Raw genomic sequence first — 72,089 nt, forward strand, 5'->3', positions numbered from 1 at the left:
GTTTTTCATACAATTTTTAGCCTACAATAAAAAATTACTTATTTCCTAAATATCATCTTAATTTTAAATCATCAAATTACAGTACTTTCTCAATCATCAATCAATCAATATAATCACTTTATTTAGATCGTATATAAGTACTTATATCATTAGTCTGCTTATATCGCAAGTTCACAAGGAATTTAAAAGCAAAGCATATTGTACGGCCTTCCTAAGATTCATAAGCCTGATTTCGCTGCGAAATTTCAATTTAGACCAATTTTTGCTGCGTATAATACCCCGAGCTTTAGCATAGCTAAGTTTTTGGTTCCCGTTTTGAATTGTCTAACTACTAACCAGTTTACTGTTGATAATACGTACTCCATGATGATGGAGCTGGACTCCGAAACGTTTTCAATATCGATATGGTGAATTTTCTTGGCGTTTTCTTTGCTTTTAAATTCCTTATAATCACTTTTATCCAGATCAGGAGAATTGGAAGCATATTGTCGTCCTCTCAGTTCTCAACATTACTAAGCAGCTGATGTCGAACTTAATTAGATTTCTGGTTCTGTACTCGGACTTTCCTTTGTTGGGTCACCACGTGCGATGGATCTGGAATCTGGAAGCATGTCGAGTCTAACCCTCGTCATCAGTTAATATAATTTTATAGAGCAATCAAAATGTCCAGTCCAGGGGCATTATTATCGAAACTCTTCCAGGTACACGAAGCGATCAAGCATACGTAGCGGCCTAGGTACACTATAGGCAGCCTAGGTACACCTAACGATCTAAGTACAGGTAGCGGCCTAAGTATACGGGGCGGCCTGAGACATGTAGCGGCAAAAGTATACGTAGCGGCCTAAGAAAACGTAACGCTCTAAGTATGCGTAGTGGCCTAAGTATACGTATAAGCGGCCTCAGTGCACTAGGCAGCTTAGGTACACCTTACGACCTAATAACACGTAACAGCCTAAGCATATCGAATATCGCAATATTCGAATGGTGTTGTATATAGGGATAAAATAAATTACCACATTATCAAATAATCCTAAGGAACAATATCCATGAAATATTAGATCTGACCCAACACCTTTTTGACTTTTGAATTTTTCGCCCCCAATTGTCCGTGATACTAATAAAATTCAGAGCAAAGAAAAGCCAGGGTGCGACAGCTACAACAGCGCTGTGGCTCCAGTGGAAGGCAGAATTTTTTGGATGTAAGGACGGATCTGGATCCTACTGTTGCTACGGAGAACTTGAGCCTGTGTTCGTGTTGAGCTCGTGATGTTCACGTTGGATACCTCCTCCAAGTGATGTTCCCTGGCCCGTGGACCGACGTCTAATTACTCCATAATCTATACCTGCACCAGCCGCCCCGGGATGATGGACCTCTCTTCGAGCACTCAGCTGGACCTAACTTACCATGGAGGCCAAGTCTTTATTCAATACACTGTAAGTGCGGCAATGACAGAGCGTGATTCATTGTCAAGGATGGTGTTGGGTTAAAGATCTAGTAGCCGCTTCACGGCCTGATTTATAATAAAGATGTAGGGCCAACTGATCTAATCTTATGTTGTCAATAGAGCAAATGATATGAAATGATTTTTATAAATTGATCTAAATGATGTATAATTGAATAAGTGATCGATAACTAATCCCAAATTGATTAAATGATTGTTAAACTCGCTAATTGATCTCAGAGAAACCAATAACAAATTCCAAGTACAACGATTGAGAAATTAATCTCTCCTCGGTATATTAATGTCTTCCTCACTATCTACTTAATAGATGCCGCATGATGACGTACGCATGACGTCATCCGCCTCAAGTTTTCTGCTGGCTCTTCATTGAACGAAACAGTGGCGGAATTCACGCAATCTTTATTACTTCCTGCACACGGTTGATCGAATAAATTATTTCGTATATACAGTTTTTGTCTTTCCTCCATAAAGTTTTCGTTAAAGCACACGTAACGGCCTAAGTACATGCAGCGGCAGAACTATACGTAGGGTCTAAGCCGACGACACGCTCTAAGTAAACGTAGCGTCCTAAGTAAACTTGACGACCAAAACATACTCAAAGAAAAGATAGTCCGGCCCCACATCAAGATTTTTTCGCCATTATCTATTTAAAAAAAAATCCAACCCCCATATTTTTGGCGTGAGTTGCTCATTTTTCAATTAAATTTTTGGAAGAAAATCGACTCATTTTTGCGCTTAGAATAATTCTTATTGATATCATTCCGCTCAATTTTATTTATTCAATATTCTCAATATGTTGATATATTTAGAGGTTTTTTACACTTTTGCAATATATTCAGGAAAGTGACAGATGTCAAGCTGCCTTCAGGCTCGTTCTTTAGTGAGTGGCCTTATAGTGCCAGCTGGGCATATATACATGTCGCCTTTCATATAACGTTTTTTTGTTACATATAAATAAATATATAGTATATAGCTGCGTAAACCTAACAGGTGCATTTATGCCGCCTGTTAATTTTCTTTTATTAAATATATTTCAACAATGTGGTATTTTACATTGTCAAAGAGGGTGGCCGCCAACGGTTTAAAACAGGTTTGCAGTTTTTGAATGGGAATTGCAGATAAAAAATCAGGCCATAGCATGCCAATATTATCATTACATGATAGCATATAACTGTAGTAATGCAGTTCCTGAAGTTCGAGTTATTGATTATTATTGACTATTATTATTAATTGTTATTATTAACTCATTGATTATTATTTCTCGAATTAATTTGTATTCGTTGGGTGAGTAATGTTTAGAAGGAATGAATGACTTCATCCGCAAAAAATACTCTAAGAAAATAAATTTTATATCTTAAGTTTGACATTAACAGGATTAAAATTTATCGTAATGATGAAATTAATCTCTTTGCTCATTATGATATTTCTTTCAGATGGTATTTCAGACTAAAACATCTCATTATGATATTTCTTATATGATCTCTGATGTAACAGTAATACAGATGAGCGACTAAATAATTAAAAGTTAACATGTATGCTATCAAAGGCAAAATTCATTTTGGCCGACATGCGTGATGGAGTACACTCATGAATTTATTGAAATTCAATGAATTTATACAGGGAGTCACTTGTGTACTGTAACATCGTACGTGTAGCCTTCAGCAAACTAAAAGATAAACTTTATTACAAATTCAATATCATTCACTTTTTACTTTAAATTCTGTACTTAATTAAAGGTATTTAATACGACATTTTATTAGTATATATTTTATTCGTATATTGTTATCAGCGTTGAAGAATAGTTGTAGAATAGAAATAGTATTAATATGTTGAATTAATATGTATTAATTCAACCATGAATAGACCAAGCCTCGCCGATCGCCAAATTTTTTGAACGTATTATTTGAATTTGCTGGGTGAACTTGGGTTTTTGCTATTCCAAAATTTATGCATTATTTCTGTCATATTGATTTTGCTATTTTAAATATGATTTTTTGCTAAATGATATAGATAAGATAATTTTTGCTATATTTCATAAAATTCATTAGAATACTTATCAATTGATAATGAAATAATTGTAAATCTAGTGTTACATGTTAAGAGAATGGACGTAAAATTCCACACAACTAAAATTGAAAGAAACAACTGAGATGAATTTCGATAATTTTATTCTGATTTATTTCAACGTGTTTTGATATTGTACGGTGCCTTCAAAGTTATTTAGTTAAAAATTCATAAGAATAGAAAGAAGGCAAATGTGATTTTGAAATTGTAGCCCACAAAAATATTTTTTAAATGCATGATTTAAAAAGCATATTTGATGGTAAACTATGCTATTCTGTCCAGGTCAAATGATTAACTCTGACTAACATAAATGGCTTCATGTTAAATTTCACCATGGACAATATTTTTTATTGAATATGTTAAATAAAAGCTAATGTTTTTTATTATATAATTAATTCGCTCACTCGTTCCAGAAAAAGTTTCGATTTATTCAGTTTTAGTAGCAAAACGTGTTTTCGACCATTTATGGAATCATTGCTTAAGTCGTGCCTGTCGTGGTAATAGTTATTGACAAAATACAATTATATACTCTGAACTCAAAGGATTTATGACAGGAAGAAATTAGTTCAGACGCTTCGTATTGAATCTTTACCAGCTCAAATAATAAAGGAGTGGTCTCAAAATAATTATTGTTAACGACTTTAGCATCATGTGCATGTGAGCAAAAAATTTGGAATTTTATTGCTTTCAAAGCAATATCACTGCTCATATATGTCGAGCAGATATTGGACAATTTATTAATTACTATAATGTAATATTAATTAATTTTAATTAATTCAATAATTAATTTTAATAATATTTTTCACAATTGATCACTGAATAATGATTGTCTTGTATACAGACAAACATTTTTTTATTCATTTTGAGTATTTGGAGGGAAACTTGATGTTTGCAAGAACGAGCGAAATTAAAATCTAGAATTATGTTGATACTAAATATAAAAAATATAACTCAGTACTCACTGCAGTGATTGACAGAAAGCGCATTTTCTCGTCGACGAAAACTTGAGATCACGGACGGACGGACAGACAGACGGAAAAGGCGAGCAAAATATTGCAGTTTTTTCATAAATGAGAAAATGCGCTAAAAAACGAAAATACAAAAGCTGAAAATACGAGTACAACTTTTGTGTAGCGAGGTGCAGCATTGGAGGAGAGCGAGTGTGTGAGTACGTAATGGTCCAAACTGTTCGAGAATATTGAGCCCAAATAACCAACAGAATACAATATTTCCAAAGCGAGATAAACTGAATATCTTACAGAATGAGCCAATGAGATGTTACCAAAGATTATTTACGGTTGGTTCCTCTCTGGGAGATTTGATAGATTTACGAAATTTTTTCATTACCGATATGCTTTCTTCGTCACCTAGCTAGTTATGTTACAAAGATTCATGCTCACATTATTCTTAGTCAATAATATTTATCTAAGATTTTTCTACTTGAACATAAATTGAACTATATTCGTCACAAACGGGAGGATAGTGTCCCATTTTAATGTCATCATTAACTCTGCAGCGGTAGGGGTATTGGAAAGTAAGTGTATTCTTTCAATAAAATAATTGCTAAGCGCTTGAAACTTACATTATAATTATGTCCAAATCCACATCCGGCTTAAATCACTACCAGATTAATGCTTTTGTTTGGAATAATCATAGTGATGAAGGTAATGGTGAGCAAACAGTACCGATTGAAGAACATTTATTAATAATAACATTGATAATAATTTAATTCGACGGCAGAATTTCCTAGTTCGTACAAATTCGATTAATAACCAGAGGCGGCAATTGCATTCCATTCAAAAAAGTTTAATCAAACACATCTTGTGTCCATTAATAAAACTTGTTAAATATTCATAGGCTCACAATATGATTCGGAAATTTAGGTACATGAAAATTCGCTTAAGTTGTGCTACGAACGTGTTAAGTAACCTCACCAGGAAACACGTGTAGGCGAAAGACTGATAATTTCAAGATTATTATGCCTTAAACGATTGTTAATCATGAAGCTTTAGCAGCTGAATTTCTTAGAAAACTTTTACAATCCGGAAAGCGGAACTAAACAGCAACAAACGAGGCTTATAACCTGTAAATTGTCAACATCGTCTCATCCTAAAAAGAAACAGGGCTTTTCCAGACGAATACCATATGTCACCAGCACTCGTTTCCTGCTTCGTCTATGCGACGCAAGCGATACAAAAGATAAATTATCACAGCCATTCGAGGACAAGAACATTGTGCATATGAGGTCTTCAATAATACTTTCACTGTTGTTGATGTTTTTGTGTGATATCCGCGGCGACGGAACGCGTCTGTTCCCCGCAGTCTGCCAGTTCCGCAGCTCCGACTTTTTGTGTCACCCCATTTCGTGCGCAAGCCGTGATTTCTTGCTCGGCTTCCAAGCGATATCGAGGCTCGTTTATTGAGGGGAAAATTATAATTATTAATGCCTGTGGATAGTTTAGTATTACGACAGCCCTATTTTATTTAGACAATATTTCACTAACCTAGTGATGTCAATGAAAATTATTAATCTACAAGTCTTGTTGGTTATTAGAGCTATACTGTGTGCATGTATTTAAGGAACATGTTTCAATAGCGGTTTCAGCGTTTATTAGGCCGTAGGCCTGTCGCCGATTCTTAACATCGCAGAATATTCACAGCTTATGCGGTCTCGAACTCGCAACGCACTGCTACAATTCTGTTGTGCTTAACCGCCCGGCCTCCTCGCCGATTCTGACCAGAAACTGGCGCACAGAGCTGGGATCGAACCCGCGCCTCTCTGCGCCAATCTTGGTACTCTGAACTTTAACCACTGGGCCACCCTGCCCATAACCAATAATCGTTATTAATAGATAAAATGAATTTAGGTTTGAGACAGCCTTATGGTCAGTATTTATTAAACAACCGATAAAAGTTTTGGTATAAATTACTCAAGATCAGGTATAAATTGAAGATTAGAAAGAATTAAAGAATTAAATTAAATATAAAAGATCAGGTATAAATTACTACTATTAATTATTAAAGAGATTCTTGAGATTATTTTAGGCTGTATGTTAATGAGCTGCACTGACTCGCAATGAAAATATTTTAGTTGCCTCACATTTTTAGTGGAATCTCCACAATCGTTATTGTGCAGTCTAGTGCGAATATTGTTTGCATGAGTGTGTCATCAACGGGGCCCTACTGTTCACTCGCGTCTGTGCGGTCAAACAATTAATAAGAATTTAAGATCGTTTGCGGTCAAACATCAGATACTTCGTGGTCACTAATATCGGATATTTCTTGGTCATCGGTAGCCATTTACCGCAAATTCCACCGTTGTGATACATGACCCCAAAAAATTAATTGTTCAAATTGTTCTATAGCAAGTGAGAACAATGAAAATGATTACTATAGTTTTCAAAGTAATTTAAAAAGTTTCACTCCTTAGTTCATTTTTATTTAATATAACACCGTCACTCCAATTTTCGTCTAATAAAAATTTTGAGCACAAGGCATTCCCAGAAATTTTCAATTTTCCAATGTAAATATAAATAAGACAGTAAACTGGTGCTATGGGGGCAACAACATATATAGACTCATGGTCGCTACAACTATCCGTGGGGCAACGGCTCGAACTGCAGGTTAATTTTCAAGGATTCACACTTGATTTAGACACAATAAATGGACTGCTTTCATTAATTCTTAATTAAAGCTGTCGAAAATTCTGTATGAAAACCTGAAATTGTCTTGATGCGAATTTTTATGGGAAGCTTTCGGCGTCGATGATGGCGTTCCGCTTGATCGTGCAGTTTATGACGATCGCTACCTTCGGTCCCTAGCGATCGTTTTGTCGTGGATCGTTTGCTCGTCAGATGAAGCGGAGCCTCCAGGCTTCAGAAGCTTCTGATGATTACAGACTTTTGAACCTTCAGCTGCCGCGCTTCAATGATCGCTTTAGGACACGCACGCAGTCGTGAAAGTGTAACTTGGATCTTCTTAGGTAATCCGCTTCTAACTTCCGGAAGTCGGTCAAGGCCGACCTATAATTACCAGCGAAAACGTTAGTCACGTCAGAGATATTAGCCTGTCACTCTTATACGCTGTCACTGCATATATTATATTAATATATAATACTTGTAAGATTAAAAGTTCGCTGGTTAGGCGCTGCTAACGAGTAAGGTTTCGTGATAAACTTGACTTGCACTCTACTTGCACATGACAAACTTGGGAATAATTGCTGGCAGTGTCTACAGTCTCGTGTGTGGCGACATTGTGTGGGGCAGTTCACTGCTTTTGCTTGCGCTGCATAGCAAAGCTGGTGAACGGGACAGCTTGCGGCTTTGTAGTTGGTCTCTTCTTGTTAAAAATTGCAAATGGTATGCATGCAAATTGTATGCATTCATAAGAGATAGTGATTGAAAACAAATATTCGTGAGTATATTCTAGAATATCGTAATATAGTGTACCGAAAACTAAATTCTATAATGATCTCGCAATTGTTATTGTCGTTAACGAAAAATTTTACCCGAAGCAGTTCGCCATGCTAGTAAAATTGCTCCCTTCGTAAATGCATGAGTTTTCAATGAATGAAATTTAATGCAAGTGTTCTCGGTCAAATAAATTCGTGCTTTATCTTAATGTTTCGAAACAATTTGAAGCTCAGATATGATTTATAAAATTCAAGAGACGTCTCTGAGGTAGATTTCCAGTAAACTTCCTATTATTAGGAGGCGAAAAATGTGGAGGTGGAAATTAATTAGTGGCAAGCACATTGTTGTGAAAATAGTTAATTAGCTCTAATTAGGTATTGCTGAGCTGGGCGTCGGCTTCAGGGAAAATGTGTGGAAATTAAGTTTAAATATAAAGATGAGTTCATATTATTAGTATATGAAGCGAGGTGTTTTTTACGTTCTCAGTTTAAATAACAATTATTGTACGTAAGTCTCTTGTGTCAGGTATGCAATTCAAGTTTTCAAATTAACAATTATTCCAGCGAGTGAAAAGGCTTTCTTTAATTAATGTGAAATTGATGATCAGTACTGTATCCATTTTTGTTCAACAAAATGAACATTTTCGCATTTTTTGTACCCTTTAATGCGTTGTCGGTACATATGTGCACTAATTTTTCGATCTGTGTAAAATTTGGGTGGAAATAACATGCATTTGAGAGCGGTGAGAGAATGTGAATGAATTTAAAACTTGGGTGTGCTGTCGAAATTTCGATTAATTTTCCGGTAATTTGTGTTAATTCGACTTGATAATTATGTGTTTATGACTAACTGCACGAGCAGAGCGTCTACATTAATCATTCCATAAACTTGTTATTTAAGCCAAAATGATGGATATTAATCATCGAAATTCTCGCGGGTTTTCCAGCCGCGTATTCTACACGGTAATTAAAACAGTGAGAGTTGGGCTTTTTCTGTCAATTTTTCCAGCCGTCCAGTGGAACGTTGCTTGAGACCCAAACAATAATTATCAATATTTCAGTTAGAGAAAATCCTATATCGTAATAAATGTCTGTTAATATTTTTTGTGTTGAATAGGGAAAGGCCATTCGCGATATTTTTCTATGTATCGTTGGTTCCAGGGACGGTAAACTTTTTACGTTGTTACAGTGAACGTCGCATTGCCGGAATAAAAAGTACGTAGGAATTCATGTTCTTGCTTGAATTCGGAAGCGTTGCTTGCCTATGTTTATATCAATGAATTTCATCAAGTATTTTATTTCACGGTACGTGACGAAGAGCAATAACTTACTGAGCCGCTGGAGAAACGCTTCTTCTAAAATCAATCTCTAAGACCGGGTCAATAGTGGCGGCCAGTGCAACTTTCAGACTGCGATTAATTCTTATGTAAATAGTGTGAAGAGTTACTTGATCCTTCCGTGGACAGTGGTGCTTATACACGAGGCAAGAAGCAGTGTAAATCGCTGCAGTTAATGTTTAAAAGTAGCACTGGCAAATAAAAATGTTTCAAATTTAATTATTTAAGACTTAATTTTATTCATAATGAATTTTTCCTTTTCGTGTTCCAGAGGTAAGATTTGCTGGTCAAGTAGCGTGGGCGACGTAAGCATAAGAACGGAACGTGTCGTGACAAGATAAAAGTTACGCATCAGCCATCTTTATTCGTCATCCTTACGCACAGTCGGAAGCTCTGGACTTCATGTGACATGGGAAGGATCAAACTATGGAGAGAAGGGACCGAGCAACGTACATGGTCCTTTACCGAGGCTCATCTTTACTGACCGATTCCTACAATGACGAAGCATACGAGAGAATGGAGTGGTGTTCGATCGCGACTCAGTCTATCACACTCTCGCTTTCATGTCTTCCCGGAGGAGGTAACGTCGGATTCATTGAAAAGCTTTAGGTAATTCTAGTCGTCGTCGATCGAGGAAAGTTCCCATGATTCACGAGTTTTCATCTGGCGTCACGGATGCTAAACGTCTAATGATGGCCGGAATGCAGACTAAAATATGGGCTTACGAACTGCAGCGAACGTCAAAACAGTGCGAAGACTTCCCGTTTCTGCAGATGATGGGTTGCTTTCGGGGGAAAAATATGCGTGGACAAAAAGGATTTTTGCGCGATTAAAGATTTATATATTTAGAACTTCGGCCTTCATATATAAGATGAAAGTTTTTTATTAGAGGTCAAAACAGTATAGAGTTCGATTTTTAAATCAGCATTGATTTGAATTTCCAAGGATATATGGCATGTTTTAAGTGCGGTACTTAATTAGTCAGAGGTTTATATTCAATTGGAATGAAATGCTGAGTTTAAGACTATCTCGGTTTGAAATCATGACCTTATCATAAAATAATATAGTAAAATAAGTGAGGCTGAAAATACTGAAAATTATTAAAAAATGCGCACAAATTTTCAAATTTCAGAATTATAATTAATCTGAATGATGGTGATCAAACATTACGATTTCAGAAATCATTCTTTCAGGAAACATTAACTTTTCGAAAAATAGTGTTTGAGTGAACATTTGAACCTTTGCTAATGTGTACTCGAATTAATGTCTAATCGAATCTAATTATGTCTAATTCGAATTCTCCAAGAAATTCGGTCATAAAATATTAAGTCACGTGATCAATTCCAATAGTTTTTCATACATAAAACTTGTATAATTCCCTTAATTAAGCTTGAGCAAGAAGAGCTTAATTAAATTTGTCCGATGAATTCAATATATGCAAAAAAGCGAGACCACAATTTTTAATTCTGCCTTCTCTCCAAAGTCTTCGTTTCGTCGCATTTTTTCACGAGCGTTGAATGTGTTACTTAAAATAAAATTCAATGCTAAATTTAATCGTATATCAAATCTTATAGTTATGCTGATAATAAGGAGAGTATAATTAATTATCTGTCGTTAGTAACCTACAGCTGTAATCATTTCCAGTATTAGGCTCAAACATATGAGCCATCACTGATTCATGAGCCAGCTACAATAGCCTGCAACATATTGGTCGTATTGCAACATCAACCTGATCGCTTGTATTAATCTGATTCGATTTCACGTATTCCAGTAATTGTTCTAATACTTACGCGATACACTCTCGTACTAACTAAGGTAAAGCATGCTACCTTTCACATAAGCTTTAGCTGTCTAATGTCCAAAATGCCTTAACATTGGCAATATCTAAAGTACCTTAACATTGGCTAATGCCTAAACTGCCTTAACATTGGTTAAAGTCTGAACTGCCTTATCATTGGCTTATGTCTAAACTGCCTCAATATTGGCTAATGTCTAAACTGCCTTAACATTGGTTAATGTCTAAACTGCCTCAATATTGGCTAATGTCTAAACTGCCTTAACATTGGCTAATGTCTAAACTACCTTAACATTGGCTAATGCCTAAACTGCCTTAACATTGGCTAATGTCTAATCTGCCTCAACATTGGCTAATGTCTAAACTACCTTAACATTGGCTAATGTCTAATCTGCCTCAACATTGGCTAATGTCTAAACTACCTTAACATTGGCTAATGCCTAAACTGCCTTAACATTGGTAATGTTTAAACTGCCTCAATATTGGCTACGACGTATAGTTCAGTAAAATATTTACCGATATACCGATAGACCAGCAGTCAAATGGTACCTCAGTAGAGGGTGGCTGCAAACACGATTATTTAGATAAGTCATACCTGCAATAGCAACACTGAAATAAGTTAAATTCTTGCCACACACATATTATTAAATTATTTGAAATTTTCGTGTTAAGATTCAATCATGTACGAGAAATCCGTGGTATTTCTCCGGCGGAGGTTTATTCATGAAAACTAATGGGCCAGATGCATGATTGATTTCAACATGAATATCAAGGGAAATAATTATAATAAATAATTACAATGGGAGCTATAAATTTCTACATGAAATTTGCTCATTTCAGCTTTTCATTTGAGTTGTCGACAAATATTTTTTAATTTAAATTTAAAGCATGTCGAATTTTTTACTGGGAAAATATATAAAATATTATTGTGCATCAAAATTTACAGATATAAATTGAAGTAGTGCCGTTACTGACATTTTACAATGTGTTATTTTCATTCTTGATGTAATGCATCCCTTCCCTAATTATATTAATTATATACTTTTTTTCTTGCATTCTTTTAGCTCACAAAATTAAAAACAGTCTAAATTTCTTTTTCGTCTTCTGACCAACACCTGTTTGTTATGAATACTTCTTTGCAAATTGCTGGATTATTTGTTAATTAACATTGATATAATTTACTGAAATTTTTCGATTCCGTCATCTATGTTTAATTTTACAAGTTTCTAAAAAAAATATATATATATAATAATTCTTTTTAAATAGTTAAACACTAAACAACACTAAATAATAAACACGAAACACTAAATACTAAACACTTAACACTAAACAACACTACTAATTACTAAACACTAAACAACACTAATCACTATGATGCGCAAACTAGTTCATATTTTGCGAAAATTTTCCAACACTTTTCCACAAGAGGAGTAAATATTATTAAAAATCTATTGAAACGATTGAAAATTTTAATAGATTTGTAAATTTTCTTTCAGTAAAAAGCTCTAAACGATATTACGTGATAATTCCTTATCTTGGAACCTGAGGCATTGAAACACGCGCATCTAATGTGGTCATTACACAATCAATTTTTTACGTTCCACGATGATTTTGGTCTAACCCAGTGGTCATCATTGGCCTAATATCCTACTCAAGGGTCGAATATATTCCAATATTCCTGTCAATTCCGGCGTTCCCGTTGGACCCAATTACCCCTATAGTTGCAGTTGACGATGCGGTTGTCTGCTTTCAACAGCGCGTTTAGTGACGCAGCCAACGTGTAACTGCAGGAGCAGCTGCAGCTACCGTGGGCCATACATCAGCAGGTCTATATAAGCCGAGGCTCCTAACCACCTCATCACAACTCAGTTGACCACCACTCGAGACTCATCATCCGACAGCATGAAGCTCGTGGTGAGTTACACAGCTGTGTGCACTCACGTGTCTTAAATTCGCATAATTTTGTTAACATTGTACTTGTCATGGATTGATTTCATTCCTGCATATTTCATCGCAATTATTCATTTGTCAAGTAACCATGCCCACTTATGTACAATGATTTAAGTATCCTTCAGAGAGGTCATTATGCTTTCAGTCTAACTTATTTCGGATTCAAATTATTCAAAAAATGTTGTTCAAAATAAAATATACGAATTGCAATATGATTTATATACAGTTTTTTACTAATGATTATAATTATTTATCAATATTGAATGGAATTACAACTGTGATAGTCAAGATTACACTTCGCATGGCCATTGTTAAATTTTTGGCACATAGGTTATTCCTCGGCTGGAAGAGACCTAGAGACAAAAGTTTGAACTTTTATACATTAATGAATTGATTTGATATTCATTGACTCTGTAATCGGCTTTTGAACTATGCACTTGTTTAGTCTATTTAACTTCAGGTAACTTACTTCTCATTTACAAATCTGCTAATTTTACTCGAGACGTTGGCAATTTACTCATTTCTGATGGAAGGAATATCTGCTGATAATTTCACGTATATTTTACCAATCTATTTTTACTTAACTTTTATCTATATTCTCCGGTTATTGGCATACATTAATTATTTTGAAGTAAAATCTACAATAATTTAATTGTTTAGAGATCTGCATACATCTGTAGCGAATTAAAGGCCTTCCCGTTATTCGCAGTACTTTCGGGCAAATTTTAGTATTCCATAACTGCAGATCTAAAGTCACTCCTTAGAACTTACCAAAATATTTAACTCATTTTTTAGAAATTTCTTCCAGAATTTTCATTGACCCAAATCACTACTAACAAATCCTTAACACTCAATATTATTTATACTCATATGTACTCATATTCATAGCTCCTATTAAGTTAACTGTAATAATCAAAATGCTTTCAATTCCATAATTAGATCCTTGTTCTGTTCGCATGCAATGCTACTGTATGTTGATCAATCCCGCTTTTTAAAAGTCGGTCAATCATAAATTAGGCAGTTTCCGCTCATACGTCATTATTTTAGGAAATTGCTCCTGTGACGATATGAAAATTATCCAACTATTCATTCTAATCGTCTTCTGAACTTTATTTTAAGATTTCCCTCGCACGACGCATTAATTTTCCATTTGATTCTGTACGACAATTTTCTTTTGTTTTCTAAGGGAATTCTGCCTGGAACGTATTTATAAACAAATGAATTCATGTGCTTTATTCATTTTTTTCCTACATGGTCAGCGTTGAATGAATCAAACTCAATAAACAATTCAGTCCTGAAGTAAAAAATACGTTAATAACGAAAATTCAATCCTAAGATTGCGTTTCCCATTCCCCCGTTTTTGTCGCGGATACTAAATGTTCGTTCCCGCGCTGAACGACAGCGGGTCTGAAATCACTTACCTGATTGCTTTTACATTGAATTTGAATCTTTACAGCTATTAGATCTCAAATCAAGTGTTTTCCTTGCCATACTCTACTTTATTTTCTTGTCTTGCTATGTTGCTTGGACATTTGTCCTGCGTTGTTGCTGATTACCTGGAACCGTGTTTCTTCCGAGCATATCTTCCTGCATTGACTAACCGACACGCAAGACTACCGTGCACAGTCTTCAGTGTTCGTAACATGCAAAACATTCATCATGTCGTGCAGTGACAATGTTTAGAGTGAGGCAATGCCATGCAATGCTAGGACAAGACACGCATGCAATGCTTGCGCGTCCGTCTAGACTCAGGAAGAATATTTTCTATCTTTGAGATACGAAAATGTTTTGGTATTTATTTATTATGCATAGTAATAAAGTTTTAATTAGTCTGAGATTAATGAATTCTAGCAAGTCTAGCGACACACGAAATTTAAGTTGAAAGAAACGGTGTATGAATTTTCAAAACTGTATTATGCGGAAATTAATATGAATAGCCACGCTTAAATGCGTCTTATTCGTAACTACTTAGTTGACTTCCCTCACATGAATCCGGTTCGTAATTAGGATTGTCGTTAGCAGGCTTTGATTAAAAATTATTAATGCATATGCATGCGATAATCATTCGCTGATTAACTATCGTCATCTGATAGTTTACAACGCCAGTAACTCAAAATGAAATAACTATTTCAACAATTGATTTCCAATTGATTTATCTTTTATTATTTATTTACTTTAAAACAAATTGTCACCTTCTAACACGCGTAATTATTGTACATGTGTCTAAAACTTGAGTTTTAAGATTCTCTCAAAATAATTTTAGCTTCATATTGAATTATTTTTAGTTCATTATTTTTTTGATTGCTGTGCATTGCCAAATTTTTCATTGCCATAAAAATACGCCCAGTAATTATATGATATTAAGGTGCCAGGTTGTCGTACCAGGCGATCGCTTACTCGTAATGACATACGATGACTGAGGTTCAGGACGTACGATGAGTCGGGTTCATGACGCATGAAATTCACCGCTTCTAGAAAAATTGGGATTGCGAAGTGTGTCGGTTGCTTGTGCACTGCAAAAACAATAATTATATTTATTCAACAGAGCAAGTCAAATGAACTAAAATGGTGAAGAGAATTTCAGATTTCAGGTCTCGCGTCATCTTAAGATGATACTAAACATAGAAGTTTCATTACTATAAAATTTGAAGTTATGGGGTACTAGAAATACAACTTCCGTGAAACTAATTAACTATACCTTTCACTCGTGAATGAGATCAACCCTACATTAAAGGCTTATTCTAGGTTCAAATTTTGTGAATAATACAATGTATCTCCTCTTCTTAATTCAGATGAGATGTAAAATACCCTGGCTGTCACTTGCGAATCTATCTGACACACTTCATGCCGCCTTAGTCTGTCGAACTTTATTAAAGACTTAGAATTTTTCTGAATTTAGTGATGGAACTGACGATAAATTGAAACCAATAAGGCTTGAAGTTTCATGAGACGCTTTCATTTTTTACAGTTGTTGTGCGCTTTGGCCATTGGCGTGTCGTCAGCTCCTGATGGCGGTTTCCGTGGCGGTGGAGGAGGTGGAGGTGAAGTGTGGTCGAGGAGAGGTCCAGAAAGCTGACGGTACCTGCGGTCGTCCTATCGTGACACGGAACCTCTTCCTGTACAACGCACCCAAGCACGAGCAGACGTACGCCCCTCCCCCACACATCCCGGACCCGAAGGTGCACTACAATTTCGTGTTCGTTCGAACCCCTGAGCAGGATGGGGGCATCGACCCCATCGTTGTGCCGCCCCCTCAGCAGAAAACGCTCGTCTATGTCCTTAGTGAAAGACCTGACCAGCAGCAGCAGGAGGTGATCGAAGTGCCCTCAACGCCCACCAAACCTGAGGTCTTCTACGTCGCCTACGGACCTGGCGAGAACCCACAGCTGCCTGGAGGCGTGGACCTCCAGACCGCCCTCAGCCAGTCCGCGTCTCAGGGACAAGTTATTGGTGGAGGTGGTGGAGGTGGTGGTGGATATGGCGGTGGTGCTATTGGTGGAGGTGGCGGTGGAGGCGGTGGTGGATATGGCGGTGGAGCTATTGGCGGCGGTGGTGGTGGAGGACTTGGAGGTGGTTACAGTCCTCCAGAACCCAGTGGTGGATACAGCAGCCCTCCAGTCCCCAGTTCAGGCTACGCATAGACCCACAGGCACCTGATAAATCAACCTGTTATAAATGCTTGAAATTGTCCTCAGTGACCCAGGAAAAGTCATTATTCAATTGTTAAGATGATGTTTCTTCTATCGATCTAATGTAACTTGTTCATATAATATACTGAAAACCATACTATCTTTTTCAATTATTTCCAAATTTCCAACTGAAGGCAGGGAGTGTGTGGGAATTGTGTGAGCATTTAATAACATTCGATAGTTATTTTCAAAAATATGTATATTTTTTAAATCCTCCAGAGATAAATGAATTTTAAAAAATAAAATTAAACCGATGCGTTTTCCTTTGAGCTTCAGGAATTAGAATCTAAAAGATAAAGATTACAGAAGACTATGTCCAGAATTTTATCATAGATTGATTGCTTGTCGTCGATGAATAAGTACTAGAATTGCCTTCCCGACGGTCATTTCTGAAAGTTGTTACTCCACATCATAATTAGATCAGTTGCCCAGGTAATTAAGAAAATGCACCACATGATTAGATTAGTTGCCTATGTAATTTAGAAAGTGCACCACATAATTAGATTAGTTGCCTAAGTAATTTATAAAGTGCACCACATGATTAGATCAGTTGCCCAGGTAATTAAAAAAATGCACCACATGATTAGATCAGTTGCCCAGGTAATCTAAAAAATGCACCACATGATTAGATCAGTTGCCCAATGCTTAGCTCTTGAGGCTAAATTTCCATTTTGAGGCTTTCCTATAAAAGAACCAAATAAAAATAGATAAATAACTGACAGTAAACAAACATTAAAACGCATATAAACTCTAAATATTCACAAATCTATTCCGCACCAAATCTATAAACATATATATTTACATATTTACAATCTAACACAGCACATACCTCCGCTCCGGCTTTCCACGACAGAATAATCTAATCACCTCCTCCTTCCGCACTTAGCCTCCCGTAAACTCTAAACTAAAATGACAATTTAAAATTCCGGACTATAAACAAATTATACAATCAATACTCCGATATATAAATATCAATCATTTCTATCCCTTACAACCCATTATGGCGGCTGTCGTAAAAAAAATTCCTGGGATTTAAAATCAGCGTTGGTGCCAAAAATCAATTCTTTAAGGCCTAAAAATGTCTTTGGGGCCGGAAGTGAGAATTCATCCTCATCGTCATCCTCATGCGTCAGTATTCCTTTGCCTCACTATCATTCTTGAGCAAAAAAAATCGCATAATGAGGCGTCTGCGCTCAATATAATAAATCATTTTATTGTTGTTTATCTTTCCTATAAATAACATCGTTGTTGTCCATTCCTTTTATATCAGCAATTTCGACCAGCTCACTTGATTTATATTAGAAGATAATTACAATAGAAACAGCAAAAAACTAACTACCCAAATAATTCGCAATGCTTATCCCATATATATTCATTTGCTTACATTTATCCCTTAAATGGCAGTCGAATTGCGTAGTTTTTATCGAGGTAAAAAAAAAGTCGTAATCGATTTGTCGTAATTGATTTGTAAAAGTCGTAATCGATTTCCTTTTTAGCGCATTTTCTCATTTATGGAAAAAATGCACTATTGTGCTCACCATGTCCGTCCGTCCGTATGTCTGTCAGTCTGTCCGTGACTTCAAGTTTTCGTCGACGAGAAAATGCGCTCTCTGTCACTCACTGCAGTGAGTACTGAGTTATATTTTACGACGTTTTTTTAGCTCGCTTTCGTGTCCGTCTGTGATGATCAAATCTTGCAATCGATATTTCACCAACTTTCCCGCTAGCTAGCGCTCTGAATCTTTTTGGGGAAGCTCAGCTCCCGATGACAATACAATAATCAATAATATGTTGCACGTTTCCAGGCGTATTTATTCAATGAAATGCGTGAAATTTATTCAATTGGTGCGTGATATGAAATGAAATTACATGCACCAATGTATCCCCTCGAATACAATTTTCTACAGAACTTCGAAAAGAATTTTCTTTCGTGCATTTGCGTGGCCAACTGAAATAAACTGAATATTATGTAGGACTAAAAAGGAGAAAATAAAATACTTAAAAAAAAACTTTTTTAAAAACCACGTTTTTCTTTTGGACTAAAAAGTAGAGAATAAATTATGGCTCGCCCCAAAAAAACGTGGGTCGGGCAGATTTATGATTAAAGCGAAAAGCACACAACACGCGAATTTCGGAAATTTGATGGTGAACGTAACTCGATCGACAATTCTACGGACTCGCCAACGGACTCGCCAGCGGACTCGCGCAACTGGGCCACTCATAATTCCTTAAATACTTAACGGATCTGTATGAATTATGGAATATGAGTATTAATTATCGATACGCTGCCGCAGGAATTATTTCAGATTTTTACACGAATTATTTTTTAATTAAAACCATTAAATGTATTTTTTAAGCAACTGGGCCACTCGTAATTCCTTCAATACTTAACGGATCTGTGTGAATTTTGGAATGTGAGTATTAATTATCGATACGCTGCCGCAGGAATTATTACAGATTTTTACATGAATTATTTTTTAATTAAATCCAATAAACATATTTTAAGCAACTGGGCCACTCATAATTCCTTCAACATTTGAGGGATCTGCATGAATTTTGAAATGTGAGTATTAATTATCGATACGCTGCCGCAGGAATTATTACGGATTTTTGCATTAATTATTTCCTAACCTAACCTAACTTAACCTAACCTAACCTAACCTAACCTAACCTAACCTAATAATAAGTCATCTACCGGAGCCGCGATACCGGAGTCATCTACCGGAGCCTAACCTAATAATAACCGGATGATCTAAAACAGCGGATAATTATCAAATAATTTACACGGTAAAGTAATAATAGAAAATAAACGATTATTGGATCCGCATATAGGATGATGGATTATTTTTGGAGCATTTAAGACATTTTTTGTGTAAGAAATGTATCCCAGATCCCGCATATTTTGTTTGTCATGTATATTGTATATTTTATGAGTCACTAATGTGTATCAGGAAATACCGTGTCGCCATGTGTACTCCTTAAGAATCTGTGAAGAGCGAGACACGCTGTGCAGAGTGAGACACGCTGTGCAGAGCAAGACACGCTGTGCAGAGCGAGACACGCTGTGCAGAGCAGAGACACGCTGTACAGAGTGAGACACGCTGTGCAGAGTGAGACACGCTGTGCAGAGCGAGACACGCTGTGCAGAGCGAGACACGCTGTGCAGAGCGAGACACTCTGCACAGAGTGAGACACGCTGTGCAGAGGAGAATATGAACAGTTCCTAAAGTTTGCGCATCGCGCTTGCGTACAGGCGTGACTAGGCGCAAGTTACGCGCTGCTGTTGATCAACAAATTAAATGTTAGCGTTCAAAGATGAAGCTGTTTTCACTGTTGACTTCTTTAACCGGATCGGATTTCTCTAATCAAGACATACTTTTTGAATTGAGTAAAGCTTGTGTAGAAATTTTTTTAGAATAATTTGTAGATTTTATTTTATTTCACGTTTGTTTGAGGATATACATAGGTTTTAAAGTCTGAAAACCTAACGATCGAAGTGTATTGATATTGCAGAAGTGTACTATTTTTCCGATGTTTATGTATTCAAATCATGATCCAAAAGTTATGCAACGTTGACATAATATCGGATATTAGTAGAAAAGATGAGTGAGAGCCTTAAATGTATTTTAATATGTCCAACGCAGGCTGTTAATAGATAATATAATGCTTAAATTTCGATGACGTTTAACTTATTGAATTTTTAGTTCGGGGTTGGTAGTTCTCATTTTACAAGAATTTTCCTAATAAAATCACATTATTAGGAGGTAATAACATTAATACTAACTTCAATAACGTTCTCTTCCCTCCTCCAGGTTTTACCCAGCAGTCAATATCAGATTGAATCAACATTGAAACAAAAATACGACTTCGAAATAACGTTGAATATTAGTCCAGAATGAATATTGAAGCAACATCCTTTTATCGACATCGTACATTTAGACGTTGTTTCAACGTTGAAATTCATTCGCGTGAATGCTACAATCATGATAGAACACATTAATCTGATAAAACTTATTATGAATGCGCTTTTAACGTCGGAATTCAACGCGATTTCAAGGTCGAAACAACGTCAAAATGTACAACGTTGAAAAAAGTGACGTTGATTCACTTTTAATTTTGGACTACTATTCAACCTTATTTCAACGTCGCGAAGTACGCTGTTTCAACGCTTATTCAACCTGACATTGCCTGTTGGGTAATTTCGAATCATATTATAAAGTTTATTCCATCCCCTTGCCTGTGATGTTTACATGGATGTCAAGCTGAAGGCCATTGAGATTCAGGTATGCAATCGACATGCCAATAATCCCGCTTATGCTTGCCACTTTCCATGCCATGATTCCCTTTCTATTTAAAGTTCAACATAAATTATGGTCGTAGCGCAAGCCTAATTTGTTGGTATGCCTGCTGATGTTTTTGCAATAGTACAACGGCCTTTACATTATTTGCTGGTGATGGATAAGAAACCTCTGCGTTTGTTGGCTGGGGACTTACTTCTAAGTGAACCAAGAAAGGATTTGCTGCAACTTGAATAGACTTTTTAATCAGCGAACTTTTCAGGACCGTGCAGAATATATAGTATATTAATTAGTGTCCATTTTTCGTTCATTCACGCCAGTTCAGCGATCGGTTATTCGTGTCCATTCAATGCTCATTCGTGTCTATTCCTCTTACATTCGCTTCAATTCTGCGATCGTTCAATGTTGACAAGGAGATTAATGTTTATTTATCGTGAACTTGAAACATTCAGCTGATGAATCATGAGTAAATTGCCAGAAGATCACCCTGGAGCGTCTGAACTTGAATCGTTCAGTTTAAATTAAATTGCTGCCGAGAGATTTCGTAAAACACTAATCAGAGTATTCAAGTTATTCATTTGATTACTTAAATTTTCAATCATTTTAATTTTAATAATAATAAATGATCACATTAAACAGTGACTTATTGTTATTCAGACCGAAATATATCAATTATTATTCGTTGAACTGATAGTAAGTATGTGGATGTTATAAATGAACGTTTGTTCAGAACTATCCCAATCACCGAATTAGCTACAGGCAAATCTCACTCAAACTCACTTGAAATTTAGCAAAATTTCCATACTGTTCATTAAAAAATGTGTGTGAATTAAATACGGGTCTTTAAAATTACAATTTTGCATATTTTTATTATGGTAGTTTAATTCATTAGAAACTTGTTTGTTGCTAATATTCGTTCAAGTTAGATTCTTAAATTCATTTGCTTCTCCCGACCAAACTCATCAGAATCACATAAACATGATAAACAATTATCTATCAGATACAAATTATATTAGGAAATTCATCTAACCCCGCAAATTTCAATCCATATTCCATTTGAGACCGAGATAAATAATAAAAAACAATATAGTTTGCCACGAGATAAGTACAGCTGGGGAAAAAATTAACCTCATGATTGCCAATAGGTTTTTTGTTTCTGCATGTCTGTCTTGAACACAAAACTGCACTCTCTCTCTCTGCCGAATGCAGATAACATTTTGCTCTATATGATAGAGATAATATTATAGCTAAAAATATTGAAGATAATCTTATATCTCCATCCCATAGACAAAATATTGTAACTATAAATATTGAAGTCAATCTTATATTTCCATATGATAGACAAAATATTGTAACTATAAATATTTAAAATAATCTTATATCTCTATATGATAGACAAAATATTGTAACTATAAATATTGACGATAATCTTTTATCTCTATATGATAGAGAAAATCGCATCTCACATGCACGGTGCATTTAAACTCAATAAATTAATGCTGCAGGACATTCCAATAACAAATATTTGAAAATAATAGCTTATATTTAATATGCATGGGTGGGCCTTACCTGGCCATTGCTGTTGTCGTATTGTTTTTTCGCAAAAAGTTCAACATTCATCGTCTACTGCTAATTTAAATATGCGAAAATATTCGTTCAAATTATGCTTTAATATAATAGTTTTCCGTCATAGAAGCTTGGATTGAATTTACATACATATGCTGCTGGATCGGTGCTTATTCTGGAAATCATCGTAGATTTGTTGCGATGGAGACATAAATTTCCCTTGCGTAGCTTACGCTCGTTTTTAGGAGCCCGTAGGTCTGCTTGCGGTGCACTTGTCGCGAGCTGGCGTAGATTGGTGAGCGAAGTGGTTGACTTTGCTGATTTCTCCAAACAAAAACTTAAGATCCTCCTTACGTCGCCCCACAGATTATGCCATTTTCTTGCCTCTCTTTCTTTAGTAAGTTTCTTTTCTTAGGTTAAGTTCCTCAGGGACGCGGATTGTTGAGGTTAGTTCTCCAAAACTTTTTTCAACGTTATTTCAGTAGTAATATTGAATTTTTTCATTGAAGCTCGAAACATTATTTGTACAGAGAGAAGCTTCCTACAAAAATAACGAAAATTTTGAAGAATTTTTGTTTGTATATAAAAAGAAATAAATGAATCAATTTTAGTGTTTTAGGCTGTTTATGTACTAATGGAAAATATTTTTTTTTTTTGTTCTGTTTGTAATTTTTAAATCTTGATCAGCTCATATTTAAGTAAAAACTTTCCTTACTTCAAATCCCCCTCAACAAAATGCTAACATCAAATTAGGCTCCCATGTCTGCAGATATATCAAACAAATTATATTCATTGCTGAACAAAGTGAGATTAGCAGAATGGTTGTTGCCACATTATTGTGATATTGTGGTACAGGAATATTGTCTCTTTAGTGCCGAGCTATTCTGCGTACGGAGAAAGATTTAATGCAAATTTTGAGCGTAACACACCAGTTGCACTCTAACATCCGAAGAGTGCGATACATGCAGTTCTTCCATGCTATTATCCTACATCCTACTCGCCTATCCTGCAGTCTACTCGCCTATCCTACAGGCTACTCGCCTATCCTGCAGTCTACTCGCCTATCCTGCAGTCTACTCGCCTTTTCTCTCTCGTATTCGTAATTTAATTTCCTTGTCCATGGCATATGTTGGAGTTGTTTCACAGTCGCGACTAGCGAATTTGTGCGTAGGTGAAGATTTCATTTTTTCTGGATTTCAATGAGAAATTTTAAAGTTGAAAATTTAATCAATATATTCAGTATTTGATATGATACAATATGCATTGATGAGAGGAATGATATCGCTGACTAAATAGGATAGATAATTAGTTTAATGAATGAAGGCCAGAATATAGTATTAAATAATATTATATTAATTATTATAATAGCGAGCGAGGTAAGGGTGGATGATGCAATCCGAGGCGAATCAATTAAACAATATTTATTGACTTATTTTCTAAAATAAATGAATTGCTCAATTCCCAATTTAACTAATTAGCATACGATTATTTTATTGCTACCTGAATTTTCTAATTGTAAATTAGTTTACTATAATCTATATACATTTATATTCTTTTAGTAATTAGAATTTTCCATGAAAAATTTCATTGAATAATTTTAGTATCAATGGAATGTCAAATTATTTTACTATCAATATTGATCAAATTTGTATCTATTTATTTTTGTAAGCTCCGTGAAGCCTAAAATTAAAAAAATCTGAGATTCCAGCGCCTTTCATCACATGCAGAACATGAATATAATGAAAAGTTCCATCGTAAAACTATATAAATGCCAAGTTAGAAACTGGGCTAGATACGAGCTAGTGCCGATTCTAGAGATCAAAAAATTTCCACAACTAGCTGGGCCTCGAACCCACAACTCACTGCTACAGTTGTGCAGTATTCTCAACCTCGTGGCCACATCACCAGGTTGTCACAAGCACCACTTAAAAATAAAAAAATTATTACGCTCTGCCAGTCAACATCAAGTTTTCTTGGGGAAATACGAGCGATTAAAAATGATAGAGGAAAGTCCAATTCATGTCAAGGTGATGGTGAGAAAGGAGCGGCATTTTACAGAGCGACTGTACACGGTCTTCGGTCAGGCGCATTGTGGCCTCTCAGTTCATGATCTGCCACTGGTTGGTTCGTCTGGCATTAGGTGTTGAGGGCGCTAGGCTCCTCCCGTAAGTAATAACACAAAAACTTGCGTCTCTAGTGTTGTTTAGTACTATTTTGAGGTACATTCCAGCATTGGTAGCTACTTCAATCTACTTCTCAATCAGTGAGACTTGGTTCCAGAGACAGCGGGACCGTAAACTATAAATAGAAGGGAGCGGCTGAACTTTCTTTCACTCGGTTTCAAGACGCTGCGTGATGAAGATCTTGGTGAGTACGTAACAGGTTTTGATTGTCAACGATCAGTGAATGAATAGACGTTAGATCTTGAGGTCTTGATTGAACAGCTCTCTGCAATTAATTGTTTCAAATACTCGTGTCTAATTTACGACAAATTATTTTCGAAATTTTTGTATGCAAGACATCATGATGGCATTCACTTATGTCGGCTAATGGCTCCGTTAAAATGATAGTAGCTAAAAAATTATATTAGATAAAAAATGCAGCAGATTAAACGGTTTCGAAAACGATTGTGAAGAAGAGCAGCGTAGTTCCATTTAATTGAAACCAATGACGTTCATCAAGCGTTATTACAACTTTAGTGAAGGTGATATCATCGAGCTCTAAACCATTTCCAGCATCACTTTGTTGCAAAATCGCTTGCATAAGCTTTAATAGCAAAGCTCTGCCTATACTAGCGTGTGCTTGCAGCTTCAGGCCAGGATTGCTAGATGGGCTTCTTTCCGGACTAATTCCGCGATTTAATTTTTTTCAATTACGTTATCCGACTAAAATTTATGATAGCGGTACTCCCTCATTAAATTTTAATAAGTGCAAAAAAGTAAAAACGGGAATTTTTACACCAGAACCTACAAATATACTTTCATATATTGAGTTATAGGTCATTTTTACGCGCGGATTTGGCCGCTTTTTAGACCATCTGGCAATTCTGCTTCAAGCTTCCGTCGCACTCCATAACATGGGAACAGTGATGTCTGGTGAACGGAGTCTGACCTTTCACGTGCAGCGTCTAGGAATTTTGTCGCGAGGTTGCAGGCTATAGACTTACCAACATATTTCCCTCAATAGCGCGTTATTTCGAAGCTAGCAATAACGCTCTTGGTTTCAACCGATGATCTTGCTTAGTTTTCGGCTAATGAAAATATAATATAGGATAAATTTTGTATTTATTTCTCTAACCGGTGTTAATAGTCCTGTAGTTAGCGAAATGACACAATTATAATGTCTCTTTTCAAGATGCTGTGTTTTTTAAAGATTTTTCACTCTTGATTATGCCAGTACGTGTTTTAAGTTACGAAGAGAACTGTTAAAATATACCTACATGCAAAAAATAAGCGTAAATTTAATATATGATGAAATTACACATTTGCAAGTCTTTTATATTCGTTAAGATGTTGCTATTATATAAATTTTAGGTATACATTTGATATGAATATTATTATTCCAGCTTGTTATATATATGAGTTCATAATGAGCATTTTAAAATGCAACTCACGACATCGATATGACGAAGGTGTCCGTTAGAGAAAAGTATCAGATCAAATAATGTGCCTTTGATTGATATTTTTTACCATATCTGAATGTTGTTTATTCACCCAGATGGTAGCAGCGGTGGTGGCTGTGGCGTCCGCAGCTCCACAATTCAGTGGCGCACACAACAATGTCGGATTTGGCAGCGAGGCTACGTTAGCCCTCCAGGAATTCGGAGGAGGGCGGAATTCCTTTGGAGGATACCGAGCTCCTGCCAGGGAGTGTGGAGACGGTGAAGTCCTGAACACCGACGGCACCTGTGGGATCCCTGAAGTCAAAAGGAAAATCTACGTTTTTGCAGCTAGACCAACGCTTCACAAGCCAATTACACCTAAGGTTCCAGAACCTGAAGTGAACATCGACGTGATCCTCGTGAAGGCCCCTGTGGGAACCCCTGGCGGTAAACCAATCGTGGTTCCTCCTCCTGAGCAGAAGACGGTCGTGTACGTGTTGAGCAAACGACCGAAGGTTGGCCAAGAAATCATCGAAGTTCCTTCAGTTCCTGAAGAACCGGAAGTTTATTTCGTCAATTACGATGACGGCGACAACCCAATCCTGCCAGGAGGAATAGACCTGCAGACAGCGTTGTCACAAGCGGCCCATGCGCAAGGCAACCTGGTTGAAGGTGGAGGTAGCGCAGGAGGCGGACAATATCAAGCGCCTAAACAGCAGCAAGGATTTGCATACAATCGCTTTTAGTAGATGACATGAATTCATTGCCTCTAGTCATTGTATTATATACCATACCTCATCTTTGTTACATTTGTAGTATTATGTTTTTTTTAATTATGAAGTAAATTGTCAAAATGTCTGTGAGTGATTTTTGATGTACCAGTTGAATGAAAGGTAAATTTTGATAGGATTCGAGATTGACATAATTACAATAAAAATTTTTATTTCATGAAAAATTATTTAGTTAACATTTGATAATCCTATTAACATACGTCATGTCAAATAGATGCCCTCGATTTTACATTTCAAACAATTTTGTCTACATTTGGCTACGAAGTTCGATATTTAGTGTTCTATTTTAGAGCATCTTAGCTCAGAATAATAAATTAAAGCAGTATTTTGTACCACTAATTTTGAAAATGAAAACCAATTGACGAGTAAATGGTTCTTACCAATAGTACTGCACACCTTTAATAAATACACCGTATATAAATGGAACGTTATTAGCGTGTTCGTCGTCAGTCTCACTCCGCTGCACCCATGGAAACATGGTGAGTACGCGCGAGAGTTCCTTACACAACACCAGAAAATGAAAGTGTTCCTCCCAACCGCGGCTGAGAGGAAGAACCGAGCGAGGTCCTTGATTTACTATACCACTTTCTTTGTCGGATCGAGTGCCAACGACGTTTAAGGTATACTCTACTGCAGCAAAAACTCGGGCCTTAGGAGGCACTGCACTAAATTTTACCTTCAGCCCAAACCGGTCCTGAGTCGGATCTGCAGCTACGAAAGTTAACGGACTTCGCTCCACAGAAACTTATCGAAGAGAAAGTGAAAGCTCCAGGCGTCCAGTTTTGTGCAGCTTTCTTTGCTATGCATTATTTACTCATCGGTCGTTGAAAGTATTTATCACCTGCTTTCAATATTTGGTATAGCTCAAACAATGTGAACTCAGACCATATTTTGCTCTGTGTTTAATTCATATTGTAGTGACGCAACACGATGTAGATCACACCACACAATTTCCTATGCTTCGCAACTCTCTATTTAACTCTACAGTCTCAGCGTCATTTACGTCTCCGACGATGAGTTTGCAACATTCCAGTCCTGTATAGTGCAAATACGTTATTCATTTCACGTGTAGTGGCCCGCATGTTATTCTCAAACCTGGTCAAGCGTTGAAATATTTCTCCACTGAATACTCATCAGATACGGTAAAGACTAAGTTACAGCACCAAGTATGAAGCAGGCATAACGTAGGTTTAAAGAAAATACCAACGCAGGTATATAATAAGCACGATTCAAGACTATAAGTTATCGATATATCCTAGGATATATATATCCTAGATTTTCGGACTATTTATCTATAACTTTCGTTCTTTTATGTACTTAAACTCTAATACTCGACCATGGACGAACCTGTCACCGCCATCATAGTTACGTCCACTCACCGTCCACAGCTTTTTTCTTCACTCCCAACATTATTATGTAATATGAAATTTGAAAGGAATATCTTACATGTTACAGGCGCCTGCTTCTCATACTGCTTGTCTGTACTGAATATGGACTGCTCAAAATTGCAAGCATGTAAATTGTAACCAAACAATGTTAATATTTTATGGTACGATATTCATCAAATGTTGTGTAAAATGTAAATTCTTCGTTTCTGAAATTTTTAATGTTAAAAATTAAATCTCACGTTTCCTGCTGGTAACGAAACATTTTTTCGTAGTAAACTGGCGCAAGAATTTTGATTTTTTTTACCCAAACATAACACTGTAACGTGCGCATTCCTTTCAATAATTTTTTGGAAACAGAAAAATTCTATATGCATTAATTGTACTTAACGCATTGCATATGAATCTGCCATCAATATTTATATAATCGCAACAAACAAAAAAATTATAATCACAAAAACAAAAACAAAGGCACGCATAATTATTTATAATTGTTTTTCTGTTCAAACACGTTTTATTTCTTATATTCAGACAAAATTACCCGTTTCATTCATCAGAGCCTATTTACGAAGTGCAAATTTTCCGCGCAGCAATATTTTTTGAAGCAGGTAAAAAATTACTATGTGAATCAAGGAATTACACATCATGGTTTAACTATTATCATGGACGGCAACAAAACATCGTAATTTTAAGAATTAAATGCGTGCAAGACTTAACACTCTAATTGAAGTTTGCCAAATTTAGCCAAGAAACTTCATTGTCTATTTTATAAGCGTCATTGAAATTTTTTACGTAAAATAAATTATACTATTAATGGGTATCGTTATATTTATTTTCAAATATAGTTTTCGGAAATTATTTTGTCCATAAAGCTTTATATTTTTCCAGAACGGAAAAGTATTTAGTTATTTCTACAGGTAACTCGTCAATTATGCTGGGATTTTCAATTTAACTCCGAGTTGCAGAAATTTAACGTTGCATGTAGTAATATGTAAGCGAAATTCAGGTAAGGAGTACTAGCGAACTCACAAAATTTGCAATTATCCGTATAGAATTGCTGCAAAATCATGCATACTCAAATTCTTCTAGATTCCTACAAAAAAATTGTCGAGCTGCTATGAACTTTCCTCGAAACAGACAGAAATACATCCATTTCGATCATCGAGAGAAAACATCGAATGATTTTGTACAACGAAGCCGTTTTTAAAACAACGATTCATGCTAGAAACAACTGTTAATTTCTGTTGCAGAACGTTTTTCTGAATTCAAGGATTGATTACCCGAATTTGTCGCTAAAAAACGAGTTTGACAATGTCAGAGACGAATTTTGGCAAACTATTTTATTCTGCACATTCCATCATTGACAATTAAATTCATTACATGTAGGAGACCCCTAAACGACCAATGTCCCTAGATACAATACTGAAAAAAATAATTTCTCATTTTCTATTTTTTTATGCCTAGCACACCTTATTTATTTTTCATTTCGAAGTACCGTTAAATGTCTGTCTCGTACTTAAACTCTCTTTGCAGTTAAACGGATTCTTCTGTTCACTGGGGAAATTTTATTTTATAATTAACCTAAGCCAATAAAATAATTTTTGAAATTCATTTGTTCATAAACCATTGCCGAATAAGTAGAACTTGAAGGGCCTGATTGCAAAACAAAGTTCAGTCATTGGGCGAATATATCAGTCACCCCTTGTAATCGTTTTCTACTGATCGTTATTTTCTGTTCCTTCTTAAAGTTTGGGTAAGATAACACAAACTTTGATAACAAAAGAAAGCTGACGCGCCCTACTTTGAAACTTGCTTGAAAGAAATACCAGTCTCAGCTTAGCATTGCCAGGCTATTTTTCAAGCAACGGACTTTATTGATTGGGAAAGTGAATGTTAGCAAGTTGTATCTAACGCATTCATTATACACAAGGGAGAGGAACATTCATTCATTCATTCCTTATAATGCATTCATTATACACAATAAGTAATGGTACTCAACGTACAGAGAAATAAATAATAGATAAAATTATTCACCTATCATAAACATTATTCTAATTAAGACATATTTAAACTTATCTAATTAAAGCTATGATGTTTCACTTACTAGGTTTCCTTCCATACACTTCGTTCCTTTAGACAAGGAAAGTCATAAATGACTGATGTGAAAATACAAAAACTATTGCTAACCAAAATATATGGCATGCATCATTGAGAAGCGAAACATAAGACAATTGATTCACTTCAAATTATTTCCTAGACGCCAAATTTTATATCCGAAATAGTCATAGCCACTGTGTGTTGTATTTTGGACCGGAGCGTCGAAATGTTTCGCCAAGGATTACTATCTAAGCAGCGTTAAAGTCTCTTTGGAAAATATTGGTGTTGACATTACATTCTAAATTACTTTATTCAATTGAAATCTATTGCTGAATTTAGTATACTATCATGTTGTGAGAAATTATTCAGTCTAAAAAGAGCATAATAGTGCTGCTAAAGTGTTCCGTTATTAAAGTGAAGTAAATATGCGTGCATGATGTTAAAAATTACATAAATGCCTTGTGATGATCATGATGGGAAGCAACTTTCCTTTGTTTCCCGTCAAAACTATTATTTGCGGTAAGGAATGCAAAATATTATTAAATTATTATCTACTGAATGAGAAGGATCTCATTACTTAATAAGAAAAATGGAAGACCTTGACACTAATTGATCAAAATTTAATTTTTACATCCTAATTTTTACTTATGATATTTAACTCACCACAACAGTCTAATCTTTAATATTGATTAGAACAATTTACAAATGATACGGGGTGGTTATATGCGTCATAAGAATTGGTATAGAGACGCTCAAAGTACAGAAACTTTCCAAGAGGTATCTTATGTTGAAAGTACGTTGATTGAAAGCTGTTGAAATAAAATCAACTTGTGAAAAACGATGTTTCAACGTCATTTGTTTGGATGGTCATGGCTAAGCTGATCGAGTAACTCTAGCAAATATTTGATATATTAACAAAAAACCTACTGTGTTTATTAATAGGCTGTTTGTATGCAAACCTTCTGCTGTTTGAATCCATGCTTTATAATTCCCAATAAATGTTGGAATTCAACTTATATTCTGCTACATTTTCCTAATTGATTATTGAGAGTTACAACCCAGTTTTGTTTTAAATAAAAAAAAATCTTAAATTCTCTGAATAGAATCAATAGATAAAAGAAACACCCAATGAATGATCTCGACATTTTCCGTGCTTCACATGATCAATATAACCAAAATTTCTTCGTATTATAAATCGTAGAAAAAATTATCATTTATTTGAATAATTTCTAAGATAATGAAATTCATACTTGACTCCTGCTAGGTCTACAGATATTAATATCATGTAATTAATATCAGTGTCGACTGCCCAAAATACCCGGAAAATCATTATATGCATTGGAATTAGTCGAAAGAAATTTTATTAGACATGATTATATTTTCCATTTATATATTTTTCATTACCATCAGTACTAACCTCATGTTCAAATATAGTTACATATATAGTTACGCGAAGTTACATGAGAGCTCACAGGAAGGGATAAGTGAGCGAAGTGGTATAAATTATACCACTTATACCAATTATAAATTATACCAATATACTTATACTACATTATACGAATTATACTTATACCATTATAAATTATACCAATTTATACCACTTCGCTCACTTATCCCTTCCTGTGAGCTCTCATGTAACTCCGCGTTGACTCCGAAGTGGTACATATGCGTACCACAAAATGTACTTCTCCAAGACTTAGTTGTAAATAATTCAGGTTGCCTAAAATCTGCCAAATCCGAGAACAAAGAAGGCCAGAAAGGCCGATAACTCAATATATACTAGTTTATTTGTAGGTTCCGCTATAAAAATTTCATTTATTTTCATTTTGCAGTATTTAAAATTTAATTAGGAAGTACCCATATCATAAATTTTAGCCGGCCAACGCAATTGAGAAAAACTAAATCGCGGAATTTATCCGGAAAAAATGACCGTCTGGCTACCCTGTTTAAACAATACAAAAAAATGAAATAATTTTGCAAGGTGAAGCAATCGGAGTCAACGTGTTAATGGCGTTCAAACTAAACTTGTCTATACTTTTTTCGATGGTCTTTAGACATGATCAGTGATAACCAAAGGAAGGAAATCCGCGCTGGTGATCCGAGTGAGTCAGCTCCATGCAGGTTGCTGTGCCGTATATAAGCGGACGCCCCGAAGACAGAGCATCAGACGACAGAGCAGACCCCAAACATGAGGACGTGGGTGAGTGTGGCTGCCGGTGCTGTGAACATCAATGATCAATTTTATCCATTTTTCTGTTTATTTTCTGGTGGAGACATTAATTATCGCTGATTTTTTTTCGGGCTTTTTACGTGCATTACGAAAAAGAATTTCAAAACTGTTCATCTCAAGGGAAACAGTTCTGTTGTTCAAACAAACTATATGATTAAAGAAGGACTATTAAATTTAAGAATACTTAATAAGAACGGTCATCATCGGGATATATAAGTGCACATTATATAGCAATTAAGTTACAATGCTTATTGAATAATAATTAGCAATAGAGCATCGTTGACATCATACAGTAAGCATTTGATAGCAGCCTATTCCTTGCGAACGAAAAATTAAAACTCTATTGCAACTCGGAATCTGCTAAATAATATGATTTTGAATAAGGTTCAGCCTTGTGATCATTAAAAGAAAATTTCCCTTTCGCTTCCGAGACTTCTAATATTCAAATAATCAAAAAGTCTAGCAATTAATTTATCAATGAATAAATAACATCAAAGAACTTATACTAGGGAATATTGTTTAAAAAATTTCTAATTCGCTTCCTTGCGCAAAAAAAAAATATTTTCCTCGCCCGCATCGTAGATCCTATAGGCTCGACCCGCCTAAATTGATAACGTCGCCGAAAATCAGGAAAGCAATTATGGCTATGATCTCCCGACATGAATTTTTGCTTAATCTGTAATTCAAGCATTTTGAGTTGGGCATTTCATTTTCATGAATCTCTACACAGGCTTGTACTGAAGTCTATACAGGAAAACTTTTATTCAAAACAGAGCAGTTTTACTACGAGGCAAAGTTGAGAGAACATATATTGTTGAAAGATATGCATTGTATCGAACTAATTCCAGAGTTTAATCTTTCTTTTTGATCAAAGTGAATTCGCGTATGATAGTATCTTTTCTTTTGAAATTTCAAACGCAACCCTTTTCAATTCGAATTTATTTCTTAATTTTATCGTTCCTCTAAATGCTGTTCTTATCTATCGTTCCTCTAAATCTAAATGAGTCCTTGTCTCTAAATTTAAAAGATTCATCATTTATTACCAATTCCTCACTAATAAAAAAAATGTTTTTATGAACAGAAGTCTATTTAACAGGAAAAAGAGCTGCGTATAAAACATGCTATTTTAAATGCGCGAATTTAAATAATGACTCGCTTATAAGAGAGAAAAATAATTCGCGAAATAATAAAAAAAAATAATAATAATAATTCGCGAAATAAGAGAGAAAAATAATATAATAAAATATAAATAATTCGTGCTTATAAGAGAAAAATGACAGCAACATTCCTTAGCCCTTCGAAAGCACCTCCAAGACCAGATCAACCTAACCTGAACGGCTCAATGAGTTTATCTAAGAAACTCTATATGGTTCACCGGTTTTTGCTCACGGGTCTCTCCTACTGCTAAAAAAGCTATTATAAAAACCAATCGTGCAAGTCACTGAGGCTCGTGTTTGGGAGACTGTACACCGGCTTCTCCGCGGCTTTCTCGTACATGAGATATAATGAAAACGGGATGTGCTTTCTCTAATAGCCAAATATACTTATTGTATTATATTAAAAATTACGGAAGAACCATCATTAAATGCTAATAGAACGGATTAAATGCTAATTAACGGATAGAACGTCGTTGACTGTCAAGTGGATACACGTGTCTTTCGTTACATCGATATTCCCTATAACATTTGTCCATCAGCAACACAATCGAGCGGAGATATTTTACATCAACGGATTCGACGAAAAAGAATACAACGTAGGTCCGTAATGAATTTTCATATTTATTTCAGAACATTCTTAGAATTCCTATACCATGTCATTTCTCGTCATTGTTCACCACGGAATGACAATCACTAATCTAAGTACATCGTAGGTCTTAGTACAATGAAAATCCTACTTTAGAAAGGTCTCAGAAGAGACGAGTATACGTTATCAAAAAATGAAACAACGTACAGCAACATCTTAACAGAACCGATCATATATTGTATAGAATTCTACCCACGAAAATACCAGAAGGCCCTTATGCTGAACTATCTGACCAACTGAACTAGAATCGAACGAAGAAAATCGTTAACTGCAGATTTAGCCTGCAGGGGCTTAGGCGAAAAAAAGGAGTTTCGAGCTTCAAAAACTGCATTATTCTGAGGTGCCATGACAGCAAAATATTCACAGAACCCACTCTTAAATTGTAATTACAACCAAGTGTCCAAAATTTTTTATTTAGGAGTCCCATGCATAGGAATACAAAATAATTTTGGTATGCCCATAAAATAAAGTAATTTTTCATACAAGAAATTCGTGTTGAACTATTTGTCACTTTATTATCGTTATTTAATCGCAACTGATCCTAACATTTTAATAGCAAGCCAATAGAGTGAGTGCGGGTTCTGTAAAAATCAAGTCATCCACCGTAACGAGTTTCTGCTCTCGAAACGCGGGCATTTGGAGAAAGCAGGTCTCAGCTCTGACCAAGCGGCCGTGCGCGTTAGCACGTTCGTCGGCAAATTCTTACAAGTAATTTTTTAAAAGTTTAAATAAATCTTGGAAATCAAGAAGAAAAGTCCTACATATTAATATTTATCTCTGGCAATGCGACAACCTCTCAAGAAGACGTCAAAAAAATTAACATCCGCTGACTTATTTCTCATTACTCCTCAATGTTTTCTTGACTCTCAGCCATGGCATTTAAAACGGATGCATAAGTTAAACTTTATTTAATCTTTAATGCAAGGCAACTACCTACTAAAAGAGCTACATATTTACTGAATTAAAAAATTCTATATGAGGTAATGTGCAGATTTTAATCAAATCGATACAAATTTGATGTCCTATAGGATATTTCAACACATCCTGTTTTATCTGTGAGCACAGCATTTTTGTGAACGCTGTGTCTACAATTTTAAAACTTTTAAGATTTTGTATCCATAAGAAAACACGTTAAAAAGTCTACTGACCAAAAGAGCCGACACCATATGAGTATTATTTGCTCAATTTGACAAACGCTGTACTCAAATTCAAACAATAATTTGTTATTATTTTTTTGTGATTTGTGTTTTGTTTATCGAGTGGGAATAAATCTTGGTTCAATATATTATCATTCTATGATCAATAATGTTATTGCTCAGTTACTCTAATTTTTTCCATATTCCAGATATTCCTGTTGGCATTATCATTTGCTATTGCTGCTGGTCTTCCGAGCGACCAACCCGGAATCAGCCGAAGCCGCACACCCCGTCTCCGCCCGGTGGTCCACCGACTTTACGTCCGCAAAAAAGCAACGCCGCAGCGCCGCGACGAAGGCCGGATCACGGAGCGACAATTACAATATTGTGGTCCCAACGAAGTCGTTGGAGCTCATGGAAGATGCGAGAGAGCACACATCACCAAAAACGTTTATGCCTTTACAGCTCCAAAATACAGACGACAAGTTCTCCCGGCTAAAGCTCCTGAGCCTAAACTAGATCTAAACGTAGTGTTCGTCAAGACTCACCCCAATGATGTTCACCCTAAACCCCTTGTTGTTCCTGCCATCGAACAAAAAACAGTTGTATATGTATTGAGTAAACGTCCTACTATAAACCAGCAGCTTATTCAGGTTCCAGAACAAGGACCCACAGAACCAGAAGTGTTCTTCGTGAACTATGGATCCGGTGAAAATCCCATTTTACCTGGAGGAATCGACCTACAAACAGCTTTGAGTCAAACTCCTTCTCTAGGACATTCATTGTCATCTGATGCAATTGTCCTACCTCAACAAGGAAATTTTCTCTCGCAATATTCGCAAGATTACAGCTCAGAAGATTACAGCCAAAGAAATTCTTTCAGTAAAAGCACAGTTCGACGAGGTATACCCTCAACCCTGTACGAAACGCAACCAACTGATCAGTATCAGAGCATTGTAAGCGTTCAACAGCAGTCACCTTTTTCAACTCAAAATCAATTTGTGACTCGAGGTGTTAATGCTTTTGAGGAGAGAAATCAGTCAACCCTTTATTTCGATCATCACACAGTACCTCATAAAACTGATACACTGTTTAAAGCCTCAGTAAAACAGTCGTACGAAAATCATTACGGTGTGCCATGGAATGACTTCCACAGCCGCAACGCAAGCCACATAGGCACTTTTCCAAAATTACAGAACATATCCTTGCCTTCAACGCCTAATCAATATGAAACTCCATCAAACAATCTACTGCAAGATTCATCCACTGTGGTTCAACCGCTACAGCCTGTCGAACTGAAGCAACAAAATTCGCTCAGCATTGAAAAAGCAAAGCGACAGGGAAGTGTCGCTTCGCTTCCTTATGCCTTCAAACCAGCGTATCAAGAAGTCCCTCCTCGCAACGTTTCCCAAACAAGAGGAAGTTTCAAGCCTTCTTCCAGCCTATCGAGTGGACAGTCCCCAAGTTCAGTAGCCGAAGACTTCGTTCCCGTGCAAGGCAGAGGGCAGTACGCGCCGGTAACGAGCAACATTCAGTTCAACGGGAATGACGGAACAGCTACACTTGGGAACCAAGAAAATTTGCCCCCACTTATACAAAAGTTGGAGCCAGCGCAGTGGGATTTCGTCCCTCCGGTAAAATCTAAAATTAAATAATGAAGTTACATTTTTGACGGATTTGATGGAAGCACGCACAACACTTAAAGGTCTAATCATTTAATCGAGAGATTCGGGACTAATATTTCATGTTGCCTTAGCGAAAGTCGTTTTAAGGCAGCGCTTGATGCGCTTAAACAGGCTGATTTGATGAAAAAAAATTCGATTGAAAGAATACGTTTGCATTTTTCTACGTAGAGCGTAATTTGTAAATAAAATATATATTTTTCAGAGAAAATTTGTTAGATTTAAAGATTGTTAGTTTAATAATAGTTTAATTTATCGAGTGCATTTATAAATCTTAGTCCAATCTTCAAAATTTATGATTGCTTAAGGTATGCATTATTAAATTTGATCATAATTATATCCCTGGCAAATTTTTCGTTCCGATAATTTTAGATCTGATTTATATGATTTATTTTCGGCTATAATTGTTCCGTTTGGATGTCGTTTTGTATTAATTTTGAATGACAATTCCGTATCTTGCTTCAAGTTTTGGGAAGGCCACTTCGCGAAACCCGCCATTGTGGTAATTTTTCTTCCACTTATTTTATACTATTTATTTAGATTATTTACGCTAATTTTTCTGCCAATAATGTTATGCTATTTATTTAGATTATTATGCTAAATAAAATATTTTTTGTGGTATTAACGTAATTAGTTCTACTGATAGAATATAAATTATTTCCATTGCTAATGATGATTTCTTTTGTGTGATAGCAGTCTGTTAACTCACTTGGGTGTGATATTAATATATGCTTCATGTTCTAGGTGGCAATTTTGCAATGAATATTCCACGCATCATTAATAATTTTTATTCTCAACAAAAAGCTAAAATTCAACGAAATGGCACCCATAAAATATTATAATAAAGTGTTTTTTCTTTAAATCGATCAGGTTAATTGTCCCAAACACACCACCTCTTCGCTTCATCGGCCTCTTTAACAATGCTTAGCACATATTTAGTCACCTCCATACATTTATATGGACCTATTAATAATTAAAGATGTATTTTTTACTTAGTAAATTTGAAGAAAATTAGGTTGAAAGTGCACTACTCACCCTTTGGGAAGCGTCTACCTAGCATGTGGTTGAATATCTTCAACCGTATTCACACATTTCTTAATATTATCTACTCCCATCCGTCACACACTTCAGAATATATTATAATACTAAAAGTATTATAATATACTTTATAATATGGTCATGGTGGGGTCATGTTTGGAGACAAGAAATGATTAGAATTATATAATTAGCTGGTTGTAGTAATTTCGCGGCTCCTTAATTTCCTTAATACCGTTAAAATTCGTAGTTTGCGTGTTTCAAAGGAAACAACAGTGCAATCATTGCAATATTAGAAAATATTTGCTATACGAATGTAAGGTATTTCCATAAATTTATACTTCTACAATTTGCCTGAATTGGATAAACCGCAATACCTGCTCGAGTGGGACCTTAATTGTTCGAAATTCGGACAGCTCCTAACTTTATGGAAGAGTAAAATTGAATTTGTTGCCTATAAATTCGTCACTAAAACATCAGTATAACTAAAGTTAACCCTATCGGATAATGGAAGAGTTTCTCGTGTTTTTTCTTATTTTGCACCATTTTATTATACCAAAGTGATTCAATAGAAACTTCCAGTTATAAAATTAATAATTATTGAAAGAACAGCACGGCTGGCTGTTTTGTTGGTAAATAAAAACAAAATAAATCGCAATTGATGCCACAATATTAGTATACATGTTTTTAAAAGGATTTTTATTTAAAATTTTGCGTCTTCGTTTAATAAACTGTAAACTGTAAAACTGCGCTTTGAGATATAAATGACCATAACTTTTCATTATTGATATATCCGATTATTTAATACGCATCAGAGACCACATAAAATATAAACTTTGAAGTTGGAAATCTGGAACATTTAGTATTTTCAAGAAGTCACAAACAATTTTTATAGCTCATCTCACGAGAATATTGTAATGCTTGAAAAGCTTATTCAGGAATATTATTATTGCATTACATTGCGAAGCTTTATTTTTCATGTTTACCCTATAATATTTTCTTTTGACTACATTTCATATATTTACAGAAGATTTCGACCCCTTACAACGAAAATAAAATAGCGAAATGCTGTGTAATCAATTTATATATAGTAATTGTAATTGAAATTGCATTGTTCCTCTCATCCAATTATTAACAAATAAGCTTGTTTTTTCAAACTAACGATTTTATTTTCATTTTTGTAGGAATTTGCGATGATTATTTAATTTAATTTTTAATGGCCGAGTAATGATCAAAATCTGGATATTATTCTGACGGACTTGTGATAGTGACTGGATGAAATTAATTGACTGGAATAAATCCATGATTAGGATAATGAAGGCGATAGACGTGTAACTTATATTTATTTAGAAAACTCCTAGGTAAGTTGGCACAGTTAACAAACAGGATTGAACTATTTCCATGCACGTGGGACAGGCGTTCTGTTACAGAAAAAATGTTTCGACTAGTATCAGTTCAAGTAACAGGAATACCTTTCTATGAAATGTAAAATTTTTTGTTTGAATTTTTCGTTTTCATCTTGTTCTAACTAGAACAATAGTTATTTTGTTAGGTTAAAATCAACATATTTACCTATAGCGATGTAAGGTAAAAGAATTTCCATAAGTTGCTATGTACGCTGAAGAACAACAAACACATTTATTTATGAATCTAAATTTCTAAAACGAGTAAACTATCAAGGGAGATAATATTTCTTTATTTAGGATCTTGCTCTAAATTGTGCCTTCTTACTCTTTGATTTGCGTACGGGAACCACAGTAAATCTCGGAGAATCGCTTGAGAGAGATTTTCCAATAGATCTTGTACTGTCTACCGTTTCAGATTTTCTTCCATGGGCTTTTTGAAAGCTTGAACGGGATGATGAAAGACTTTTCCCAGAATTGGAAGAAACTTTTTGATTCAAAGAAATAGCACTTGAACTCTTACCAGAACTGGAGGCAAATCTTTGACTCGAGGAAAGAGCCCCAGTTGTTTGTCTCGGCCCAGAGTTGATGAGGACTCTCTGACTCCTCGAGGAAAGAGCACTTGATGGTTGTCTCTGGCTAGCTCTAGCGAGTGAGTTTGACTGCGACTTCGGAGAAACTTGAATTGTTTGTGCCGATGAGACCGGTCCGGGAATTGTTTGCCTGAATTCAGGTTCAGGCAAGCTTTGCGCGGATAAGGAAACCTCAGGTTTTTGAACAAGTGTGGCGCTTCCCAAAAATTTGGCTGGTTTAGCTCGACCTTCCAAGTCGTTTTGCTCTGTAGATTGGAATTGAGCTGGAGATGGTTGACGAGACTCTCCTAGTAAAATATTTGAAGCATCTAGACTCCTGCCAGCATTCTGTCCAAAAGCGCGAGATGCTTGTGCAACGTTCGGGTTAAATGCTAATTGAAAAGAACTTGCAGGTGATAGGCTTTTTCCAATGTTTCCAACATTGATCCGGCTCCCCAAAAATCCTTGTGATGATTTCCCTACACTCTTTCCCAATTGAGCGCCGAACTGTGGCCTGGTCGCTCCTGTGAATGGCCCCAGCACGGACGGTGCAAGACCGAAAAGACTTTGTGAGTTTGGCTGAAGTGATGAAACTCGAACGTTACCACGGGAAAATTCTCGGCCTCCTAATGCGGATTGCTGAAGAAATCTAAACGAAGAACCACCTCCAAAATTCGACTGCGACGAGCCACCTCCCAAACCCGAAATGAGACCCGCCAGGGACGTGCCCCCACCTAACCGGGTTATTGTTGATGGAAATATCTGACCCTGAACATTTGATGATTGGCCGAAACCAACCGGCTGCACTCTAACAATTTCAGCCGTTCCTCTTTTCCCTGTAGGGCTGCTAGCTGCAGCCAAATCTAAGACAGGCTTCTCACTTCGGGTTTTCTGATCCAAGATCAGTGGTGTCCCCTTGATGATTTCATTTGACATGCGTGGACCACTGAGCAACGATTTACCCTTGCCAGATTCTCCTTCCGCTTCACCATCACCTTCTTTTTTCTTTCCATTTTTCTCTTTTTTGCCTTCCCCACCCTTTTCTTCACCCTCTTCTTCGCCTTCTTCTCCACCCTCTCCTTCGCCTTCTCCACCTTCTCCTTCAGCTTCTCCACCTTCTTCTTCACCCTCACCTCCTTCATTACCTTTAACGCCTTCATCTTTTCCACCATTCCCACCATCCTTCTTACTATCTTTTCCTCCATCACTTATTTTGGCTTCAACATCTCCTGGTTCACCACCACCAGCACCTCCCTCAGCACCGTTCACTCCTTCATCACCACTTTTACCCCCGTCTCCGCTTTTCAAATCTCCACCATCACCGCCATCTCCAGATCTCAATTCAACCTCACCAACGGCTTCAGCTGCTTTTCCCTCTGCTTCAACTTCCTTGATTACTGCTCCCTCTGCATCAGCCCCATCTCCTTCAGACGCAGCACTCGCGATGCGAATGGCAGCGACTTTGTTCGAGAGAGGAAGAGATTTGTGAATTATTGGCACGCCGCGCTGAAATGAGGATGAACCTAACTTTGTCCCGTCACCAATGCCAAGACCTTCCACAAACTCATCTAAACTCAGCCTTTCTCCTAATTGTATATTTAAACCACTAGCGTCGAACGAACCACCTACATCGCTGTCTCCGCCAACAGATTCCTGTTCCACAACTTTTGCATCATCACTAGCTACTTTAGTTTCAATTTCAGTCTTAGCATCGCTAACACGAGACTCACTCGGTTTGCTTTCGCTCAAAATTTTGTTCTCACCTTCAGCGGCTTCTGCAGGGGCACCAGCAACAGCACCTCCCTCCAAAATTCTTACTTCGGAAACTTCTGGTTGAGCTTCGTCTCCACCTCCAACATCGCCATTTCCCCCATCTCCGCCACCGTCACCACCTCCACCGTGTCCTACGCCATCACCACCGCCATTAGCTAAAGAAAGTGTAGCGCCATCATCTTCCCCAACGTCAGCAACGATCCCTCCACCACTGGCTACATTAGATTCCACAACCGCGGTCCTGACGGTAGCTCCTCCTCCGATGCCGTCCCCAATCACTGTCCCCTGAAGCAACGAGCTTTTAAGTGCGGTGCTCAAATCTATTCCTCCTGGAAGATCAAGATTGTCACCCTCGTTGTAATTGACAAAGTATACTTCTGGATCTTGATTCTTGAACGGCAATTCTACTATCTTGGGAGATGTGACCGCGTGGTGTTGCCGCAACAAGTAGACTGCCGTTTTCTGCTGAGGAGGTGGTATGACCAAAGGATCACGGTCAATAATCGCACTTGGTACTCTGACGAAAACCATGCTGAGGTCGACTTCTGGATTTGGAATTTTAGCTGGCGCCGGTTTTTTGTAGGCAAAGCTTGGTGCTTGGTACAGGTATGTGAGCCGGTTAATATTTGGTACGACACACTTCCCATCTAATCGACGAACTTCCCCAGAACCACAGTCCTTTGAGGCAATTTCAGCTTCACCAATAGCACTATCATCATTCGATAATTTCACGGCCACAGAAGTACCTTTTTTTCCGCCATCTCCTGATTCCTTGACACTGATTTCAGGACCCGATACCTCCTCAACTTTAGCACGAGCTTCGCCTGCATCACCACCCTCAAATTTGCCTTCAACTTTGACATGTTCGTCTCCTGTGTTTCCAGTCTCAAGCTCGCCTCCGACTTCGGCAAGAGAGCCTTCTGCTTGTTCAGCCTCAAGCTGGCCTCCGGCTTTGGCATGAACGACCACTGCATCTTCAACCTCTTGCTTGGTTTCGACTTGTGCACCACTATCGACGGCGTCGTCAACCTCAGACTTAACTTCAACTTGGGCAAGGGTCTTCACCTCGTCGTCTGCATTTAGCTTAACTTCAACTTTATTTTCCCCGGATAAGTCAAGGTCCTCTCGAAGGACAACTGGTTGCAAGTGAGTTATGATTCCTGGTCTTGAAGGTCCAGAGCCATATCCTGCTGACATTGAGGGTGGAGCACCGTATCCTGCCGACATTGAGGGTCCATAGCCGTATCCTCCTGGCGCAGCCCATGCTGCGCACGCCAGCAGCAACACCAGAAACTGAAAAAAAATTATTCACTAGAACTTTGTTGTACATTGTGACTGGAACGAAATTCACAACGAAGTAAATATCAATAGTTTTGGCTGAACAGTACATTTTGCATGAAATATTTACGAAAACTTATTTAAAATAAATTTCACGGGGTTTAAATGAGCCAGAATTGGAACAAAAAATTGAAATTGAATTAGTTATTTTCTACAAAAAAAATTCTATACAGTTAATAGCATTTTATAACATGATCCCCCAACTTTCTCACTTCTTACTATGCCGGTTTGACTTATCTCGCGAATTTTGTACCGAAACGATTTCAGTGAAAGGTTCAATGTTAGTGCAGTTCAATCAAAATTGTGCGAATAGTGAGAAAAACGGCTAGTACAAGTGTTTTATTCCCGACAAATTCTAGTGCGTGAAACGAGGGCACGTTTTTGAAAACCCTCGGCGACTGCCGGTAACCCGAGAACAATCGCTGCCTTGACTGCGCTCAGGCCTCGCCTTCCTATACCCTCCCCAAAAGAATCGGCGACAGGCCACATCAGGCCTACACTTCAGAGCCGACATCACTATGTTATGTTATGTTATGTTATGATGAAAAACTTGCTGATTGATATTATTTAAAATCTATAACAACTTTCTTTTCCCAAATCAGAACTAATTTTTTTTAGCATTAGTTTATTTAAAAATACCACGAATAGATTAAAAATTCGTTTTCAAAATTTGCACGATATTTTTAGTTTAGAGCTGCATTGAACTTCACATGCCAGTGGGGAAAATCTTCCATTTTAATAACTATGATGAAATTATTCTCCTGTTTATCGTTTTAATTACTTGAGGTTATTAGGATTTATTATTGATTCTCATTTTATTTATTTTTCTATTATCTCACACTGATTGTCTCTTCCATTCAGCTTACTGTGGGAATGTTTAACGAAACCTCAGTTCATGAATTTGAAAATTGATTGGGAGTCTCGCTCTAAAATACTTCTATAAATTATTCATATTTAGATTCAAAATTCTAGTTCATTAATCAATATTTCATTTTAATTCATCTATGCTTGACTGAAACTTTGTATAAAAACTTATTTGTGACTTCAATCGCAATTATTTACAATTTATCCAGATATGGTCAGTGATTCATCCGAATGCGTTTGTAAATAGTTTTCAACCAATTTATATGTGGTCAGCGGTTCGCGCTAGTTCATTCGAAATAAATTTTTGCTCACTTTATATATGGAGGTGACTAATATTAGATAAAGGCAGTGGGTCATTAATTATCGTAGCGATTTAATTATTGGTTACAAACGCGTATACGAGGCGAGGTGAACGCCAGCCCCGGCCTAGCTTAATGCGCATCCATAAGACCAGATTCCGCTGAAGGCAAATGGACTGTTACAGTAAATCAAAAAACTTGTTTGGACGTCTCCGAGTGTTCTAAGTTCTCGAGTGAAAGTTACAAGGCCATCTCCCTAGAGAATAAAATTTGTTCTGAGGTATGTTTAAGGAGATTATCCTGAGTTTAACTTTAGTAAAGGGAAATTAAGTGCGAGTCATACATTGATGAAGTCGGAAGTCTCTCATTCTATTATAAATTATGACAATTGGCAGTTATTGATCGAGTGGGCTGCCGATACTTCTTTTTGATCGCTTCCCACAAATTCTTAGAATTCTCTAGAAGTTTGATTATCGTATTTTTCATTGTTTAATTGGTGGTTCGTACTAGACTCAATCTCTATTGAAATATTTTCACTTGATTTTTATGGAAAAAAAGACTTTCTTGTGGAAATTTGCTGTACAAAATTGCATCGTAGTGTAATTCTAATTCATTTTGCGCGATTCTCCAGTGGTTCAGAATTGCACGTATTTCTAGAAATATTTATGGCGTCGTCAAAAATGCCACAGAAGCAACCTGGACCTGAATTCTGAAAGTAAGAGGCATAACTTTCAGAGACGGCAAATACGCGCTCACTTCCGCGGACGATTGCATCGAATGTGTTTTTTTACCTGTTTTTTTCTTCAATCTCAAGGCATATTGATTGGGTAAATTTTAACACGTTGGATATCATTTAACCTGGAAGTTGGGACGTTCAATACTTTTAGCGCATCCAAATCGTTCGTAATAATTAGTTTCTTTAATTTTTTATAAAGTCGACATGTGCAAAGTTGATCGCATGAAATTTATCCTTATTGAAAGTTATTTATCATGTTTTTACTGCTCAGTGGCCCTATAGAAAAATTTTAATTACAAGAGCTGAAATTCATGGAAGTATTAACAATTATTCGAATAATTCAAACCTTTTTGCAATTTAAATGAGTATAGGCCGATTTTAACGTTATATAATTACAGAAGAGCTCAAAAAATTGACCTAATTTTTTGTTTACTTCACAGTTCGAAATATACAATGGGCTTTAATAAAGTCATAAAAATAATTAACCAAAGTGAAGAAATTTACTTTGAACGAAAACTTTCAGGAGCTTGGTCTCCTGCAGTAGATAAAAGAAAGTGACTTCTGAGAGCTTCCACAACTTAGAGCAAAAACGCACTTGAAACAAGAGAATGCTTCTTCAGTCCTTCAAGCTACGAATAATGTACAACTTTCTTTTGGCGACCAACCAACCTGACGTGGAGTCGTTTGCAAAAAAATTATCCGTTAGGTGATTATTTTTTACAATTTTTGACGATAAAAAGAACGTAAAATACTCCTACTTCCACTATAGTTTACTCGAATAAGAATACTTTCCCTAACGTTAAACTGTGCCTATAAGAAAGTAACGCGCTTGCCTTGACAGGTAATGTTTAAATTTCCTATAGTATTTAAATCAGTCCAAAACTGGGGAAATTATTTTCTATTATTATTGTCAAACTATTGTTTGACACTCAAATTACCTGAAAGTTAAAACCAAATAAAATGCCTAGAAATTCAATAAATTTCAATAACCATTTCCTTTAAACATTAGTGGATTAGTGGATTTTCGCGGAGATTTTTTGCTATAAAATTGCATAATTGTTTTAAGTTATTTATTTTCAAACAAATCAGAAGTCGTTCTGATATTTTCAATTTTAGGATCGCATGAGACAATTACTATAGTCAGGCCTTTGTGGATATTATTTATAATTCATTTATAATTTCTCCCATATGAAATGTTTATAATTCGCATTTCATAGCGGAATTCAATTCCCATATAACTTTTAAAATGTATCTATGACCAAAAAACTTTTGATTTTTATCTTATAAAAATACCTTTTTTTATTTTCGGATTTATTTTCCTACAATTGCTCATTCTATCCTGACACAATTCCGCACTGTATATTCGGTAGCATATGCTCAATTATCCCATTATCTTCCTTCGTTACCGTTTCGCTTTAACCCTGCTTGCCGTTTACTTGATAAAGGAAAACGCCATCGGAAATACGACAGTTAGATACAAACTTCGAGCTATGGATCATATTTTTATTATTTGTTACTTGAATTTACAGATAAAAATAGCGAGCAAGATCACATGTTTCGGGTACAGTCTGAAACTGCTTGGTCACCGTCGATAAAGTTTAGTCATTCCGTGTAAAAACCTGGCACTTTCAAGTTCATATGGTTTCCCATTCATTGAGTATGTCCGTAAATTGAGTTATTTGCTCACATAATCAATTACGAATAAAAACCATCATTAACTTCATCAAATATGATTCCATAAACAAAAAATCCTTCTAATGTTCCAGCCTTGCATCTCATGGGAATGAACTCCAGGGTTAGACTACAATACATAATTTACACACTTTTAACCTTAGATTTAATTCATTCATGTTTCATATAATTGATTTATTTTCCCGTGTTTAAAACGTTTATTTACAGTCGATCACTGCGTGAAATCAGTTTTTAATTTTACCATGCTTTTTTTAGGAGCATAGGTTGTAGTGTATAATTAAGTCTAGAAAAATTAACACACAAGTCTACGAAAATTTGGTCGAGTTTATGTGAGTCCTACACACTTTACAGATTTTTAGAACATTTATTACGATATTAGTTTACCCAAAATTCACTTTATTCATCGATCGAAACTCATTAGAACTCCGATATAAATGTGTTTTAGAGAGTATGTTTAACGATCGTGATTTCTCAGATCATTGCATCATGCAACTATTGGTAAAAGAATAGCCTCGGTTATATCAATTCACTTCACGTCTTCATAAATGCTCAATAATCTACTCACGAGGTTGCACATCGTGGGGGGAGCTGTCTGGGGTAAATGGTCCAGCAGGGGCAGGGCCGAGGCTTTTATACTGACCTGCACGCGGGTTTTTTTCTGATGCCCTCGCCCGGTTACTGGCGTACCGCAGCATGGCGGTCACTTCTCGCCAACCTGTGACTGCATAATACGTTTTGTTTCCTTGGAAATCCTCAGGAAATTAGGGTGTTTTTAATGTACGAATGTACGATATGTTGTACGAATGTATGATATGTGTTGTATAAATGTATGATATATTTTACGAATGTGCGATATAGTGTACGAATGTACGATATGTTGTACGAATGTACGATATCTTGTATGAATGTATGATATATGTTATATAAATGTATGATATATTTTACGAATGTGCGATATAGTGTACAAATGTACGATATCTTTTACGAATGTTGAATTCCTTTATCAAAATGAAGGAATCTAACTCTGAAGTTCAAAATCCTTTCAATAAAAAATTCTATCAACATTGATTTCAGGATAAACATTCCTGGCAGAAATATTACAACTTCTGTGACTGAGTAAAAAATAATAAAATTTGGGATCAGCAAATGATTCGCGACAAATATGATTACGAGGCAAATGACGCAGCCTGAGGCAAAAGCGAAGGGCGTCGGAGACAATGTTTGACAAAGAACATAAAATATAATGCATGGCTGTTTTACTAACCTTAATTTGGTTGAAAAACGCTTTTTGTGATACAGGATGAGCGACCTCAATTTGAATAATAAGGCCTTGCATGTAAAAATCTAATATTTTTCTGTTCTAAATGATGGAGGATAAAATTGATAATTGAGCTTCTATTTTGGTTTCTCTAAAGTATTTGCGGATACTTATAATATACAGAAAAAAAAATATTTTAATTGATTTAAGCCATTAAATCAATTTCCCGTGGAATGCTTCAGAATATCGTTTGAGACTTTCCGATGAAGCTCTGACACCAGCAGTGTTATCAAAATCGAATTCGTTGTTAGTCGTGCTATTCTCCGTGTTATGATTGGATGCATAGTAGGTACGGAACTTTTAAACTTATTATCCAAGATTCGTTCTTATTTTTGTTGCTCCATGTTTAGTTACGCTAGGAGTTCTTGAACAATTTTCAAAATTTAAGTTTAACGTTAGGCTTTTGCTCATTTATCTCCAAACCAAGAAAAAAAAAGCCTATTCGAGTTACCTAACATATCGTCAAATGAAAATCCGTCAATAAGACGGTACCTCCAAAATACCCCTCACATCCGTTACTCGATCGTGGTCATATATTCAGTTGAAAAATAATATGCATTTAAAAATTACTTTTTAAAGACAACACTTCTAAAGAATTCAGTGTCTTCGATTTTACATACGTACAATGAATTTCTAATTTTATAGTAAAATATTACAACAATTAATTTTTGAATTTTATTTTTAGAAGTAAAAAATTAAAATTCTCAAAATTATTAACTCTGTCAATTGATTCATGCATTGCCTCCGACTTTAGGCAAGTGTGGAAAATTTCAGATCGATTGGACAGGTAGAAGTGTGTTTATCGATTATAAGATTTGTAGAATATAAAATTATTTTTTCCAACTTTTTTATATTTTTAAAATGATATATTCTGTCAACTGATTCATTCATTGTCTCCAACTTCACGCAAGTGTGCAAAATTTCAGATCGGTGGGAATGGTAGAAGTGTGTTGAATATCGATTATAAGATTTGTAGCAGACAGACAAACAACAAGAACTGAAGTTAAAGAGAAGTGTTGTAATAATCAGGCATGTTATCTAATTGTGAAAATTCAACCTGCCTTATAATAAAATTAAGAAAAATATCATTCTATTAATTTTGTGTATTACAAGCGTTTTCATGTCTGGCCGCGGATATTGTGTAATAAACCTAGACGTGACGTCCAAATATGAAGTATTTTCTAGGCTACTGTGTCACATTTTTCTCTGAAGTCAACTTATGAATTTTCAACGTCATGTTGAGCACGTTCTCATGTTATACAATAGCTGATGAACGATGGACCAGATTGTTTAGGTAATCATAATTCAAGTGAAGATGAAAAGTAATTTAGATCAATAAATTAATTTTTCCTGAAAATATTCTCTTTAGGAATAGTTGCCGAACTTCTCATCGGCTCTCAAAAAATGTTTCCTCCTGAGCATTTAACTTCACTCCACTCACTGATGCAACTGAATGCTATCACTATACATAAAAAATGTTTCTTTTTCATCTTATATGAGGTTCTTTCGTATTTTTTGACTAAATAAACTTGACTACGCATTTAGACATTTTTTTCACAGCTGTGTTAGCTGATTTCGATTATATCAAGTGCTCAATTTCAATTGCAGGTACTTAATTGTTCGTCTGTCACGTAGTAACAAACAACGTTTTTAAATAACAAACGTTATCAAAAAATGCACAACATTCACCAGCCAGATGTCGGAATGCATTTACCATCTCCATATATGGCGGATACGATTCTAGATCTTGATTTCATGCAGTAATTACTTACGAAAATATACCGACGTCTAGAAAAAAAAATGTTTGAAGAACTGATTGATGAAAACCCGATGCCTGAGGCCTGACTCGGGTGAGATTCATGCGGTGTCTGAACAATTTGAACAAAAATATTCCCGTCACTGAAACGTTTCGTCATGTGATGTAAATTTCGAATTGAAAATAAAAAAATTCCTCATTTAAATCAATTATTGGATCCTATTGCCACAATATAATAATTTTGCACTTAGGAATTTAATTCACAGCCACATTCGGATATCCTATGATATCTTACTAAATAAATAATAATAAAATAGTTAATTTCTCTTAAAATAAATAATAGTTTCATTTGGAATGCGCATCGTAGAACTAAGTCATTTCGCTCATCGCATGCATAAACAAGTTAAAATTATTTTATAAAGTGATCAAACCTTGCATGCGTGAAAAATAAACGGCAGAAACTACAGCGTTTGCTGTTCTCAACGTGTTCGTTAAATATCAATAATTGGGAAATCGTGAATAGACTGCAGTATAGGGAAATGCCATCATCCATGATAAGGTTGACCTACCGGCTAAATTTAGGTCAATAATATTGAACCTTTACAGCATAGGTCATTATTTTCGAACCTAAACACCGAGTCAGAACGCGGAAGGTTTTTTCAAGAGGTGAATTTTATTTTCTCTGATAAGAATCAGAAGCTTAAACACGCAGCGTTAACCTTTCATGCTGGGTTTAAATTCTTGAATAACATTGCGTAGAAATCTCAATTTATCTCAACGTGAACTAATAATTGATAAACTAAACTAAACCCATGTTCTCACATTTTGCAGCAGGTCTTTTTAACAAAATTATTGAGTCGGATCATGAATTTTAACGACATTTTTTATAACGAGTGAAATAAGTTTCAGTTCTGCGCTGAAGTCAAAATTCTGAGCTCGCTTTGTTCGTTAAGCCGTAAGGTCGGCAATAAAAGTCGTCTGCGAGGCCGATTTTTATTTACAGGTCTTCCGTTACAATTGATGACTTTACCAAGAATTTATTAGCAAAGAGAATGACCCCGACATCCACCATAATTTTGATAAAAGTTTGGATATTTTATTGTTAGCTTACAATAAAATAAACAGCAAAGCTATTATATTTTTTATTATATTTTCTAAGAGGGTTTTTACCATATTGTTTTTTTAATTGCATGTGGAAAGGATGGCAGAAACATGAGACTACTTTCATTCAAATCTCATTCATTATTTTCACTGTTGTTGTTCAGATTACCGTTAATGTTGTTGTTCCTGTATAGGCCCGCCCACCCATGGTGCTCAGCTCACTGCCATGGATTTGGTTCGAATTTCTCATGTCAAGGATCAATTTCATGATAAAAATGAAAATATTCCTTAATAATAGTACCAGAGTATCGGCTCGTTGCTCTTTACTAAAACATACACTTGAACACCAATAATTATGATTATCAATGAAATTAACCAACCACAGGAGCATGAACAACCTATTTTCTAATTCAGATTAAATACGAAAAGTCTGATCGACTTTGGAATTCTTTGAATTATTGTCATTAGATCTTTTTTATTGTACATGTTTGCAAATTATTTCATATTGAAAAGTATGAATATTTTAACATCGGAATAGCTCAAAAATCGTAAATTCCGATTTAAAAATTATTTCTGACATTGTCATTAATGAACCAGCTGAAGATCACTGAAATGTGTCCATTCAAGGCGGTTTTGTTAGGAGTTAATCACTAATTAGGTGCATAAATAATATGAACAGCATGCCTCCTCAGCCTAACTTTGAGAATCTGGTCCGAATTTTCGTTCGTGACTATTAATAATTGGCAATAAAGAACTAACAACAAGCAAATAGGAGTAAAACAATCATGTAGAATCATGTAGAATTATGAAAATCATCTCCTATTAGAAATGAGTCAAATACATTTCTTTATTCTTCTCACTTCATGAAAAACTTCATAAACTTCATGAAATATTGTTCCAATATTTCACCACAGTATTAAAATGAGACAGTAACACGATTGCATAGCATTCGATTTGAGATAAATGAACACAAAAAAAAATAGAAATTAAATTCGTGATCTTGTCTTTTATTTTATTTTTGTTTGAATTTAAGAAAGCAGTGACAGTCAGCTAGCGAAGCAAGAGGAGGCACAGAAGATTCATTTCGTTATAACATTTCGTTTTAACCTGCATTCGTCCAAATTTGTAAACCTAACAGGAGACAAAAACTTATTGGGTCATGCAAAATTCAGGTAAAAATCAAGCTGCCTTAAGTTTCTGCTGGCAATTGAATTTACTTCCAATTAATTATATAGGTATTAAATTAAACTGTGGTCTGTCTTTTGATTAACGCTAAGATTTACACGGCATGGACAGATACCAGCCATCAAGCCTTAAGGAATTCACTTGCACAATTTTAAATGTTTGGTCCCGTCATTAGTTCCATTTCTGTCGAAATTTACACATATATTAACAGTCTCGAAGCCATCGAACCGAGAGAATTTCACTGACATAAATTCAAATCCTAAGCTTCATTAATTTTATTTCCTTCGAAATTTACACATCTATATTAACAAACAGAAACCCTTCGACGCTAGAGAAAGTTGCGGACCTATACTTAAATTATAGGTTCCGTCATACCTTTCTTTTATGCCGGAATTTACATATGCATTGACAAGCAAGACACTCTCAAGCGTTGCCGCGACTTACCATACACTGGGTCAAAATGATTAGGTCAAATTGTCCAGATACTGACATATTTTTTACCCACAGCAGCAGCAGAGATTAGGGAAAAGCATTGGCATGCACTGCTACGGTCCTTTCGCTGGGCCAAACTAGGTCAGGCTGACTCACACAAGAGCACAAAGTATGTCGCTTTTTGGAAAAGTCACACTTATTCCTCTGAGTGATGCATGTCATTTGCAGCCCTGCCCCCGACCCACGATGATCTGTGGCTGCATGGGTCGGCCTTGGTGCGAGGAGGTCGTGCATGCAATTTATGCACGAATTTGCCATTTAAATAACTAATTGCGACTAATTGTAGTCACAGTTCAGGCAAGGCTTTATAGTCTGTCTGCGGCCTGCACGGCTTCAAGTTGATAATTTAGTCAAGTTTTAATTTGTGGCACCGAAAGCTTTACCCAAATAACGAAGATAACGGTGGTCTAAGAAAAAGAATTGAAGTGCGTTATGAATATATTGCCCCCTTTTTAATTTCGTTTTATCGCAGTAAATATATTTTCATTAAATCTTGAATAGTAATGAAACCAGCCTCGCCTTAGAAAGTAGCTTTATATGTACCCCATTCCGTAGTACTGCGCTTTTGTCAATTTAGGTAGCCGAATAAATTGTTTTGTTAGGTTCATAGACGAGGTTGTTAGAGCTGAATGTAAAAAGCCAAAAAAAAAGATTTTTAACATTTATTATTGACGTTTTAGTAAAATCTCCGCATGATGTTTCAAAATGTGTTGTAGTTTATATGAATATTGTACATATATCATACGGTATTCCATTCAAAATATTTAAGACCCATATGAATTTTTGATTCATATACTTTAACTTCTACCGGCACGAATTGCGCCTATTTGAATGATCCCTTCTAAATTGATTATGTTTCTAATCGAATTTCCATTCTCAACCAAATATAATTGAAATTCTTACATTTAAAAATTTTCAGCCTTAAAATTTCCCCAAAACGAATTAATTAAAATCAGGAAGAATCGAAGCTAAAATAATTCTTCTAACTTCAGCGTCACAGCTTGCAAGCGACAGGATTAGAATAGCTTGGCCAGCTAAGCAAGCTATTATCGCACCGTCACGTCAGACTGCGCCGAGCGTCTCAGATTACGCACCCGACATGAGAAGTGCTAGTGAATTCGATCAAACAAAGTGTGAAGTGTTAGGAAACTTGGTGTCACTCGCAGGAACATGTATATGTGTCAGCGACTCGTACATATAGAGAGGCCATGCTAGGTTGCTACTCAGAGAAATGTATGAGTCATATGTCATATTTTCCTAATATTGACACAATTTTAAGCTCATGTCTCAGTCTCCGACGCCGTGGGTGGAGAGGCGACGGGGGGCAGCTTTCAAAGAAATGAATGTGTTATATTGTACTAATAGTAACGCACCTTTTGAATGTGGGGGAATGATACACCCTTTTTCAGGGACAAAATGAGTCAGAAGGACCCACAGAATAACAAAAAATGCATTGAGAATTGGACAAATCTCCTTTATTTCTCAGGGTGCTTGTGGCATTTTACTTGAACCTAAGCTTCTACGCTTCAGCGCGCTCGATAATATTTTGCTGAAATTGAGATGCCCTGAAAATGTTTGGTTTCAAGAAGCTGGCAATTGGCCTCTTCCTATCAACTACATCAATAATTTACAGGAAAAAGTTATGTGGTTGCCTTTTTTCTGAAGATTTCGTTTTTTTTTTTTTTTTTTGCGGCACAGACACGCTCTAGTAGGCCCGTGTATAGAAGGTCTCGTGAGTCTGGTCGTTGTGTAGGGCGGGAAAAGGTCAAGGCAGTGCAATTGTCACAACCTGTTAGTGACAATATTCCATTACAAACGTTCAGAATCGAAAAATTAACATGGATTTTTTTGTGAATGTGCCTATCAAATTCATTTTTAGCGCATTTTCTCATTTATGGAAAAAATGCACTATTGTGCTCGCCATGTCCGTCTGTCTGTCTGTCCGTCCGTCTGTCCGTCTGTCCGTCTGTCCGTCTGTCCGTCTGTCCGTCTGTCTGTCTGTCCGTCTGTCCGTCTGTCCGTCTGTCCGTCTGTCCGTCTGTCCGTCTGTCCGTCTGTCCGTCTGTCTGTCTGTCCGTCTATCTGTGACCTCAAGTTTTCGTTGACGAGAAAATGCGCTCTCTGTCACTCACTGCAGCGAGTACTGAGTTATATTTTTTATAATCGTATTTAGAAGGTTTCTTCGTTTTTCTATCTACCGTATAGATTCTGAGATTCAGTTTCAAGTTTGTTTGATACTGAATCAAATACTGAATATTTAATTCAGTTTTATCGGTGATATCTGATGCTACAAAATTTGCCAAGTATCTGGCATCATGCAAAATGTTTGAGTTTAAGAGATCATAAATTCGGAGAGACTAAATTTTCTTCTTTACTCAACTCTTTCGTTTTTCCACTTATTTTTCTTAGAGCGCCTTTTCATAAATATTCCTTTACTAGTATTTTCGCTAGCATGTCCGAATAAATGAATAATAAAACATGAACGGTTAACCAATTTTGTGTGTGTATGAACGCTTCTAATCACCCCAGGACGAACCTTAAGTATTTTTCAATTGTAAGCAAGTTGTGATAGAAACAAACATCGCAACGAGAATTGCAGGAGGGCCTACGTGCTGTTGTCCATTGCACTTTTTCTCTCTAAACAGAAGCTGCGCGAAAAATTCAGGTGTAGAAGAACGATCCGTGAAAAAAAATATCTTCTCAGTTATTTTACTGAGAATGTATAATCTTATCATTTCTATAGTTCTACCATTTAGATAATGCTTAGAATAAATTTGTATGAAGGAAATCGTGAAACGATGTCTCGTTGTGAGCACCATTTTCAGGAACAATGGACAATATATCGCTAGAAACTATGAAGCGAATAGCCTGCCTACGCTAGACTATCCAGTCAAATCTACAAAAAAGTGCTGAAATTGCGACTTTGTTTTAATTTGCAGTATCGCGTCCTGGCAGAACAAAAACACTCTGTAGTGCTGGTCATTGTAGTGCCATACATCAGGCGCTGGTCGCCCTGCTGCGTAGGTCAACCGAAACCCAAGTCTCCGATTTTGGGGCTATCGCCGGTCCTGGTTTTTGTTCAAAGTCACCCTTTCAGAATCTTAGCAGCGACCTTGACAGCTTGGCTGCGAATATGAAAGGTTTTGACCTGCTACCATAGACACCAGTAAAAATACCGCCATACTCATTGGGCTGTCATCACCATGTCACGTAAAGAGTTGATGAATAAAGTATAATTAATACCTAAATCTTTTGCGATCGCGCTTTGCGTAACATGAAAAATGATTAATGATTGGATCAATGCTTTGATTTTCGAATTCTGTTTCATGTTCAATGTCAAATATTTCTATTATTATTTATTCTCTTGTTGCGTAACACAGTCGAAATTAGTTATAAAATTTCGCTGATCCTTATTGATTTAAAAACTTTTCTCTGAACTAATGACTGATGAATTCAATAATGTATAAATGTTGATTATGCGTGTTGCAGGCGGCTCATCATACAACGACATTCATGGACTTGTAGGAGAGCCTCAGACCACCGCAACAGCATTTGTTGTTCACCTGCTGTTCATGGAACGAAAAAACAGGATCACCAGAAAAATAAAAAAGCTCCGTATCATCACAACAGCACCTATCGTCGACATGCACATTCTTTTCGTTTTATTCACTTGCCTCTTGCAGAACAAAAGAACGTCATCGAAAGGCCTATATTTGACTCCAAGCCAACAGCACATGTTATTCTCATTGCAAAAGAACAGCCTCCGAAGGCCTAAATTTGAGACCACGCCAACACACCTGTTGTTGTCATTGCAAAAGAACCGTTTACGAATGCCTATATTTGAGCTCGCACTAACAGCACCTGTTGTTCTATTAGCGGAAGACAGCCAGCGAAGGCCTCTATATATAAGCCTACACTAACAGCACCTGTTGTTGTCTTGGCGGAACACAGCCTGCGAAGGCCTATATTAAGTCTACACTAACAGCACCTGTTGTTATATAAGCGGAAGAACAGATTGCGTAAGCCTATATTTAAGCCTACACTAACAGCACCTGTTGTTATATAAGCGGAAGAACAGATTGCGTAAGCCTATATTTAAGCCTACACTAACAGCACCTGTTGTTATATAAGCGGAAGAACAGATTGCGGAAGCCTATATTTAAGTAAACCTACACTAACAGCACCTGTTGTTGTCTTAGCGGGAGAACAGCCTGCGAAGGCCTATATTAAGCCTACACTAACAGCACCTGCTACACTCGCGCTCTACAGCCTGCTGACTTTCACTCAACACGCCCGATAATGGAACGCATGAAGCCGAAAAAAGTTGATTGCACAAAAATTCGTCGATGATTTCAATGCTTTAGACAAGTGAGCCCTGAAAAATCTTTGGCTTCAGAAATGCGAACTGAGGTGGGAATTTAATTTCTCGCATTCCAAAAGTTCTTCCTGAAAGACTGTTTGAAATTCTTCCGCCAGAATGGATTCCACAAATAGATTAAAAATTCTCGATTTAGGAAGTTGAGATGCTGCAACTTTTCTAATTTAAGAAAATAAAGTTTAATTCATATTCACTTATCATGCATTGTAATGAAAATCTTTTGTGCATTTCACCCTTTGTTGAGAAATAATCATGATGACAATTATTGGAATTTTGTTCATTTTACTTCAAAATTACTCGCCCTGAAAATTATCCCAAATATAAAATTAATTTACAATTTGATCCATTAAAATACTCAAGCAAGCTCATCTGTAAGTAATAAGACAGATGTAAGACTCAAATGAATAGCTAGCATTTTTATTGCTCACTCTTATTTTTCACTTCAATTCTCACAACGAATGAGCAAAATACAAAGAGATTTTTTTAATTCAACAAGTTTGCGTATGGAAAAATCATTACAACTCCCATAACTAACATTAAATTACATCAAATACTTGCCGCATATCATTTACTCGTTCAGTAGCTTCATTAATTTACAAATCAAGGAGTGGCAATCTTATTTGATCAAGCACAGAGGTCTTCAGCTCTTATTCAGCCGTGCTATGAATGCGTGTAAACGACCCTATTTGTGAAAGCTTCATTTTTTTCTTCACCCTCAGATCTATTCGCCATTGGCGCGTCAAAATTCCCTGTTCCATTTTCTATCGCAATTTAGCTGGCTTTAAAATAAAAATATAAACAGAAAATAGCCACATTTTACATTAGAATTCAATAACACCTAAAAATATCTATACCTCATAAAGATTTTTTAAATCGAAAAAATAAATCGCGGTTTCCTGAACCCCCTCGAAAATCTTTGTAAGTTACCGAAAAAACTAGTTACATACCTCGAGTCACTGTAACCTACACAATTTTTTCTCGTTTCTTTACGATGAAGGGCAGAGACTGGGCAACTTAATGACGGTGGCAAAAAATCTCTTTGTTTATAATCAGGCCTTGCATAAAGTCTTATGCAAGCTTACGCAGGGTGAGGCTTACGGTGTAAAATGATGCTCCAGTTCTACGATACTGGATAAGGGGGGGCATCATGCTGAAGAAAATGCAGACTTGACTGAAACACATGTTTGTTACATCTATATGCTTACTTAACACAAACCTTTGTTTGTTACACCTATATGCTTACTTAACACAAACCTTTGTTTGTTACATCTATATTCTTACTTAACACAAACCTTTGTTTGTTACATCTATATGCTTACTTAACACAAACCCTCGTTTTTTTCATCTATGTCTTTACTGAACTTAAACCCTTGTTTGTTGCATCTATATCTTTACTTAAGTTAAACCCTTGTTTGTTACATTTTTGTCTTTACTTAAGTTAAACCCTTGTTTGTTACATTTTTGTCTTTACTTAATTTAGAGCCTTTTTAATGACTTTTCCTGGTTTTCATGCTTAAATTATTCAAATAATGTATTTACCTACAACAATTTATTATCGATTTAAATTAAAATTACACGTGCGGTCACCTACAAATCGCTTTTTACAAATGTGATTACTTGATGTTCAATTATATAAAAAATGTACAAAAATGAATATCAAAATGACATGATTTTATAATTTAAGTTATGCTTGAGTTAACAAATCGGCGTACCAAAGGTACTTTTGTTCTCGGCGTACCAAAGGTACGCTACAATTTTCCTCCAGTAACTATTAGAAAAAATTGGTTACGTTTTGTGAACCGCATTATATAAAGTTTAGAAATAAGTATGTGATGGTTGTAAGTTTATTACTTGTTCTGGTGGGGCTAAGGTAGGCGAGCTGGTTGCACGGTTGCAAAATCAGTGATTTTTTCATGTTACGAGATAAAATATAGATATTTTTGTTCTTTGCAGTAGATATATGATTATTTTGGATAGCTACATTTTTCTATGTGCACAGATTATGGCAAATTTAAACTAGATGGTTAAATTACACTTGCATTTATGAACCGACGCTGCCAATAAAAGTTTATAACGAATTATGTATATTATGCTCATTTATAATATAGTCATATATATAATATATAGTCATATATAATATAGTCATAGAAAATTTAAACAGGATTTTTTTCCTAAATTTAACTTGTATATTACACAGTAAACCTGATAAAAAATTTAAGCATCATATAATCCACGTAGCTTATATGAGCTCTTACACATTTTAGAAATGCCTATATAATAAAAAAAATAGAAGTAACACTTTGGAAATATGAAAAAACCAAAATTTCTTAGAACACAAATAAAATCCAGGCAAAGTTATGGAATATAATACATGACTATCCTGTAGTAAATAGAAAAAATCGCTAAAATTTCATCACAAGAACTCAAGCACCGAATAGTTTTTTCCGCTGAAAATTCGTACGAATTTTTTATCGACATAGGTGATTACTCCATTATTTCATGTTAATAAAGTAAAAGTTCCGATCAATAATGGAATTTGACATTTAATATATTTGCCGAGACTTTATTTTTTATATTGGCCACCCTTGTTGAAGGTAATAGACTGGAACGAGCGCAAATTTTGACCTAATATATTCAAATTCGTTATTCGTAGAATTTTTTTCAACATTAGAGCCGATACTCAGAGCAGGAGCCTCAATTTCATTAACTCTTCACCACAAAATAAAAAAATAAATACGATCGATGAAGGAAGGCAAATATTTTACATGGAAATAACGTTTTTAATATTAAGGGCACTGCGGCAGGTTTAACAGGTTTAACGCGTGATGGTTTGTAAGAAAATACTGAATCTCCCATTTAGAAGTAATGTTATGATTTTCAGCAAAATTAAACAATGTAGTATTTTCTATTGAAATAATTTGTAATTTTCTATCGAATTGTAAATTTGGGACGCGAGCCGTAAACGAAACGAAAAAAAAATAATAAAAAAATAAACATTTGAAATCACAAATAATCAATTTTTAGCCAATTTGTTGGCTTTTTCTTTAGGATCTGCTAAAGTAATATATAGTTGGCTTAGTAATATTTTTAGAATAAATAAACCAGATATAAATTTGTTACACTCAAAGAAATCCCTGCCGTGAACATTACTGATTGCCTCACATATCGCTAAGCGCAAAAAATACTCAAGAAAAGTCACATTTTGGCAGCTGTTCTGCCTCAGGAGATGCAGGACAGCATCGGCAGTTTTGGTTTACTGACGAAATAATTATTAATATTGATCGATATTAATAATCATAATTGTAAACTTTTTCTAATCTAGCGAAGGTGCGCAATGTTTTTTGTGCAATTAAATTGTCTTGTGCAATGGTAAAAAAATGAGCATGCAATTATAAATACATTTTTCTATTTTCCGATTGAAAATTAACGATTTTTCTGTCGGTTCATTACTTTCTACGTCATGTTTTCACAACAACATATAAGCATCGTTTTCTAATTTTTAATTTTCACTCATTTATGCATAAGCATACATAAGCAACTCTTAGCTCATTAAGACCATTTTCATTTTTCCTTCAACATTGTTCATTGCAGCTTCGAAACTGCAAGTCATGGGAATCACCCGACGTTCATTCATACTCCAAGTTCTGTGGAATTTGTCAATTTAAATCAAGTTCAAGTTAAGCATAAAACCTCCCCCGCGGCATCCATGGTTTAGGAATAACGTAGTAACGATAAGCGATGCAGAAAAACCAGTTTTCGTTTTCCTTCAAGGTTGTCATGAGTCAGGAAATTGCTTGTCATGCTCGAGTCTCGCCAACGCTTGATCATAAAAAACTAACTTGCAGGCCTGAGGGGATTTTGTCCGGATAAGCTCTTTATAAAAGAGTTACCGCTTTCAAAAATATGCTTGCCTCAAACGATGTTTTGCGCAAAAAATTTTTTGGTTGATATTTCTAATGAAGAAGAAGAATCAACTTTCCTGCCTAGATTATGAACTCTCAATGCAGGCTAGAATGCGTTTCTTACTTCACAAACTCTAGCCAGTGGCGATGTTACTCGCGATTCACCATAAAAAAAATGTTATCCTTAATTTTGAAATGATCTTCAACCAATTTTGTAAGCTAAAAAACCTGAAGACTTTTCAATTTCAATGAAGGCTCAGAAGAAGCGTCTGTAGTTCTGTGACGTCCGCTCTCCAGATCTGTGACGTCACGTGATTCTGTGACCGCGGGAGGGTTTCGGACGCATTTTCAATATGGGAAAAATTTTATTTACGATTTGGTGGGCCTTCGAGGTCTACACTGACCAGACAATTTATCTTATGTATGATATTTTTGATGTATTTTTTACATTGACTTTACATATTTGTAAAATATGTATAACATTTTTGACTTTGATAATTTATATGCTCTTTGTCAGATAAGAGACTTTTACTCAGATACAATTAAACGTATATAGAAATTACTACCTACCGCGATCCTGGAACTTAATTATGATCAATGTGTCAGCGTACGACGTTGACTGGACTCATACAGATTTTTGAGCCAATATTGACAGTGAATAATTTATAGGGAGTCAGTAGATGAGAATTAATATATTTCATTTACTCATTTCACTTGCCTTCAGCTCAACAATTTCTTTCCTTCCCTATATACACTTTCAGCTCAGAAATCTTTTACGCGTAGCTATTGCATTATATTAACAAATCAAATATTTTTCACTCAGTTTTCGTGTATTATAATTTGATAATGTGCATTAATAACTTAATTCCTCATAGAATTTTCCAAATCCTGCATTCATTTATTTCATCTCTCTAAGTCTATGCGAAAAATATTTTCAGGATTTTAGATTGTGTATAAAATGGACGTCATTATGAAGTGGAATGAGTTATATTGATGAACACAGGTGAATTAGCATAGATACGATTCAATAATCTGAAAGATGCTATTAAATTCAGTAATATAATATAATATAATATATATATATATATATATATAACAATACGTTACCCTGCATTCAACATTGAATGGAAACTAGCTCAGAGAATATCATTATCAAGCAGAGGCGGTTCTTGAAATCCACTGTGATAAACCGCCAAGTTCTATAATTAACTGCGCTGAAAACTGGCCGTTTTCACTCGTCGGTCACAAACTAACCAACCTAATTAACTAGCAAATAAAACGGATTACCCTGACCCAGTTTGTTCCGTCAAAACAGTTTGTTCCGTATCAGTGTCAAGTGTATGAAGTGTCAAGTGTATGAAGTGAAGCAAAATTTGGACAATATGACTAATTTGTTTTTATACGTGTACATTGCACTCGTAATATTAGCCTAGAGACAAAGTGATGAATTTCGAGACTGACTCAGATCAATTCAGAAATAAAAACTGGTCGCCAGCGCCCCAGTTTTTACAAGAGCGAGGTTATAGCGGCACATTCTCTCAGCTCGTAAGCGTATTTTCGTAAGTTGGACAAGCCTGCGCGCCAACCGAGCGAGATCTCCAGGCATGCTGGTTTTTCAGCTCAGAAATACGGGAACGAGAAGCAAATTCCTGCAGCCTGTACGTGTCACCGATGAAAGGTTCTGCCTGATCAAAGATTGACTGGAGGCTTTATTTGATCAACTACAAAATACTGTCCATCGCATGTCAAAATATAGTCTATCTTATATCCAAAATTCAGACTATCTCATGTTCAATTGCAGTCCACCTCGTGTTAAAAATAAAGCCACGTATATAGGCATTGATTTGCCTAAACCACATCTTACATAACACCCGTTTATTGTAACTGGATTCAGAATATTGACTCCTTAGAGAAGTTTGAAGTGCAGTCAAAGTTTTTAAAACAAAAGTAGTTACTATAATCATCTACGCTGGTCGTAGGTCGCCTCAAAAATACATAGAGTAATACGGGATGCTGTGAATTAAGAGGTTATGTAATATGTGCTATAATATGCAACATATAAATTTACATGAGTCATCTGTAAGTCATAAAACATTTTTCTTATGAGCACGAAAAGTCATTAGAAGAAATTAAGAAGCCATAAAGTAAAGGCTATTAAATCCATCACGTATCTATTTTTATAATTCCCCCTAAAGCAATAAACCCTTCACCGCAGCAGGTCTTCTACGAGCGCCGCGGCCGACATGACAGAACCAAATCCTGCGTTACGTTAAAAAGTGCCCGATGTTGTCATAAAGGTCATCGAGGCACCACAAGTTAACGCTAAAATTCCTGGCACATATAATTGAGTTCGGCGCGTCTGAGGTCATCGTTCTATTGGAGTTTGTTAAAGTGACATTTACGTCAAAAGACAATGTGACCTCGCAGGCCCATTTAATGATCGGTGACCACATGCGTGATGGATACACGTAAACATGAGCATCATTTACTTGAAGAAATCTCACGTAATGTTGAAATTCATAATATAAGAATATAATAATAAATTCTCCCTTTTTCAATATGATTATGATGAATTTTCTTGACGTTTCTTATCTCTGGATTTTGTTGTCTAATCTCCTTCTTCTAAATAAAGTGTCTTTGTTGACTGCAGAATTATGATATATAGCGCTAACAGTTCAATAGAGAGCAAAACTACGGGTCGTTTGTGAAGTAAACTATTTATATTGTTCAATAACTTACTCCCTAATTATAACAAAAATGTTGTCGAATAAAATTCGGCAAAATATTGCCAGTGTTTTTATGTTCTATTCACGAGTTTCAGTGCGTGTCTATGTTAGATGTCTGCACGGAAAATGCATAATTGGGCGCCTTCTCCTTCGTTAAAAATAAATTTTCATGGAGTTATAAAATTCTCGTACAACTCCACGGAGTTGCGTCAAAATATTCAAGTGCCGGTAAAACACTTTCTATTCTAAAAACAACATTGTTTTTCTCTGCATTCACTGACATGATTATAACGCGTTAGTTCGAGCCTGATTATGCGTAGCGTAAAGAAATGTTAGATCCAAACCTAATGAAAACGGAGGGAAGAGTACATAGAAAATAACATTTTTTATCATGCTGGTCCTAGGAAGTATGACCAATTGTAAGTTTTTTCCTATTTTTTTGCTGTCGTACCCTCGAATCAAAATCAGGTACAAAAGATATAATAAGTATTATGCTTTTCGCGGAATAGATTTTGAAACTCCAAATCTTTCACGCAAAACTCAAATTAAAAAAAATATAACTCAGTACTCACTGTAGTAAGTGACAGAGAGCGCATTTTCTCGTCGACGAAAACTTGAGGTCACGGACAGACGGACGGACAGACAGACAGACAGACGGACGGACGGACATGGCGAGCACAATAGTGCATTTTTTCCATATATGAGAAAATGCTCTAAAAATGCCAACTGCAAACTTTTTAAAAAATCTAGGCTCCAGTGTAAAAATAACAACTACGATTACCACTCATTACAAAATTTACGATAAACTCTAATTAAATCATAACGAAGTTCAATCAACTCCTGCAAATTTATGAGAATTAGTTATGATAAAAATCATATTTAATACAGCTTATGTCATAAGCTGTATTAAATCTGTAAAAAGCTGTATTCAATATCATTCATAAGCCTTATGAATACTGCGAAAGCAAATGCATAGAAATACTATAGTTTCTCTGTTACCTGTAGTTTTCTACGTCACATTATAACAAAAAATAGTATTCTACCTCATACTATCTTAGTTTCTCCTGCTGGAGTCGAATGCCATTAGCGTCCAGCGATCACCGCTACAATGGCAACATCGATGCATGAGCTAAGGTTAGGAGTACCGTAAATATTAGTCGGAAACTCACAGAGCGATTAAGTCGTTTAAGATGGTAAGAATTAAATCATTTTTTTATCTTTCTCCAAGTAAAACTAGGACATGCGGATAAGACTGTGTAAGCGCGATGGTGACGTCCGAACGCTCTTACTTCAGCGCCAGCCAGTCAACCGAACTTAAACCGTGCAGGGAAGTGAACTTGAGATTTTTAGCACTTTATTGATACGAAGGCACTGGTGAGAACACAAATAAGCTCAAAATAAACACAAGATAAACCTAAAGTAAACCCAGCGGATGGCTCGTATACTGAAAGTATTGTTCGTGGTGGACTAATACGGTTCTGTAAACAACAAAAATAAGTAAACTTAACAAGATATGGCAATAATACTTAACCTTAATTATTCAAAAAAAAATACAGTTCGCAAATATCACTGCACAAATTTATATCTTACAATATAACTATTCACAACACGCACAAATTTACACGTCACAATATAACTACAATTCACAAAAGATTCGTCCACAGTGAAGCGCAAATTGCTTCACGACTAACAGAATGAAAGTGACGCGCTTCGGATGATCAGGATGACTAGACTCTTTATCTAAATGAAAATACTAGTAAAGATCGAAAGAAAAAAACATTAATGGATAAATGACTACAAATGTAACACCACATATATAATTAAATAACTGTTTGAATGATCGCAAAAAATGATAAGGAAAATCGCGGTGCAAAAATTAGAGAAGCATGAGGCACGGCTAAAGCAGGATGACTGACTTAATGCAATATATAGTATAATGCTGACTTGTGGAATCGATAGGACATGAGCTAATATGATCCAATACTCTTGAATATGCTACATCACTAGCTGGTATGATACAATATGGTGATGATTCCTTACAATAACTGCTCATATGATGCAAATTGTTGATATGATATGCGAAGTGGAAGTTGCGAACAATAGCCTACGTGAATGATTTGATATTAAATGTCCGTATTTGAATGTATACCCCAAAATGAATAGGGCTTTTGAATTCCTAAAATAAATATTCTTTTTACTGAATCTTAACATTGACAGAAGATCTGATCGTAACTGTGAAAGCTTATTTATCTAGAGGACTTTGGATGATTATGCGCACCATGCATGTCGTCATAATGTGAACGTATGCACAATTCCACTTGTATAAATTACATCGAACGATATAATCTACGTAGATTAAATCTGCTGATTAAATCTGGAAATCATCAACGGCCAAACAGACACATTTTAATTTTAATTGGAATTTGGAAAATTTTTTCGTTCACATGTGTCAACGCTCCGAAAAACATTGTCTCGTGCAATTGCAACTATTTACATGGCATTTAATATGATACTTTATATCAATTCTTTATATTGATGGCCACAATCAAGTCTTCGCATCAGAAAAATGTTGTGAGGTCAACGAGACATCAATCAAGGACAAGTAAATGGGACTCTGTACAGAATTCAAGGGCAACCGCTAGACGTCCCAGTCGGGCTAAGCTCAGTAGCATTATTGTGTAGTTTTTCTTTAATGTAGTTAGGTGCGATCAGGAAATTTATTTCTCCTCGTAGCCTGTTATTTTAATCTATAAAACTTGACAGTGTGCCCGAATCCTTCCGTCGGAACGCTTGATATTCATACTATCGTACTTTCATATATTTATTTTTCACATTCCTGTATTAGATTCAGTCTCACTCGAACGAAATTTATTTATCAGTGTCATTATTAAAGTATATATCAAGTAACTAATATAAAACTTAATTTATCAACCCTAGATGAAGTACAAATCAGTAGCCTATATACCTTGATCAATATATTATAAGTCCAGCCAAAATTCATATCTGGCTTCATTAAAACACAGTATAGATCAGTATTAAATTAAATCTTATTTTATCAATGACCTTTAGACCCAGTATCAAGTTATATCTTACTTAATTAATAGAGTATAGACTGAGTATCAATTTATGTCTTGCATGGCTATAATACAGTATAGATCAAGTTTCAATTTATATCTTGCTTCATCAAAAAACTAAAGTTCAGGTATCTATTTAACTCATCGGTCTCGGGAGTAAAGTCTACAACCAATGATTACCGAGTCCCACAGTGGAGGTGGACGGCGTTGGACGACGTAAAGTTAGTGATTTTTGTGATGCTCTGTATTTTTGTGATGCCCTGTATATTTGTGATGCCCTGTATATTTGTGATGCTCTGTATTTTGTGATGCCCTGTATATTTGTGATGCCCTGTATTTTGTGATGCCCTGTATTTTGTGATGCCCTGTATTTTGTGATGCCCTATCTTTCAAACAGAGATCTCTCTCGGCCAGTTTTTACGTAGATTGAAGACACTTTCCTGCGTCGTTGAGCACAGGATTTTTTTATACGTTATTTGTTGACACCTTTATCTTTTTGTGATCAAATTTGAGTTAAAGATCAAACAAGTATAAAGTTTTTACACGATGAAGACACTTTGCTATTGCTGTTATTATGAAGAACATAATACGTTTTTCACGGATCCCTGGGTGTCGTTAATCTTTAAAATCACCGACGAGCGACAGTCGTATATTTCCTTTTACTTTCAAGTCGATAGAACAGCATTAAATTCCACGATTATCTCCCAAGTTCCCTTCAATATCGGTTTCCTAAACATTAAAATTAATTTCAGCATTGATCCACCTCTGTAATATCAGTATCTCAAATATTATCAATTATTCAAATGATTTATCTCCCAGATTCTTCGTCCTTCCCTAAAATATCGGTAGCCCAAAGTGATAACAATTAATTCCGGAACCCCATTTTCCAAAATCCTTGTAAAATAGGTACCCGAAATATTAACTAATAGCTACACGATCCATCTCCCTATTATATTAATTGCACGATTCAAAAACCAATTTTTTTATCCATGAGCCACTGAACCACCGACATTGCCGCGCTTACAAAGGCTTGCGCAAGGCGCTGTGGCTGTAGCCAAGGGGCCATACTTTCAAAACTGGCTAAGTTAACGTAAGTATTTACGCTCTATTTTCTTGTCTATGATTGGTGGATTTGCTTGAAACGCCGTCAATGATTGGCTAATGAACTTACGATCTCTTAATTTTTTTAAAGCATAGGCCCTGCTCGTCGCCTCTACAGCAAAAAACTACTGAAAGTGACCTATTCTACAGCGAAAACTACGCGGTGGATAGCTAGGTTATCATCCACTAGATTCGGGGAGATTTATTCTTGCTGAATCATTTGTTTTAATTAGTAAACAACGGAGGAGAATGGAGTAAAGTTGAAACAAAAGAAAGGTTATTGCCCGCTAGAATTTAAATTCGGGCGAGTGGATTCGTATTGGATATTTTGCTACAGATATTGAATTTGAATTTGAACTAATGTTTAAAATAACTAAAATTTATGCGAATGAAAATTTACGCAAACTAATGTTGCAAAAAATTATTTAAAGAAAATATCACTCGTCAATCTATTGGAAACAACAAATATCGATACAAACTTGACTGCTTATTAAATTTTAACTTTAAAAGCTGACATTTATTCATAATCCGTTCAATTATCGGTTGCCACCAACAAAGATGATAAATTCTGTTCAATTATCGGTTGCTACTAATTGTGATCATAAATGTTGCTCAATAATCGGTTCCCAGCAATGGAGATAATGAATCCTGTTCAATTATCGGTTGCAAGCATGAGAAACGATAAAGTATGTACAATTATCGGCTTTTAAAAATCAAGACTATAAATCCAGTTCAATTATCTGTTACTAGCAATGACGACAATCAATCCTGTTCAATTATCTGTTACTAGCAATGACGACAATCAATCCTGTTCAATTATCTGTTACTGTTACTAGCAATGACAACAATCAATCCTGTTCAATTATCTGTTACTAGCAATGAAAACGATCAATCCTGTTCAATTTCCACGTGCAAGGACCATCAAAAGTTGAAAGTAGTTCAAGGGCGGCAGACCTTCGTCAACTTCAATTTATGTCGCATCCAGTTTTTTTAAATAAACTTTCAGTTGAGTTTCATTGAGCGATCCGGTTTTATTTTCAAGGAAGCGAGTGAAAACGAGTTAACTATAATAAATATGTTACTAAATCTTCTCTACCGAATTATTATCAAGTCTTAAATTAATGTAACTTTTGGGTGTACTCGTATGTAAAAAAAAACTTCTCAATGAGACTTGTGATTTCAAAAAATTAAAATTTAAATGTTATTCGATTGTTAATCTGAAATTGATTTAATTTATTATTTTGTAAACAAAATTTTAGCAGTTGTGTTAATATCTTTAATGTTTATATTTAACTTTTGACCGACCGTGTCAAAGGTGCAGCAGGACTGCCACACTTGGATGGGACTTCGAAAAAAATGTGAAAATTCGAAAATTTTGAATGTTCGAAAAATTACCTATTTATCATCAGTGTCATTGTCATCTATTTATATTGCTTTCAATTTTAATTTCCCATCTCGACAATTTTCCCATACCGATTCCCACAGTTACGATATCGAAATTTTATTGCATTTTGTGTCGCTACAAATTTGGCTTCCAATTTGTTTTATATGTGAAGGCAGGTTATTACTGTAGTGACTCGAGTAGGTTATTACTGCAATGACCTGACCTACTGCACTTCTCATCACCTCTCAAGGTCTCCGGTAGGCCTGAACCTGGTTTTTAAACTGGCTGAACTCGAAATTTTTGCAGCAAAAAACTTCTGCGTTCATGTCGCCACATTCTCTCTCGTTCGTATGAACATTCAGCGATGTGTAAGAAAATACAAGCAATCAGTACGAAAATACGAGCGACGAGTATGAGAATACGAGCGATGAGTATGAAAATATTGAACAAAACAGTTGAAGTTTATGAATTGTTTACTCACTGAATTCCACTTTAAAATCAAAAATAATTTCCAGTCAATTATATTTTTGTAGATATTCTGCAAAATTAAAAATCGGATGAGTCTCAATAAAAATTAATAATATATAGTTGTCAATAAGTTATACTAAATATATACCCGTTCGAAATAGTGAAATTTCACTCGCTTATTGTTTTCAAGGCCATTTGTTTTATGTTCTAAGACAAAAACAATGCAATAAGAACCATGTTTGGAAAACAAGAAAATAATTTGACTTTTATTCTTTTACCTACCAAGTTTTTTGTGAACCTTGCAATAAAATTCAATAATGTCACTTGAACAAATCTGCTGTGACTTTAATAAATCAAATGAGTCTGAAAATGTCAAATATACTACTAGAAATTTTAAATTAATTTGCTTACAATTCCAAACTCACTTTCGTTGAAAATTTGAAGCATAGTAATAACATAAGTAAGGCTCATAAATCACATTAATGCCTTTAAATTTTCTTAGTTCACTCACATACATCTGCGTTTTGCATGCACGCATCTCGTGTACGAGTCAAATTTCCAGGTTAATGTCTGTATTTCAATATCATGATTTTTTGAAAAAAAAATTCAGAGTTCAAGGCCACACTGAACCACCCCTTACCGCTTGCAGGCCGTTCCTGCAACGGTACCCATGGGAAGTCCACTACAGCTGCGATACATCAGCTGCCCGAAGTATAACGTATTTTACCATGTATCAATTGAACGTATTTTACGTAGTATAACGTATTTTACGATGTATCAATTGGACGAATTATAAAATAACTTACAGCTGCGACACATCAGCCGGCCGAAGTATAACGTATTTTTCAGCTGCGATGCAGCAACTGAACGAAACTTAACATACTTTGCAGCTGCAACACATCAGCTGAACGAAATATAACATACCTTAAGGCTGCAACACATCAGCAGGAGCAACACATCAGCTAGATGGGCATGTAGCTGGTCTCCATAAAGTTTTTAATACGCTTTTAAAGCGTATAAAGTTAGTTTATTCGCTTTTTATATAAAGTTAGTGTAGTGTACATAAAGTTACTTAATACGCTTTTTAGATGACATGAGTTCATTCACACATGCTGAATCTTTACCAATCTTTCTCGTGCTATGCTGTGAAAAACGTATGGGAGCGCTCCCTAGGAAACGCTCTCGATCTCAAAATGACATTCAAGCCATCCTAATCCCGTTTACGAATGATAATTCGGTGTCATTGTTGCGTAAGACAATCCTGATTTTTATTAATGAATAAGATGTCCACTAAGGCATTATATTGCATGGAAAGTTACGTGTGGCAATGCCTACCGTTTTTTTAGTGCCGTGCACGGTGCTATAGAGAAGCTCGGCCTTGAACCCGACGTGGTCAGGCTGCCTCAATACTTTCTATTGATAATTTGTTCTCTCGATTGAATCTTTGTTAAAACTATTCTGACATTCCTAGGAACTTTTAGTTATAATTGTTTCAATGTTCATTAGTGTCGGGTCCAGCGCTGTCAACGCAGGAATTTATTTCATTTAATTTATTTGCAAAAGGCTAGCGATGGTCAACCCGTGACCTCGGTCTGGCTACTCCAACTCCCCCTTTCTACAGGCCCATTAATAGGGTCGTTTAAGCACAACACAAGCATGCAGCTTATTTTTTATCAGTAAACTCGACGTAAGCTCAAGCATTCACATCAAAATAATGAAAAGCCAATCATTGCAGTGGTAGGCACTTCTATAATGGTTATAATGGGCTATAAATTGAAGTTCACCATTGCATATCGTCATGAAGAGTTATGACTTTCCATATTGATGGTTATAACATTCTAGTACTGATATAGGCATAATAGTAGAATAATTACAATAGAAGTAGTAGTGTAATTGTAGTAAATATAGATATTACTTTTGAAGCCATTTTTGCATTTAATTAACCGATTTTGCATGATGTTACCACTTGAACTTGCTAACCGCCATCAACTGAGGTCATATTTTTTGCAGACAATAGCGCGACGTGCGATTCTTTGCTAGCATGGAACTTAGTAAAAAAAACTTGGGGCAGTCTACGCAGTCATGACGGTAACTCTGATGTTCTAACTTGACTACTCAGTAACCTCAATTGAGCACAATCGGAATTTAAATTAGCAAATCACCCATTCAAACTAAATAATTTCAATCTATTTGA

At 35.8% G+C, this 72,089-nt stretch overlaps 4 protein-coding genes across 5 annotated transcripts; 3 read left to right on the forward strand and 1 right to left on the reverse strand.

Moving 5' to 3' along the window:
* Positions 1-16,058: 16,058 nt before the first annotated feature.
* LOC108682783 (translation initiation factor IF-2-like) lies at positions 16,059-16,806 on the forward strand (the record flags this gene model as incomplete). Its single annotated transcript, XM_018172021.2, has 1 exon — positions 16,059-16,806. A coding segment is annotated over one exon (603 nt), but the record flags the coding sequence as incomplete, so codon positions are not given.
* Positions 16,807-24,714: 7,908 nt separating this feature from the next.
* On the forward strand, positions 24,715-28,394 carry LOC108682788. Its single transcript, XM_018172028.2, has 2 exons — positions 24,715-24,940; positions 26,291-28,394. Exons 1-2 carry the CDS (start codon positions 24,929-24,931, stop codon positions 26,918-26,920), a joined length of 642 nt encoding a protein of 213 aa, XP_018027517.1. The 5' UTR covers positions 24,715-24,928; the 3' UTR covers positions 26,921-28,394.
* A 4,230-nt stretch (positions 28,395-32,624) lies between these two features.
* On the forward strand, positions 32,625-38,492 carry LOC108682789. Its single transcript, XM_018172029.2, has 2 exons — positions 32,625-32,647; positions 35,826-38,492. The coding sequence occupies exons 1-2, from the start codon at positions 32,636-32,638 to the stop codon at positions 37,269-37,271; spliced, it is 1,458 nt and encodes a 485-aa protein (XP_018027518.1). The 5' UTR covers positions 32,625-32,635; the 3' UTR covers positions 37,272-38,492.
* A 1,167-nt stretch (positions 38,493-39,659) lies between these two features.
* Positions 39,660-47,608, reverse strand: LOC108682785 (hornerin). 2 transcript variants are annotated; one of them, XM_018172025.1, is made up of 3 exons: positions 47,576-47,608; positions 42,072-43,374; positions 39,660-41,768 (listed from the first exon to the last, which is right to left on the reverse strand). In XM_018172025.1, exons 1-3 carry the CDS (start codon positions 47,585-47,587, stop codon positions 40,033-40,035), a joined length of 3,051 nt encoding a protein of 1,016 aa, XP_018027514.1. In that variant the 5' UTR covers positions 47,588-47,608; the 3' UTR covers positions 39,660-40,032. The 2 variants fall into 2 exon arrangements, with proteins under 2 accessions (XP_018027514.1, XP_018027513.1); XM_018172024.1 differs by having other exon boundaries at positions 39,660-43,374.
* Positions 47,609-72,089: the final 24,481 nt, after the last annotated feature.

This window comes from Hyalella azteca, unplaced genomic scaffold (genome assembly GCF_000764305.2).
Source record: "Hyalella azteca isolate HAZT.00-mixed unplaced genomic scaffold, Hazt_2.0.2 contig16688, whole genome shotgun sequence".
Classification (NCBI taxonomy): Eukaryota; Metazoa; Arthropoda; class Malacostraca; order Amphipoda; family Hyalellidae; genus Hyalella; species Hyalella azteca.